This window comes from Xenopus tropicalis, chromosome 1 (assembly GCF_000004195.4).
Source record: "Xenopus tropicalis strain Nigerian chromosome 1, UCB_Xtro_10.0, whole genome shotgun sequence".
Classification (NCBI taxonomy): domain Eukaryota; kingdom Metazoa; phylum Chordata; class Amphibia; order Anura; family Pipidae; genus Xenopus; species Xenopus tropicalis.
In genome coordinates, this window is record NC_030677.2 from 98,288,844 (window position 1) to 98,354,762 (window position 65,919).

Below are 65,919 nucleotides of genomic sequence, written 5' to 3' on the forward strand. Positions count from 1 at the left end.
AACTACTAGTTGATCCAGAGGAAGGCAAAAAACCCCATCTGAAGCCTCTCTAATTTGCCGCAGAGGGGAAAAAATTCCTTCCTGACTCCAAGATGGCAATCAGACCAGTCCCTGGATCAACTAGTACTAAGAGCTATCTCCCATAACCCTGTATTCCCTCACTTGCTAAGAATCCATCCAGACCCTTCTTAAAGCTATATAATGTATCAGCCAGCACGACTGATTCGGGGAGGGAATTCCAGAACGTCACAGCTCTCACTGTAAAAAATCCTTTCCGAATATTTAAATGGAACCTCCCTTCTAAACGAAGTGGGTGCCCTCGTGTCCGTTGGAAGGACCTACTGGTAAATAAAACATTAGAAAGGTTATTATATGATCCCTTTATATATTTATACATAGTTATCATGTCACCTCTTAAGCGCCTCTTCTCCAGTGTAAACAGACCCAACTTGGCCAGTCTTTCTTCATAACTGAGACTTTCCATACCCTTTACCAGCTTAGTTGCCCTTCTCTGGACCCTCTCTAATAGGGATGCAAAGGGCCTGCTTGGGCAGTTGCCTTTGACAGGTATGGGGACATGACTGCAGAGGTTGAGGCTTCTGCCAGGCTTTGATAATTGATAGAAAACCACTTGTACCAATTGTAAATCTCTTTGCTTGGAGTCCGAATCAGAGATTACAAATTTAGAATTGCCATTCAACAGAACAGAATAGAGTTCTGCTCTTAGTCAATGTTTTATAAATTAGGATTGTCAAAATTACTTGAGCCCCAGACCTATTTATTGCAGCACACAGGACATTTTCTCAAAGAGTTTATTTCTGAAGTTAGAGGAATGCGTGCAACCAGCTCTTCTGCCTCCCTTAAATAGACAATGCTTGCTTGAGAGCATCAATACAGGCAAATTTCATCCAAAAGGTACTTGATACCTGTAGAAAACACTTGTTGGGAAACCATAGTAAAAATAATAAATGGTGCATTACTAGTCTGTACCTGTACCAACCTGTCAGTAGGAAGCAGTTTTGGTCATGTGTTTAAAAGCAAGCATCTTATTGGTAACTATGGGTTAATGCACCTGACAAACATACTGTCAGGGTTAGGCTAACGGTACATAGGATGTTTTGACCACTAATGGACTCCTATTAAGGAGTAAATGACAAGGAGGCATGGCAACAATTGAGGGTGTCCCTTTGGTTGCTGCTAGGGGAGTGGGTTGCTAGGGGTTGCGCTAGGGCGCCCAGGAATCTTTCGTTGTGCTGAGGTGAGAAGACATTGTGGTAGAAGCAGGGTTATTGGCAATCTAACGCCCCCCCTCCCAAAAAAAGTAGGGTTTTCAGGAAGCTCTAAAAAGTTGTTAAAAAAATTAATAAATAAAATTATTCTTTTTTTTAAAAAATGGGAAGGGAGTGGGAAATGGTCTCACATCGGGGGGCACATTGGTTAGAGCAAGCCTGGTGGTTGGCACTCGCCACCACACTGTGAGTAGCTTTTGGTTGGTCAGAAATTCTTGGGACATTGCAGAAAAAATGTTGTGGTTCCATGGGCCACTTGCCAAAAAGGAGGATTACGTTTAGTAAGGTGGTTTATGATAGTTAGGATTTACCAACTTGTCATTTACTATTGGTAATTTTATTGAATGCTAATAAATGCTGTGACCTTTTTGATCCAACGTCATGTGTATTGTGGTTATTTAATTATACTTTCTAAACAAACTGCAATGGTATGGGTAAACATACAATATTGTTGCCATGCCCTCTGGCAAAGAGCAGTGGTGATTGAAATGCTCGTCTTTCAACTCTCCTGATATTAGTGAATTAACTTGCTCTATTGAATGCACATGAAGCAGTGATAGACTGACTTCTGCACAAAACGTTGAAAAGTGACATGGTGTCAAACAGAGCTCAGCAACAACAGGCCTGTGGCAATCGTCTGATTCTGGCAAATGCCAGAGGGGCTGCCCGACCTCTGTGTACTGGAAATACCAGGGCTTAATTGGAATCTTAGGGTTGCCACCTTTGTCAGGTTATTTACCCGGACAAAGGGAGCACGTGATGACATAATTTAATTATGTATTTGGCGACATGAGGATGTTGGTATTGGGGATTATTGTGTCCACTAGATGCAATTATGAAGGTTTCTGCACAGTTTCCTTGATATTGAAAACTGGGCAGAAGGTTAACAAACTAGACAGGTGGGAACCTTTTATTTGTTAGTATTCAGAGTGAAGACTGATGAAGAGGGCATTCCCTCCACAGCTGGGACGGCAGTGCAAAACATCCCATGTATCAACCATAGCTGAAAAACTTGACCATCTTCAGACTAAACACAGCCAGTGCAGGCGTTTCCTATTTGAGCTAATGGGGACTGTCGGACTGGGCCCTCAGGGGCCCACCAGAAAACCTTAGACTATAACCTTAGAACCTTAAAACCTTAGACCCACTCTCCAAACTATAATTTCCCCTAGTCTCTTTTATTTACATGCTAGCATCTATTCTTCCATCTATTTCTCCTCTTTGGTCCCATACAGGAATAGGGCAAGACCATGAAGCAGGCCAAATGGTCAGGAGCAGGAGAGCCCACTGACACCTGGGCCCACTAGTTTTCCTGCTGGGCCAGTGCAACACTGGACTGAAATACACCAGCATACACAACACCTATGTGTTCTGAGCCAAATATATATACTGCAGGTATCCATATGGACGTCGGAATAGTGTTTTAAGTATCTCTTAAAGAATACAGCCTCTCTTTCAGTGCCATGTAAACACAACAAGGAAACAAAACAGCGACAGGTTGGATTTCCAATCTGTTGACGTCGCTCTATTTAGAATGCTTAAAGATTAGCGGCAATTATGACAAATGACTACCGTTTGAAGGAATTGTTTATTAACATTAATAAACGAGTTGCTGGCGCATTACTCACACCGGACGGTCAATGTGTAACGCGGAATGACCACGTGGATAGTGTTACTCACGTACATACCCCTGATAATGAGCAGCATTCCTACGGCTTGTCCGGTCCATCCCGCCTCTCTCGGCTTGCACTGTTATCCCTCTTTCCCTGTGTCTCCCTTTAATCGTCACTTCCAGTCTGAAAGACACAGTCACATCCGGCACCCGGGAAATCACACAGACGGCGAGAGATCGTCGGACAGCTCTTGTTACTGACTGAGACAGCGACAGCTTTACTGTGACTAGCGATGTAGGATAGCAGGAGTGACGTAGGTTTGAGAGCCCGAGTGAGGGGATATGTAATGCCCAGCTCGCCGTGCCTGGGGACACCCTACTAACTGTGGCGCTTGCGGATCCTGTCACTCCAGTTCTAAGAACACGGAATAGTCGCGTTGTGGTATCAGACTGATACAACTACACTTTGCTTTCTCATAGAGCTTGGCGCAGTGTCTAATGCTGGCATGTCCGTCTCCTGTCCCACTCGCAAGAAGCTGCTAATATTTCATTTACTGAACTGAGTCGCTGCATAAGAAGATGGAAATATTACACCACACCAGCAATTCTGGCTTAAAATCGTATCATTTCGGCTAATCCCTTGAACTGGGATCATGAGTTTTTATTAACCACTGTTTTTATTTTTTTTAAAGCCAGTGAAAACATAGTCATTTTGTTAAAGTTCCTTTTTTGTATTCGTAGTCATTTAGATGTAGGACATTTTTATTATAATTGTTATTATAGTATTAGGAAATGAACGGATTTTCAATCAAGGAGCTGTGCTGCGTTTTTTGTTGCCCGCCATGTCCTGGTACAATTGCTGCAAAGCTGGCTTTTGTACCTCCCCAGCCCACCTATGCTGTAATACCAGAGCCAGATGCCCTGCCAGCCGGAGGGAATGGACGAGTTGGAACTGGGGTCCTAGGGAGATGGAAACTACACCTCACAGACCGGGCAGATTTTCAATACACTCAGCGGGAACTGGACTGCATAGAAGTTTTTATGACCAAGAGCAGTCGTGGGAATAGGATTGCCTGCATGTACATACGTTGTGCGCCTGGTGCTAGGTATGAAAGCAGGATAGCTTTAAGGCCTCTGATTTCTGGATTGAAAAAAACAATATCTGGTTATGTTTTGTAGGCAGGTCTGGACTTAAAAGAGGCCTGGAATTTCATATCCACAGAGGCACAAACAGTCCTTGCCACCCCATTAAATAGTGACTGTCTGTGGCAGGGTTCTTCACCCGACCTTTTTACCTGTAAGCCACACTCAAATGTAAAAAGTGTTGGTGAGCCACACAAACATAATACAATTTTTTAGGGATGCCAAATATGGACTGTGATTGGCTATTGGGTAGCCCCATGTGAACTGCTGGCCTGCAACTTTTGACTAAAGTTGTCTCTATGCTTCCAAAACTTGTCTCCAAGCCAGATATTTAAAAATAGACTTACTTTGGGTATACTGGGAGTAACATCATGTTACTCAGGAGCCACTGGTTGGGGATCACTGTTCTATGGCATCTTACAGCAGTGATCCCAAACCAGTGGTTCAGGGGCAACATGTTGCTCACCAACACCTTGGATGTTGCTTCTAGTGCCCCCAAACTTGGTGGCAAGTTTTGGTTGAATAAAAACAAGAATTACTACCAAATAAAGCCTCTTGTAAGCTGATAGTGTGCATAGATGCTACCTAATAGCCAATCTAAGCCCTTATTTGGCACCTCCATGAACTTTTATGATCCTTGTGTTGCTTTCCAAGTCTTTTTACATTTGACTGTGGTTCACGAGTAAGAAAGGTTGGGGACCCCTGTCTTACTTACTTACTTACAGCATCCCCTCTGGCATTTGCCAGAATCTACAGATTGCCAGTCTGGGCCTGTTTGAACATTACAGAAGCTCCCCCAAGACAAGAATCACACTAGGCTGTAATGTGACCTGTATGAGGACCAACTGGGGTGTTGGTGGTAGATATAAGTGTGAAGGTTTCATCATTGTGACTGCATAAAAATAAGGCGCAGTTCTTTTGGGTGAATGTGAGATATAGGTGTGTATCAAAAGTTTGTTACGCAAACATTCCATTAAAATGTATTGCTTTTGTAATTGTAAGTATTATCATAATTTTATTAACCATTAACCTACTTGGCATATTTTAAAGCAATTTGCAGTATATTTCATTGGCTGGAAGAGTATAGGTTTTGGTGGCATTCACAGTGGCATAGAAGATCCGGCTTTACCCAGTGATTGCAACCTAATTGCTGGAAGTAATTGCTGGCATACCGTGGCATCTGTGCTCTGTAAAGGGATGTGGGCTCAATACCATTGTAATCCAGTAAACTTTTCTTTTGTTAGCAGGGTCATTTAATAGTTTCACAGCTATTGGGGACCTGCCACCATATTGTACTATACAGGATAAAAAGCAGAGGGTAATTTTGTACCTCCACTCTACCTACATTTCTTTGCCTAGGGGATTGTTGTGTTTGGAGGTCAGCTGTGATACACCTACCATTTAAATCCCCCACCAACATTTGTAAGCTTTACACAAGCATATTATTTTATTTGATTTTTCTCTGTAATAATTAGACTGTACTTTGTCCTTGATTGTAGCTAAGCTAACAAAACCATAATGATGGCAAACAGTCATGTGATGTTTTAATATTAAGTGTATTTCCATATGCTAAAAACTTCAGATGCCAAGGCTTCTGCAGCATGAATCCCATACCTGGTACTTTAAAATGCTTGGTTGCCCTACAGCAAGCAACACCAAGAATGTTGATTATACAGGTGTGGCTACTGAGTTGTCAAGCAGTTTTGCGTCAGTGTTTGTGAAAAAAAAAAAAGTGGGACTAAGTTAACTTGAAACAAGATTTTTTTCCCTAAAGGGATTGTATCACATCTTTTCAAAACAGATATGTTGTGGAGCTCTGATGAAAATGATGGGTTTGTTTATTCTGGCAGATGCTTTGTTCTAAAGGTGCTGTTAAAATCACTGAAAAACAGGTTAAACGAATATCTGTTGCATACCAGTTTTTCACAAGATATCAGCTGTTTTCCAAGTTGTTTTCATTGCTTTTGATTGATGCAACTAACTAATAAACATTTCTCTATTTTTCCCTTCAATAATCATACTTCCTTTTTCCTGTTTTTGTCATTTTTATTTTTTCTAACTTTTGTCTTTCTTTACATGTGTTTGAATTTCCTTAAGGTTCACCCTTCTATTTTCTCATGGGAATGCTGTGGATTTGGGACAGATGACCAGCTTTTATTTAGACCTGGGTACACGCATCAACTGCAATATCTTTTCCTATGACTACTCAGGATACGGGTGTAGTTCTGGAAGGCCTTCTGAAAAGAACTTGTATGCTGACATTGATGCAGCATGGCATGCTCTCCGGACAAGGTGAGTTGGAAGTAGACATTTGTATTTTATACAAAATAATTCATAATTTATAAATTAAAAGCACAGCAATACATGATTTTACATTTCAAAGATAAAGTGCATTTATGTTGAATGTTTTTTTCGGCTTACCTACAACTGTTTTAAAAAGGATGGTATGAACATCCACGAATTCCCTATTTAAGCAAGTCATTTCTGATTCATTGATCCAAAATGACATGTTAGAAACTAGACAAGGGATGAAGCAGATCTGGTGGTTGACTTTACTTATCTGTAATTGGACTTTGTTATACTTTTACCACAACATAATCGTATTATTATCATTTTTTTTTTGTCTTTATGAATCTTTTATTATTACCCTCAACAAACAGTCATTTATAATGAAGTCTCAATCCTTAGGCTTCCACAGCACTGTATAACTTGCATAAGTGTGAGGAATTGAATGAAACATGTAAATAGAACCTAGAGAAATTCCATGTCATGTTTCCCTGGATTGTACAAAATGTTGCCCTTATTGTTGGAACCCATATAAAAAATGATTAGTTATGTTATATAGATGGATGCCTCTGGGCTACCATCTGAGTTACCAATGGATTTGTCATGCAACTATGATTAATAACGTGTATTTTAGGTCACTCATATCAAAATTGGCCAGTGTTTAAACTTTAGGTCTATTGCACACATGGCTTATTCACTGCTACTCTGCTCTCAGGGAGTTTGCATTGCCTGGGCTATCCCTTAGAGTACCGTGGCAGACAAGACAACGTGTAACATAGCCCTTAAAGTTCAGTTTAGTGTTTGCATTTCCAGCTTCATGGGTTTTAAACCTTAACTATGCAAAAAGCTTAAAACAAACATGTCACATGTATTGTCCCTCCAAAATGTACCCAACATACAATTATAACAGCTAACACATCTGTACCTAACAAAGAAGTTTAAGGTTCATTACACTGACCAGACCATTTTGGGAACATGTGTGCTGTTTAAATGTGAATGAGTAAAACATGGGGACTCCCAGGAAATGGTAATATAAAAATATTTACCAACTAGCACTGTTAATTCGCACTCCATTCGCATTGTTTTAATTTTAAATATAGCTTTGTGTTATTGTGTTATGTAAAGATTAGGCAGATCACATTTTCAATATTGACACAATCAGGTCCTATGTTCTCCTGTTTAACAGTAACAGGTACATATATCATTAATGGCCATGATCCATTTCAGTAATCGAAGAGGAACAGCATACAGCACCATAATACCATAATATGCCTTTAGGGCAGTGGCAGACAGGGAGATTAGTCACCCGCGACAAATCTTCATTGCCGCGGGCGACTAATCTCCCTGCAATTCCATCCCACCGGCAAGAATGTAAATTGCTGGTGGGATAGCATACGCGTCGCAATGATTTCCTGAAGTTTCCTCTCAAGGCAACTTCAGACGACTTCCGGAATTCTCCCCGTCTGTCACTGCCATTATTGGAAGCACATGGCAAGACCTTGGGTAAGGGACCTTTTAAGCCTCACTTGGTTTTTTTTCAAGCTTGAAAAAAAGGACAAGTGAAGCCAGAAACGTTGCCTTATCCAAGGTCTTGCCATGTGTATCCAATAAAGGCATTTATGTATTAAGGTGCAGAACACAATTTCAATACATGCCCTATTTATGTAGTTAATAAGACCATTTATATTTTGCTATAACTGGGAAATTGTTTAAAGGTAGATTTTAAAGGTGTTTTTAAGCTCTTGCAAGTAGGGCCCTCTGATCCTATTTTTTACTCTGTAACCCTTATTTGTTAAAACAAACAGGGTCTTCTAATAATTTTACTTAATATAAAGCTCTGCATAACTTGCTGGTGCTATGTAAATACTTGACAATGTTTTACCCTGAATCTACTCTAGTGACCAGCACCGTAACCTAACCTGTATGCTTCACCCCCGGGTGTCAGACATCCTGCACATGACTAGTCACATAGTAACATAGTAACATAGTAAGTTGGGTTGAAAAAAGACATACGTCCATCAAGTTCAACCATAATGCCTATATATAACCTGTCTAACTACTAGTTGATCCAGAGGAAGGCAAAAAACCCCATCTGAAGCCTCTCTAATTTGCCGCAGAGGGGAAAAAATTCCTTCCTGACTCCAAGATGGCAATCGGACCAGTCCCTGGATCAACTAGTACTAAGAGCTATCTCCCATAACCCTGTATTCCCTCACTTGGTAAGAATCCATCCAGCCCCTTCTTAAAGCTATATAATGTATCAGCCAGCACGACTGATTCGGGGAGGGAATTCCAGAACTTCACAGCTCTCACTGTAAAAAATCCTTTCCGAATATTTAAATGGAACCTCCCTTCTTCTAAACGAAGTGGGTGCCCTCGTGTCCGTTGGAAGGACCTACTGGTAAATAAAACATTAGAAAGGTTATTATATGATCCCCTTATATATTTATACATAGTTATCATGTCACCTCTTAAGCGCCTCTTCTCCAGTGTAAACAGACCCAACTTGGCCAGTCTTTCTTCATAACTGAGACTTTCCATACCCTTTACCAGCTTAGTTGCCCTTCTCTGGACCCTCTCTAACTCAATAATGTCCCGTTTGAGCACTGGAGACCAAAACTGAACAGCATATTCTAGATGGGGCCTTACCAGCGCTCTGTAAAGGGGAAGAATAACCCCCTCCTCCCGTGAATCTATACCCCTTTTAATACAGCTCAAAACCTTGTTTGCCCTTGCAGCTGCTTCCTGGCATTGCTTGCTACAGCCAAGTTTATTATCTACAAGGACTCCAAGGTCCTTCTCCATTAGGGATTTGCCTAGTGCAGTCCCATTAAGGGTATACGGGGCTTGCATATTTTTACATCCCAGGTGCATGACCTTACATTTATCCACATTAAATCTCATCTGCCACTTAGCTGCCCAGATTGCCAGTTGGTCAAGATCCTGCTGCAGGGATGTCACATCCTGGATAGAATTGACTGGTCTGCAGAGTTTTGTGTCATCTGCAAACACTGATACATTACTCATAATACCCTCCCCTAAGTCATTTATGAACAAATTAAACAAAAGTGGACCCAGTACAGAACCCTGAGGGACCCCACTGAGAACCTTACTCCAAGTAGAGAATGTGCCATTAACAACCACCCTCTGTACCCGATCCTGTAGCCAGTTTTCTATCCATGTGCAAACGACTTCACTAAGACCAATAGACCTTAGCTTAGAAAGCAGTCGTTTGTGGGGAACGGTATCAAATGCTTTGGCAAAATCCAAATAGATTATATCTACTGCATCCCCACTGTCCAGCTTCTTACTTACCTCATCATAAAAAGCAATTAAATTGGTCTGACATGACCTGTCCTTCATAAAGCCATGCTGATTACTGCTCATAATGGCATTCTCCACTACATAATTTTGACTGTGATCCCTTAACAAGCCTTCAAATAACTTGCCCACCACGGATGTCAAACTTACAGGCCTATAATTGCCAGGCTGAGATCTTACTCCCTTTTTAAATATGGGAATGACATTTGCCTTCTTCCAATCCCTAGGTACCATACCTGATGAAAGAGAGTCTGAGAATATCAGAAACAAGGGCCACTGCAATTCTGCCCCTAGCTCTCTCAGTACCCGAGGGTGTATTCCATCTGGCCCAGGTGCCTTGTTTACATTTATCGTGTAATTGCCATAGCTAAAGATCTGTTATAGGATTAAATGAATGGTTGGTATTTGAATTACTGATTTTTTTTTGTCACTAGGAATATTTATTTTTTTATGATCCCTTTTATTTAGCCAACATAATTTTATACATCACTTTACAGAGATTGTTCATCAAGTCCCTGATGTAATCCCTATCCCTAGTCCTTTTTATATTCCTTGTGAACAACAGCTATGTGAGGGTTAATTCCCCAAAGAAATCTGAAACCTTTGAATAGCTGCTTGTGAGCTACAGCTATCAACATTACCTGCTAACCAGCTATATCACTGGTAAAAAATGTGGCTGGTAAAGATTGAAGAATAAATCCTTGCACGCTATGCCACCTGACCCTGGATATAGTTGATCAGAGAGTAAGTGAGCTCCCTATTATAGAATATGCATGGGAGCATTGGATGCATTTATTTTATAAATATGGTCTGAAAAAACACAATGATATGTGTAAGGGAATAGGATGTAACCGAGTAGTGACAAATGAGTAAGTTGTTGCCTTCAAAAAGCTAAACATACACTGATTTGTTCTTTCTCTTGTTTTAAATTTATAGGAATGGGGTTGGAATAAAGTGTTGTTTAGGGAGAATCTTGGTTATTGTGTGTACACGATGAGGTGCACATTGTGTTGGACTGTCTGTCCACATTCATGTATAAAAATCATTTTATCTCTGAGTTTTTAACAGTTTCTATTAAACTGCATTAAGTACATTTAATTGGTACGGCATTATAGGAGACCTTTATTAATTGCCATAGCTAAAGATCTGTTATAGGATTAAATGAATGGTTGGTATTTGAATTACTGATTTTTTTTTGTCACTAGGAATATTTATTTTTTTATGATCCCTTTTATTTAGCCAACATAATTTTATACATCACTTTACAGAGATTGTTCATCAAGTCCCTGATGTAATCCCTATCACATTCATGCAACACACACACTAATGTTTATTTTATTAAGAAATACTAAATAAACAACGTGCTGTTCTATTCGAATTTTGTGCTTCTCATTTCTAATTTTCACACACCATGCATATAACCATTTTACACAACGTCTATAACCATTTGTAAAATACAACCATCATAAAAATACATTTCTCAGAAGAATTTAAAGATTGCAGACTTTCCTGTTTTATTTCACCTCTGTCTAAACATTATTATTAGATAGTATTTCTAGTGTAAGAAAACAAGATTTTTTTTCCTCAATTAAAGTGATACTGACACACTAAAAAAAACTACACTTCAGAATATTCATGTACATTAAAATCTAGGTCATGTTAATAATTTTTCATGGATGGGGCTAATTTTTTAAGAAATTGTTGTTCACCTTTAAATAAACTTTTAGTATAATGTAGAGTTAGCTATTCTGAGTCAATTTGCAATTGGTCTTTATTGTTTTTTATTTGTGTTTTTTTTAATTATTTAGCTTTTTGTTTGGCAGCTCTCCAGTTTGGAATTTCTGGTTTTCTAGGGTCCAATTTAACCTAGCAACCAGGCAATGATTTGAAACAGGAATATCAATAGAGGAGGCATACATAAAATATAAGTAATAAAAAGCAACAATGTCAAAATTGTAGCCTCACAGAGCAATATTTTATTGGCTGCTGGGGTCAGTGACCCCCATATGAAAGCTGGAAAGAGTCAGAAGGCGGCCAATAATTAAAGTATAAAAAATGTAGACCAATTGAAAAGGTTAACTTTTAGTATGTTATAGGACAGCACATTCTTTTCAATTGGTCTTCATTTTTTATACTTTTTAAATTATTCGCTTTCTTCTGACTATTTCCAGCTTTCATATGGGGGTCACTGACCCCAGCAACCAATAAAATATTGCTTTATGAGGCTACAGTTTTGTCATTGTTGCTTCTTATTACTTATCTTATCTATGCCTCCTCTAACTATTCAATAGATTATATATATATATATATATATATATATATATATATATATATATATATATATATAAATAATTTATAGTTTTTTCATTATTTGCTTTGACTCTTTCCAGCTTTCAAATGGGGGGGTCACTGACACCAACAGCCAAAAAAACTATTGTCTTCTATTTAGGCTCTCCTTTATCTATATTCCTGCTTTTTTTTTTTTAAACCACTGCCTGGTTGCTGTTGTTAAATTGGACCTTATATATTTAAATATATGTTATACATACCTGTATTATGTTCAATAAAAAATTATCGGACCCCTTATCCAGAAACCCATTATCCAGAAAGTTCCAAATTACAGAAAGGTTATCTCCCATAGACTCCATTTTAATAAAATAATTCACATTTTGAAAAATGATTTCCCTTTTCTCTTTAATAATAAAACATTAACTTGTACTTGATCCCAACTAAGCTATAATTATTAGAGGCAAAACAATCCTATTGGGTTTAATTACTGTTCAAATAATCTTTTTAGTAAACTTAAAGTAGGGGAACACTGGATAATGGGTCCCATACCTGTAATAATAAACCTGTGATTATTATGTAGTAGAGAACAAGGTGCTGCATACTAAACAATGATTGGGTGCTTAACCTTTTTAGTGCCATAGGACGTAGATTCTACGTCCTAGGTACCAAGGGACCAAAGTGCCATAGAACGTAGAATTCTACGTCCTACAGCACTAATGGGTTTACAAGCGCTGCGCTCGCTTTTAAAGCAGCGCAGCGCTTGTAAAGCCTGCACAACCCCCTAGGCAACGAGCAAGAGAGGACATACTCACCGATCCGGGTCCCCCAGCGCCGCCGATCCGGGTCCTCAGCCAATGACAGCAGTGGACACGCATTGATGACGTGTCCACTGCTGTCCCTTTAATTGTCGCCGCCCCCGCCGTCGCCTCTTCACTCTGCTGCCACGTGAGACTGCTGGAGCCCCCCTGCTGCCTTCCTGCTGCCTTCCTGCCAGATTGGTCGCCCTGATCGCCTGCCTGCATTGTGTAAGCTGAACTACAACTCTCTAACCACTGTTTATTTTGCTTATTTCTATCTCAACTGTCTAAAATTTTTTTTTTTTTTTTTTTTTCCCATTTCTTCTTCTATCTTTGTCATTATTACACTTTTACACACATACACACTTATTTACAACTTTCCCAAGCACACACAGACACTTACACACACACTTACACTTACACTTTTTTTTTTTTTTTTTTTTTTTTTCTTTCTTTCTTTTCTTTTCTTTCTTTCTTTGCTTTCTCTGGCAGTCTTTTTTTTTTTACTAAAACTTTATTTCTGATCTTGCTCTATAATTATCTGATTTATTTGGTTGCATTTTAGTGTTTTTTTTGCATTTTCATAATTGATTTCTGTTTTTGAATTATTCTATTGCACTATAACTTTTGTATTGCTATTGGGTGCTGAATTTGCAGTGACATTGGTGGATCCAGGGCTCTGACCACCGATTTCATTGCAATAATTGTTCTTCTGTTGGTTTTTATTTGAATTTACTGATTTTATGGTGTTTTATCTTTGCATTGTTCTTTATTGTGTATTTAGTGCCCCAAAAAGGTTGCTTTTGCAGTGACATTGGTGGATCCAGGGCTCTGACCACCGATTTCATTGCAATTATTGTTCTTTGATTGCTTTTAGTGGTTTTATTCCATTTTAACTTCATTTGATTTCAGTTGTTCTAGAAAGGTCCAGAGGTGCTAAGATTGTTCTGGTAGTTTCTATTGCCAAGGGTTAGGCTGATGCCACACATGGCGTAGGGCTGATTTTTTCAGCAAGTGGAAAAACGCTTGCCGAAAATTCAGCCCTACGCCTGCTACTTGTGCCTGCACCCGAATGAATGGAATACGCTCGGGTGCAGGCACATGTAGCCGATATACGCATGAAAACGCGAGACTTTGCATTCTCACGCGTTTTCATGCGTATATCGGCTACATGTGCCTGCACCCGAGCGTATTCCATTCATTCGGGTGCAGGCAAAAAAAAAAGGGGTGCATAGAGTGTAGCCCCAATATTATGCATTTTCAGGTTTGGCGGCCATGTACTTATGTGCACCCATACATATGGGGTATCGTTTTATTCAGGGGAACTTGCAGATTTATGGTTAGTAAGTTTTTGGTAGTTGCCATGGAGATTTTGGGGAGAAATATAGGTTTGTATCTGGTTTTTCCTTGATTTCTGACCAAAGCGTGACTTCTGCAAGGGACTGCGGCCACAATTTTCCATGTAGAAAGAGAAGAGTGGTGTCTCTGAATAGCTGAAGGTGTGCACTTTTCGTAAATATATAGATTGTGGGGGTTATTTCACAGGTAGGGGGGGTTAACACTGAAAAACTGCAGGTAGTGCACATAGAGCGCAGCCCCCAAAATTTCAACTGAAATTGCCCTTATGCATTGCCCCAGTTTTGGGGCATTTGGTGGCCACGTCTTTATGTGCACCCATACATATGGGGTATCGTTTTATTCAGGGGAACTTGCAAATTGAGGTTTAGTAAGTTTTTGGTAGTTGCCATGGAGATTTTGGGGAGAAATCTAGGTTTTTTATCTGGTTTTTCCTTGATTTCTGACCAATGCGCTGACTTCTGCAAGGGACTGCGGCCACAATTTTCCATGTAGAAAGAGAAGAGTGGTGTCTCTGAATAGCTGAAGGTGTGCACTTTTCGTAAATATATAGATTGTGGGGGTTATTTCACAGGTAGGGGTGGTTAACACTGAAAAACTGCAGGTAGAGCAAAGCCTCCCCTTATGCATTGCCCCTTGTGCACCCATACATATGGGGTATCGTTTTATTCAGGGGAACTTGCAAATTGAGGTTTAGTAAGTTTTTGGTAGTTGCCATGGAGATTTTGGGGAGAAATCTAGGTTTTTTTATCTGGTTTTTCCTTGATTTCTGACCAAAATCTAGGTTTGTATCTGGTTTTTCCTTGATTTCTGACCAAAGCGCTGACTTCTGCAAGGGACTGCGGCCACAATTTTCCATGTAGAAAGAGAAGAGTGGTGTCTCTGAATAGCTGAAGGTGTGCACTTTTTGGAAATATATAGTTTGCGGGGGTTATTTCACAGGTATGGGGGTGTTTAGACTAAATAACTGCAGGTAGAGCAAAGCCCCCCGTTATGCATTGCCCCTGTTAGGGGGCATTTGGTGGCCACGTCTTTATGTGCACCCATACATATGGGGTATCGTTTTATTCAGGGGAACTTGCAAATTGAGGTTTAGTAAGTTTTTGGTAGTTGCCATGGAGATTTTGGGGAGAAATCTAGGTTTTTTATCTGGTTTTTCCTTGATTTCTGACCAAAATCTAGGTTTGTATCTGGTTTTTCCTTGATTTCTGACCAAAGCACTGACTTCTGCAAGGGACTGCGGCCACAATTTTCCATGTAGAAAGAGAAGAGTGGTGTCTCTGAATAGCTGAAGGTGTGCACTTTTCGTAAATATATAGATTGTGGGGGTTATTTCACAGGTAGGGGGGGTTAACACTGAAAAACTGCAGGTAGTGCACATAGAGCGCAGCCCCCAAAATTTCAACTGAAATTGCCCTTATGCATTGCCCCTGTTTTGGGGCATTTGGTGGCCACGTCTTTATGTGCACCCATACATATGGGGTATCGTTTTATTCAGGGGAACTTGCAGATTAATGGTTAGTAAGTTTTTGGTAGTTGCCATGGAGATTTTGGGGAGAAATCTAGGTTTGTATCTGGTTTTTCCTTGATTTCTGACCAAAGCGCTGACTTCTGCAAGGGACTGTGGCCACAATTTTCCATGTAGAAAGAGAAGAGTGGTGTCTCTGAATAGCTGAAGGTGTGCACTTTTTGGAAATATATAGTTTGTGGGGGTTATTTCACAGGTATGGGGGTGTTTAGACTAAATAACTGCAGGTAGAGCACATAGAGCACAGCCCCCCCCTTATGCATTGCCCCTGTTTGGGGGCATTTGGTGGACACGTCTTTATGTGCACCCATACATATGGGGTATCGTTTTATTCAGGGGAACTTGCAAATTGAGGTTTAGTAAGTTTTTGGTAGTTGCCATGGAGATTTTGGGGAGAAATCTAGGTTTTTTATCTGGTTTTTCCTTGATTTCTGACCAAAATCTAGGTTTGTATCTGGTTTTTCCTTAATTTCTGACCAAAGCACTGACTTCTGCAAGGGACTGCGGCCACAATTTTCCATGTAGAAAGAGAAGAGTGGTGTCTCTGAATAGCTGAAGTTGTCTTTTTTTAATCAATATACAGTTTATATGGTTTTTTTCACAGGTAAGGGGAAAATTTGTCTGAAAAGCTTTGAGATGTGCACATAAATTGCAGCCCCATTATTATGCATTGCCCCTGTTTTGGGGCATTTGGTGGCCACGTCTTTATGTGTACCCATACATATGGGGTATCGTTTTATTCAGGGGAACTTGCAGATTGATGTTTAGTAAGTTTTTGGTAGTTGCCATGGAGATTTTGGGGAGAAATCTAGGTTTGTATCTGGTTTTTCCTTGATTTCTGACCGATGCGCTTACTTCTGCAAGGGACTGCGGCCACAATTTTCCATGTAGAAAGAGGAGAGTAGTGTCTCTGAATAGCTGAAGGTGTGCACTTTTTGGAAATATATAGTTTGCGGGGGTTATTTTACAGGTAGGGGGGGTTAACGCTGAAAAACTGCAGGAAGTGCACATAGAGCGCAGCCCCCAAAATTTCAACTGAAATTGCCCTTATGCATTGCCCCTGTTTTGGGGCATTTGGTGGCCACGTCTTTATGTGTACCCATACATATGGGGTATCGTTTTATTCAGGGGAACTTGCAGATTGATGTTTAGTAAGTTTTTGGTAGTTGCCATGGAGATTTTGGGGAGAAATCTAGGTTTGTGTCTGTTTTTTCCTTGATTTCTGACCAATGCGCTGACTTCTGCAAGGGACTGCGGCCACAATTTTCCATGTAGAAAGAGGAGAGTGGTGTCTCTGAATAGCTGAAGGTGTGCACTTTTCAGAAATATATAGTTTGTGGGGGTTATTTTACAGGTAGGGGGGGTTAACACTGAAAAACTGCAGGAAGTGCACATAGAGCGCAGCCCCCAAAATTTCAACTGAAATTGCCCTTATGCATTGCCCCTGTTTTGGGGCATTTGGTGGCCACGTCTTTATGTGTACCCATACATATGGGGTATCGTTTTATTCAGGGGAACTTGCAGATTGATGTTTAGTAAGTTTTTGGTAGTTGCCATGGAGATTTTGGGGAGAAATCTAGGTTTGTGTCTGTTTTTTCCTTGATTTCTGACCAATGCGCTGACTTCTGCAAGGGACTGCGGCCACAATTTTCCATGTAGAAATAGGAGAGTGGTGTCTCTGAATAGCTGAAGGTGTGCACTTTTCAGAAATATATAGTTTGTGGGGGTTATTTTACAGGTAGGGGGGGTTAACACTGAAAAACTGCAGGAAGTGCACATAGAGCGCAGCCCCCAAAATTTCAACTGAAATTGCCCTTATGCATTGCCCCTGTTTTGGGGCATTTGGTGGCCACGTCTTTATGTGTACCCATACATATGGGGTATCGTTTTATTCAGGGGAACTTGCAGATTGATGTTTAGTAAGTTTTTGGTAGTTGCCATGGAGATTTTGGGGAGAAATCTAGGTTTTTGTCTGTTTTTTCCTTGATTTCTGACCAATGCGCTGACTTCTGCAAGGGACTGCGGCCACAATTTTCCATGTAGAAAGAGGAGAGTGGTGTCTCTGAATAGCTGAAGGTGTGCACTTTTCAGAAATATATAGTTTGTGGGGGTTATTTTACAGGTAGGGGGGGTTAACACTGAAAAACTGCAGGAAGTGCACATAGAGCGCAGCCCCCAAAATTTCAACTGAAATTGCCCTTATGCATTGCCCCTGTTTTGGGGCATTTGGTGGCCACCTCTTTATGTGTACCCATACATATGGGGTATCGTTTTATTCAGGGGAACTTGCAGATTGATGTTTAGTAAGTTTTTGGTAGTTGCCATGGAGATTTTGGGGAGAAATCTAGGTTTGTATCTGGTTTTTCCTTGATTTCTGACCAATGCGCTGACTTCTGCAAGGGACTGCGGCCACAATTTTCCATGTAGAAAGAGGAGAGTGGTGTCTCTGAATAGCTGAAGGTGTACACTTTTCAGAAATATATAGTTTGTGGGGGTTATTTTACAGGTAGGGGGGGTTAACACTGAAAAACTGCAGGAAGTGCACATAGAGCGCAGCCCCCAAAATTTCAACTGAAATTGCCCTTATGCATTGCCCCTGTTTTGGGGCATTTGGTGGCCACGTCTTTATGTGTACCCATACATATGGGGTATTGTTTTATTCAGGGGAACTTGCAGATTGATGTTTAGTAAGTTTTTGGTAGTTGCCATGGAGATTTTGGGGAGAAATCTAGGTTTTTTATCAGTTTTTTCCTCGATTTCTGACCAAAGCGCTGACTTCTGCAAGGGACTGCGGCCACAATTTTCTATGTAGAAAGAGAAGAGTGGTGTCTCTGAATAGCTGAAGGTGTGCACTTTTCAGAAATATATAGTTTGTGGGGGTTATTTCACAAGTAGGGGGGGTTAACACTGAAAAACTGCAGGTAGTGCACAAAGAGCACAGCACCCACATTTTTAGCTGTAATTGCCCTTGTGCATTGCCCCTGCTTTGGAGTGTTTGGTGGTCACGTCTTTATGTGCACCCATACATATGGGGCATCATTTTATTCAGTAGAAATTTGTCTTTCAAATTTGCCTTTGTTAGAAAATTTTTATGAGATTTTTTTTTTGTCAAATCCACATTTGATCATGCGTCCAAGTTTACGTTTTAGAAAAAAAAAAAAATGTCAAAAAAACTTCCAAATTTCACAATGCACTGACAAAAGGTATTTGGCTTTTGAGTGAAAACTACATTGCACCTAGAAACCTGAAGGTCTGTAGTTTCTAAAGATACCAAACATGAGGGGATATTTTAGGTTTACATATAAGTTATGCTGCATCAACTGTTACAAGCGCTTTTCCGCTTTGTTCTGGTGTGATATTGTACAAAGTATTTCTTTCGTTTGGGGGTTACTTCTGGACAGGAACTGTGGGGTACCACCACATATTTGGTATCGTTGGACTTGGGAGTATCAGGGCTTTTACAAACAACAAAAAAAAGTGTGTAAAATTAACTTTTCTATGGAAAAAAAACTCAAAATATACAGAAATTTTTCATAATTTTATTTTTTTTTTACATAATTCACCCAAAATACACATCATATCTCCAGAAAAGTTATAAAATTTGGTATGTATGTCGAAGCCCAATTAGTGACGAAAAAAACGATATATAATTTCCCTAGTTTCATGGAGGTTTTCCTACCAAAAAACATTGTTAAAGCGAATGAGTACAAAATGCTTAAAAAACGTCTGGCACTGGGGGGAACCGAAATGACGAATTCGGCTGGCACTTAAAGGGTTAACCCATTTATTTTACACACAGAATGGACTCAACATGTGAAGGTTAAGCACTACATTACCAGGTTTTGGATTGTACATGGTAATATAGTCTGTAGCCTTTAGTGGATTTTTCTAAAAATGCTGGTTTTCAGGTATATTACAACAATGTAAGTTCTACATATTTAAGTGTGGGCTTACAGACAAAGGGCTAAACAACAAACAAAGTATGCCTAATATACAAATAATTTCCAGAAGTAGCCCTTCTGCTACACATGTTTTGTCATGAAGGTCAGAACTATAAAAGGCAATACAAAGTTTTTAACTCTTTTAGTGCCAAGAACTTAAGGCCTAGTGGCAGAGGTCTAAGTATTGTAGGTCCTATATTTTTGCAGTTAGCTCTTAAAAAGCCAGTCAGCTGCTTCGTCCGCATGACTTCCAGTTGTCCTAGTTCACCTGATCAGTTACATAGTTAAGTTAGGTTAAAAAAGACCAAACTCCATCAAGTTCATCATCTCCAATATTTTTATTAGTACTTCCCCACTTTTTGGTTACCAATTCATAAAGGCAGATTCAGAATATATAGGGAAGCTCCCACTAGTGGAAAACCAATATGGTTGGTTACGCTTTGAGAGGGGCACATTGTGATGCATAAATTATTGTAAAGGTGTATTGTATTTAGAGCTATATATGTAGGTACGCACAATTTCAAATATGTGGATCATTTTCTTAGATAAACTAAGACATTTACCTCAGGAGTACCCCTTAAGTAAAAGTGCAAGATGTCAAATTATAAGTTGACATTTCCTTCAAAGCTTTTGGGAAAATTGACTGGCAGTGGAAATTAGTAAGCCGTTTAAAACCTTCAGGAAACTGGATTCCACACTAAAATCAAGCACTACTTTTAGAAGAATTCTGAGTTTCCCATCATTGTTTAGAGTGGTGTTGACACTTACCTCTCTATTAATAAGTCTGCCCTATCAGAAAAGGCAAAAAACCTGATATTTGGAATATATATTTTGCACCATGGCCTCTAGTTACAGTATTGACTAAGGACAAAGTTTACTAATGATAGCAACATATCTAATTGAATGTTTTATTCAAGGTATGGAATCAGTCCAGAAAACATCCTTCTTTATGGCCAAAGTATTGGCACAGTCCCAGCTGTGGATTTAGCATCCCGTTATGAGTGCGCTGCTGTAATCCTGCATTCAGCTCTAACCTCTGGTATGCGGGTCGTCTTGCCGGACACTAAGAAAACCTATTGCTTTGATGCCTTCCCAAAGTAAGACCTTATTAGAACTACTTTAATATATGTATATATTCAAACAAACAATTGGTTGATCATTACATGTGCCTCTTCTCATACCCAGCAGCCTAGCACCAGGAAATCAAGTTTACATTGTGGCCCACTTTTTTTTTTTTTTACTCAGTTATTGTGCAGTGCAGGGTACTTTGTGTGCATTCTACCTAATGCTATATACCCACTGTTTTTTTGTTTTTTTTAAAAAGTCCTCACTGACGCCAGTTCTCAGCGCCCTCCACCTCATAGAATTGACTCATGCAAAGTGTGCAGGTGTGCAGATAATCACAAACAACATACAGTATAAACAAAAGTGCCATTTTCACATATATGTTGACATATCCAAAAGAATACTGGCATTTACATGCCACCTGAATTTTCCCATTGGCTTGGATGGGTTATGCAGTTCATTTAATGTGGTTAAATATGCTGTTCAGGTGACATAAAAGAAAATGCACAGCTTTATAAATAAGTATTTTATTTTATGCTGCTTTTTACACCATATTTGTGTGGTAAATTATTTTAAACAGCATTCTAAATAGGCTTCACAGGCTTCTTACATGACATTCCTTGCTTTAGTCTTGGTGCCCAGTAGGCTTGTGCTACTTTGTGCCACTGTTTTGGCATTTTCAGTGTGCATGTGTGTGTAAATTGCATATCTATTTACAGTGTACCACTGATGTATATTGCAGGGAACACACTGGTATGGTACCTTTGTATGGCCATGAACCTCATTAATGCTTCTAATATCCTTATATTCGTGATGTCATCTGCTTAGTCACTTGTGTATTGCAAGAGGTAGAGTAAAATATGATAATATACAATCTTCAAACTGCATATTGTGTCACTGAATTAAAGGGTGAATTGCCAGTTTGTTCTTTAACAAGCGGGCCTAGTGAATTAGTTGTATATCATTTTGGGTCAGACAAAATGAAAAAAAGAGAAAAGTTATGTTTAACTATATCAATGTATATATCTATCTAAACATACAGTCACTTAGTTTGGGTGTCCTTAATTTAATTCTGAAAATTAAGTCTGAAATTAAAATGATAGTAATTCAAATCTATACAGAAACATATGAATGCAGAATGCTATACTTAGCATACAGGAGTGCACAGAGAGGGACATATTTATTACTTAGCAAATTCCTGCTTCTAATGGATTTCACCCCACTCCAGCTTTGTGTTGCCTAGACCTCGGGCTTATAACTGGCACATTTGAAATAATAATAATACATAAAAATATAAACTGTCATTTTCTTAAAAAAGACAGGAATAAAATGTTGGCTCTAGGAAACCCAAGCAGCCATAAAAACTTTTTAGTCAATATAATACCTTGCCTGTTGCAGCTATTGATCAGCACCTGTGTGCAACCCTGTTCTATATCAGCTAAGTGCATGAACTTTTTTCCCCTCACTTTCTAATTTTTTTTTTCAGTATTGATAAAGTGTCAAAGATAACTTCCCCAGTACTGATAATGCATGGGACAGAAGATGAAGTCATTGATTTCTCGCATGGCTTGGCACTGTATGAACGATGTCCCAAGACGGTGGAGCCTCTGTGGGTAGAAGGAGCTGGACATAATGACATTGAACAATACAGTCAATACTTGGAGCGTCTAAAACGCTTTATCACACAAGAGCTGGTTTCTCAAAACAGTAACTGATGTCCAACCTTGCTATTTCCGTTCTCCCTACTTTGATTTATCCCAAATCAAACTTTCTGACTTTATGATCTCTGTATCAGCTTCTTCAGGTTGCATTATTCTTGTCCTCTGTAAATAAAAGAAAAGATGAAAAAGACATCTAGTTTTCCACCTTTGTCCGAATGCAGTCGTAGTATCACTGTTAGGACAGTCATGTAGACATGTTCTGAGCTGACAAAAACTGAAATACTAATATATTTCTTCCAAACCCCCCCCCCCCCCCCCCCCCCCCCCCGTTCGGCAAGACCTTTTAAATATTATTAAAATCACCAAGTTTTTTGTTTGCATTTGAGTTTGAGAGGATGTTTGTTAGTGTGTTCTTCTGGTATAAAATGTGAAGTCCGTTTACAAATTCTTAGTTATAATGCACTTTTTTGTGTGCTATGCAATTTCACATTCAGAAATGAGCCATGCAGAGTTTTGAGTCTGCTGAAACTATATGATCATTTATTGTTTAATGTAAATTTGATACATACATGCATTGATTCTCAACATACTGCAACATGTTTGATGGGGTCACAATATCTTTGTCCCAATAAATTCTATTTTTAAGGTGTAATTGGTTGTGGTAGTCTTAATCTCCCTTTTATGTTTATTTCTCCAATATCTTTTGAGCCTTACTCTTACATTATTTCCTGTTGCTCACAATTTGGGACTCCTGGACTCACTATACCAGAGAAAGATTGGTAGGAACAGGGTACAGTATTTCAGTTGGTGTTTCTCCTGGTCTAATGGACTGACTAATTTAGTACCGTATATACTCGAGTATAAGCCGATCCGAATATAAGCCGAGGTACCTAATTTTACCTAAGAAAACTGGAAAAACTTATTAACTCGAGTATAAGCCTAGGGTGGGAAATGCAGCAGCTACTGCTAAGTTTAAATAATCAAAATAAAAACCAGTAAATTACATAAATTGAGGCATCAGTGGGGTATATGTTTTTAAATATTTATTTAAAAGAAAAACAGTAAACTAGCTCTGTAAGTGGAGAAGAGGGTCAACAAAAACAATATGAGTACTACCCCACGCTCATTGCGCATTGGCAAACTGGCAGCAGACCCAGTCCTGGAGGACATGTTAGGGGGAATAAGTATTACGACTGGGAGTGGGCCAGGGCACTGGAGGGTCTGGTTGCAGGTGGCCTAATTTGCACACAAAGGACAGAGGGTGCTAGTCTGGAGGGACCCATGGCACCCGACTCGAGTATAAGCCGAGGGTGACTTTTTTTTAGCACATTTTGGGTGCTGAAAAACTAGGCTTATACTCGAGTATATACAGTAAATAGAAAATGCAACTGCTTTGTATTTTTAACATGTCAGAAGGTACACTGCAATCAGCATCTCAAATACTATTTTTATAGCACTGATCTTTCCCTTTTAATGTACAAGCCCACTGTGTGGCATCGATGTTACTAATATGTCTTCTTCTCCAAATGTCATTTCACACACTTGTACAAGTGTAATGGCTTGCAGCAAGGACTCAAATTGCTCCGTTGCCCTATGACCGTTTATTAATAATAAAGGTCCCCATACACGGGCCGATTCTAGCTGCCGAGATCGGTCCCTTAGACCAATTCGGCAGCTAATTGCCCTGTGTATGGGCAGTACCGACGGGACTGCCCCACCGATATCTGGCCTGAAATCGGCCAGATCTCGATCAGGCAGATTTAAAAATCTAGTCGGATCGGGGACCGCATCAGCTCGTTAATGCGGTCCCCGGACCAACTTTTCCTATGCTCATTGTTATAATTTGATCGTTTGGCCCCAGCTCCGCCAAGCGAGCGGATCTTATGGTGTAGGGCAGTGCTGTCCAACTGGCGGCCCGCGACCCCCCTCTGTGTGGCCCCCCACCTGTCTGGCTGCTTTGATGGCTTACTCTTGTGTAAGCTTTAAATGGTATCAGTACTGTGATTAACTGCCCCCCCCTGCATGGTTCTCACCTCAGATTCAGGCTGTAATCAGGCTGTATTGTTTAAATATGTAATCCCCTGTACTGTTCACACCTTTTAATCTCTGCATTGTTCACCCCCTGCAGTGTTCACACCTCAGGCTCAGGCTGTAATCACCCCCATTGTTCTCCTGTTCACACCTCAGGAGCAGTAGAAACCCACAAATAATCCCTGCACACTACAAAAAGAACATATACTGAGGTGGTACTGCAATTAAAAAGTTTTTTAATATATAGTTTTGTGCAGACTGTAGGAGCAGTGCCAGCATTGTGTCACTGTAGGCTGCCTGTGTGTGCCATACACACAGGCAGCATAGGGCAAGCAGAGTATGGCACACACAGGCAGAGTAGGGCAAGCAGAGTATGGCACACACAGGCCAAGTTTGGCACAAACCAGCCAAGAATGGCACACACAGTGAAAGTATGGCACACGCAGGCAAGGTAGGGAAGGCAGAGTATGGCACACACAGGCAGGGTAGGGAAGGCAGAGTATGGCACACACAGGCAGGGTAGGGCAGGCAGAGTATGGCACACACAGGCCAAGTATGGCACAAACCAGCCAAGAATGGCACACACAGTGAAAGTATGGCACGCAGGCAGGGTAGGGCAGGCAGAGTATGGCACACACAGGCAGGGTAGGGAAGGCAGAGTATGGCACACACAAAGGCAGGGTAGGGCAGGCAGAGTATGGCACACAGGCAGGGTAGGGCAGGCAGAGTATGGCAGGTTTTTGCTGTACTACAACCATTAATATGGGTATGGTCATGTGATAACATGGGTGTGGTTTCAAGTGGGTGCGGTTTCAAAAGGGGGAGTGGTCAAACCTGCCTTCCATTATCGGCCCTCCACCACGTAGGTCGGAAAAATTCCGGCCCTCAGTACAACAGAAGTTGGACAGCACTGGTGTAGGGGGACCTTAAGGCTATGTATCTTATTCCTTACCAATCAACATGTTATAAACACCATTGTCTTGCTCTAAAAATAAGAATAATCGGGCATTCAGAAAAAATTAAATAACACTCATACATCACAGTTGCTTCTACTGTGCAGTATTAGTTGGTTTTATCAAGTGCATATTGAGTAGAATAGTTCAAGTTGTTGGTTTATCAAGTACACCTTGGTGCTGCCCTAATGCTCTGCTTACACCAAAGTTTCCTACCTTAACAGGAGACTTGATTATTCATTATATAAGGGTGCATTTGTATAAATAATAAGATGTTGATGGGATACGATGCCACAGTATAACCCAGTGACTGTTTTTCAGGTAAGCATTAGTTTATTATTTTTTATTGATGTTAGTGCTATATAAATAAAGGATAATATATTGCAACACCATATTCCACAGCACTTTATGGACAATGTGCATCATTCACATCAGTCCCCATAACATTCCATTACTGTCAATTTTATCAAGAGCCAGAGAAACTACCTGTATGTATTCAGAGCGTGGGAATACACAAAGGATATACCCATGCAGAAACTGAGAAAACATACTAACTCATTGCAGCTAGTGAATCGAACCTGGACTTGCAGCAATGCAAAGCACCAGTACTAGCCATTGCACCACTATGGTGCCCACAAAAAACAATTACTGATTCTTCTTAAATACTATCTCTCTAAACACTATAAACAACGTTTATTTTTAAAATGGTAAAGTATATGTTACAAATGCAGATATTTTTTACTTAATTCATGTGTACCTCTACAGCATAGCAGTCTTTTGTCACCAGTGTGCATCAATATATTTTAAAAGTGCCACAAGTGTTTAAGAGAGGATCAGACTTGACAGCTAATGCTGTGATGCAGCTATTCTGTTTCTCAATATAGACTGCCTAATATCTGTTACTGTGGAATACATGGAGTAAAGTTGGCATTCAGTGCATAGTAAGAGTTCTACATTGGTTGAGATCTCACGCAAGTTGGTACAAACCTGTTTACAGTAGGTAGTCCACTAACTGAGTAAACAAAAATGTAAATGATTTGTGGGGGTACAGCATCAGAAAGCCCTGCTGCAACAAGAGCTGAAGTACATAACAAGAAGCACTCTCCAAGACTAATACTGTGCCATACTGTGTAGATTTTCTGTTGAGAACCCCCTTCTTCAAATGTCCTGTGTTTGTACTAATACCACATGATTTGTTAAACAATAAGTACTATGCAAGCATACCATTGTAATCGTGGAGGCCCATTTATCAGTATTCTCAGTTTAGTGGTTTTAGAGTTTTCTGAAACTCTAGTTGTTAAAAGATCTGAATATAAAAAGCACAAACAAATGAAAAGAACATGGAAACCTCACATTTTTCTTTTCATAAAAATGTTTGTGTGCCTACAAACAAAAGAAAAATCTGAAAACCTCTAAAACCACAAATTAAACAAAGATTGTTACAATTTGCCCAGGACCTTTACAGCTTTTAGATGGCATAATTTTAAATTTTAATTTTTTGTGGTTTCGATAATGGTGAAAGATTCATGTTTTTTAACGCAAATTTGTTTCCCTTACGTTCCCAGGAACGAATGGGTAAAGGTCTTCCCACCAGGAGGCAGGATACTGACACAACAAAAACTCTCCTCTCTCCTCCCCTTCTCTTTATATATTCCATGCTTAACCCTTTCCGCTCAGGTTTTTCCAGTGTGCTCATTCAGGAGGTAGGAGGCTAGCTCTGACACCAGGGATGAGACACATGCCAGAAGTATACCTGGGCTTAGACAGTTAACCCCCAACACAGGATTCCTCTGCAGGGGTGACTAGAATGGCAAGCAAGCTGACCATCAAAACTGAGATACAACCCACTGTCAGGGGATACCACAGCTGACCCGACAAGCTCCATTGGGCATGGACACCCCAACAAGAGCTGGCCAAACCCCTAAGCATAGAAGCTGAAACTATGGTAGATGTTAGAGTCTCTATCTCCCCTCATACCACTGCTGCTACTGCATTGCTCTAACACGAGATATCCCTAGTTGCTCTGAGTGGGAGGAAGGGAAGGAGACTGTGGCTCAACGCCCTGCACAGTACTTGCACCCAACAAGAGCTGGCCGAACCCCTAAGCATAGAAGCTGAAACTATGGTAGATGTTAGAGTCTCTATCTCCCCTCGTCTGTGTTCCCTGCCAAGTGCTCAAGTGGAGCTGGTGCATGCATCAGAAGATTCCCTTAATTTTTCGCTCCAGAACCTCCAGTGCGCAGCCTCCTGTGCACCTATTCCTTGGCATGTTTGATGGGGATACGTCACAAAGGAAGGGGACACACAGTGCTTACACACAGCACCACCATATGGCAAGTACTGGGCCAGCAGAACTCCTCTCCATTTGGGGCTATACCAGGTATTAAAAATTGTTTCACATACTCCTCCGGTGTTGCATTGAGCGAGCAGGTGCGTATTGAGGGGGAACTGCATAGCAAGGAAGCATGTTCCCAAAGAGAGGAAAGACTAAGACGACTGTCTCAGTCACCCATTTTACTTGAGTATCTTGTAATGCTAAATTACCAAGAGGCAGGGACAGCCCATTTGCACTGCCATCACAGCAGCTGGTAAGCAATCTACCTCCTCCATGGTTCACCCAGACAAAAACATCAGTAGTGCCTAGGGCAGCCATTCCTGTCCTACACTGAAGTTTGAATTGGCCTCATTTTGGGCAATGCAATTGTACCAATCCTTGGCCAACCTGCAGTGTATCTCAATTTCTTCACTTCTTTGAACAGATTTTTCACCCAGTTGTCTAACATACCCTTCACTAAGCCAAACATCTACTAGGAAGCACACAGCTTCCATTGCCTCAGGAAAATCATCAGAGGATGAAATAATTTCTGATTTAAGTGAGGAGAAAATATACTCGTCTTCATCTGAAGAACAGATGAAACCTGATACGGAGGTTCCCAATGACATAGATAGCCTAATTTGAGTGATTAAATAACTAGAATTGAAGGGCCCATCAGACACGGGGAAGGCTAACAAGGGCCCCTTCAAACACCAGTTTAAGCATACAGCTGAGTTCCCCTGTTATGACCAACTGGGGGACATTATACAGCATGAGTGAAATACTCCAGAGAAGAAATTTTAACCTTCCCACTGCTTCTCATGTTCATACACTTTTGCTAAGAAACTATTGGAAAAATGGATTGTCCTGCTCGGTTGATGCCCCAGTATCTCAGTTATATAATAACACTGCACTACCAGTACCTGGTGTTGTGGCATTTTAAAGCCCTCCTGATATGTGGCTGTAGAGCTTTCTGAGGGCTATTTGCACATCAACAGATTCTACCTTCTGGCCAGTGATAGCAGGTGCCCGGATAAGCAGAGTGATGGCTATCTGGTCGCAGTTTCTAATGGATGGACTGGGGAACAATACCCCAAGAGCACAATTACACTCTTTCACATCCAAATTAGTTGACACTAATGCCTTTATGAAGGATGCGTTGCTGGACTCATTACAAGCCACAGCAAGAATCTCATGTCCGTGGTAGCAGCTCAAAGAGCACTATGGCTGAAGAACTGGGCAGAGGATTAAAGCTCCAAGAAACCTCCTTGGATTTTAAAGGCAAGGGTTTGTTTGGTGAGGAACTTGAGAAAATTATTTTACGGGAAATAGGGGAAAAAGAGTGCCCTCCTACTTCAGGTGCCCTAGAATGATGGATCATTTTGCCCGTTTCTGGATCTGAAGAAGCAAAATGAGTTGATTTGTTACTCTTGTTTTCACATAGAATAGTCCTGTCAGTTATCGGATCCATGGACAAGAGGGTTATGACTCCAGAAACAATGTAGCGGAAACCAGCTGGAGGAGAACTGCTACCTTATTCAAAGATCCAGAACCAGGACAGAATACAGTGGACAAAAAGGGACAAACAAATATTGCTTCAGTTGTGCTTCCTGTGAGCAACAAAGCACCCAAAAATATCATATTGCAAGACACATGAATCTAAAGGTGGCCATACACTGCAAGATCAGCTCGTTTGGTGAGGTCGCCAAGGGGGCGGATCTTCTCCCGATATGCCCAGCTAAGGGTGGGCGATATCGGGCTAAGTTAAACATTTGTCCATAGTGCCAAATAAACTAATTAAAACGGCGGGCATAGGCGACGTCAGATCAGGGACTGCATCAAAGAGCCGATGTGGTCCCTGATCCAACGGAAAAATCAAACCTGCGCAATCGAGATCTGGTCAATTTCAGGCCAGATGTTGGTCAGGGAGGCCCATCGATCTCTCTTCCCTACATCAGAAGTATGAGGCAAAAATTGGGGACATTCCTGATCCAGTAGCAGCAGAGAGTGGGGGGCCTGTATGGGGACACTTTTTTCCTGGCACCAAGGTCCTGAAACAGGGCTTGTCCCCTTGAAACGAAACTGATAGGAACCCTGTGGAAATCACCATCTCTAAACATCTGAAAAACCTTTTCTATATTTTTGTGTGATCACACGAATGGAGAGATTTAGACACAACAATTCCTGTTTCCTTTTAAACTGTTCTTTGCTCTGTGGAAAGCACAATTTCGTTTCTATAAATGGATTTCTGCTCCCCTTGCTGATGATATAAGACTGTGCACCTGGACCACACATCACATATGACGACTTATTACTTTCACTATATGTATAACTTATTCGCCTTCAACCCATTTTTTATAAAAATTAGTCACAATTTTAATGAATATTTGAAAGTTGCTTAAAATTAAATTTTCTGCCGTTCTACCAAAGCAGTTTTTGACCATGAGATAGGTGTTGAATTAGCTGTAAAAAAAAGTAACGCTCTTATAATTAACTTTGGGCAGGTTCATTCAGAAATAGACGACTATGAACGCTGGGAATTGTTGTTCATAAACTCTGTCTCATTATAAACGATAAATAATGGAGGGGGGAAGCTGACCGATCTAACAAAAGCAGTTACGCTAGGCTGCGTCAAGTCATTCGGAAAACAAACCACAATCAATTTCTTTCTACGGAACAGGCATACCAAGAAGACAGCCCAGTTTGAGGACCCTGTTAGTCCCGCCCCTGAGCCTTAAATATCTAAGATGGCGGCGGCCTGTTTGTCCCGGTGACCAGATACCGTAGATGATAGGATGCTGAAGAATACCGGTTACTTCCGGGGGCTCGAATGCCCATTTAGGGAATGTTGCCGGCGCCCGTACTGTCACTTTAGGCACCGGGGGAGGGCGGCCGGGAACGTAGTTACTGAAGAGGCCCGAGTCGGGGCGGGTGAGCAGTTTTTTTTGCTGTAGGAAAAATTCAACGTGCCAGCATTCTGTATAGTTGTGCCCTTAAGAAGATGGACCCCTTTGTGTTGGCAGCTATTGCCTTACAAATTAAATATTATGTTGCGCTTTGCGCCGGCTTTTAAAGTTCTTAACCAAGTCCTTTGTTGTTTTGCGGCTTGGGCGAGAACAATACAGTCACGAATTGCTGTCAGTTCATTTGTGCTTTCCTATAATGGTAGTTCATCTTGCTGAGAAGAAATAAACACTAAGCAGTATGTTTTCCCACTAGATCCCGGGCTTCTCTTTTTGATACATTTCTTTGAGTTTGGAGTCTTAACCTCTCGGAGTGTTGTCCTGAATGCCTCATGGTGGTTTTGTTGCCGAGTACCACATTGCTATCTGGTAAACTGCTACTGACACCATGACGGGCAGCAAACCTGGAAGGCTCATTTTTTTTTTTTTTACATTTTTGAAATAGTCCAATATCAATTAAAAAGTGAAAGCTGTCATGCAGTCATATACATTGGGCAATGTTGTTACACAGGCCCCTAGCCAAAATGGTCCCATTGTTAGGTAGTTGCCAGATAGAACAGACCATAACACGTTTGACCACACAGACACAATAAAGCGTGTGTGTTAATGTGATTGTGTGCATTATTCCAAGCATATTGTTACAAGAAAGATACATTTGACCTTATTTCAGAGTGTTGTTCAGTTTGGTATAAAGTTATAAAAAATGGCCAAGTGTCCGGTTCTTAAGAACCAACAAGTTATGGCTGTAACAATAACACTATATAACTGATTTCACAACCTTATGGAATTTGAGCTGAACTGTGAGCTGCACTGCTAGAAAGTGATTTTATTACATTTACCACTTGTCCATAAAAGACTGTTGGTTATAGGTTACAGCAAGATGAAACAAAATACACTATTTTTATACTCATTTTGAAGTATGAAAGGGGCCCTTAGGATTTATGGGAAATAAGGATTTTTTGGAGTGCTGATGACATCTATAGCCTAAGACTGACTGACTTACATTGCATGTTGTGCTAGTTTCCTGCTATATTGTAGGTAAATATTTACCGGTATGTCGTAAGTAAACATTTTCCATTTGTTTCTGTATTTTGACTTTTGCATGAGAAACTGCCTATAAGTAACAAAGGCAAGCTGTAATAAGTTACATTCTATTAAGAAGCAAGTTTATACACTTTGATCATTTTGAAGATAAAAATGTTTGGGGGTGCTACTTTATGTACCACCTAGTGACAAAAATTACTTACATGGTGTTTCTGCTTTCTGCAGGAAGATACCATCTGCCAGTCCAGGGTAAAAGTCGTTGATTTGTCTTATTAACAAGTGCCTATTTGTTAGGCACTTTGTTAGTGGTATTAACTTGTGTCTTTTAGAAAACCATCCCCTAGTACATTGCACATAGGTTTTGCTGTCAGATGCTACTGTTTACAGAATGGCTGTTCAGGATCACATGAATACATATATATGCAAATAATTATGGCTCTGCCCATGACAGTTTAACACAACTAGGGAGTTTTCAAACTTCTATATTGCATCATCCTAATCAGGCTGCACTTGAGCATTCATTACAGTGAAACATGAGAATGCTGTTTTTGAGTTCAATGAAAAGCAATTCATATTGTTTGATGTAGGGTTGATTTGTTCTTCCAGGGTGAAGATATTCTTGAAAATATAAATGTGTACATGTATGTAACCTTGTTATGAGCTAAGTGGGTCTCTGACCAAATGTTGGATCTACTACCAATACAATGCAGCTCCTTGTTTACTACTTCATATGTTCTTCTGTGCGTTGATTGATATGCATCTTTGAAGATAAACTTTAATATAAACATGAGAAACAAAGGCATAGTTTCAGAATCAGTTTAAAAATGCGTGTGCATTGATATACATATATGCATGCATACATACATACAGGTATAGGACATTTTATGCAGAATACTCGGGACCTAGGGTCTTCTGGATAACTGGTCTTTCCATAATTTCGATTGCCATACGTTTTCTGCTAAAAAATGATTTGAACATTAAATAAAGCCAATAGGGTTGTTTTGTCTCTATTAATGGTTAATTTTATCTCAGTTGAGATCAAGGCTAAATACTGTTTTATTATTACAGAAAAAAAGGTATTTTTAAAGAATTTAATTATTTAATTAAAATGGGATCTATGGGGGATGGCCATCCTGTAAATTTGCCTTTAGCGTTTCTCAGTGAAAGGGTTTTGTCTGGCTCTTGTCATTGTTGTATATACTTAGTAAATGTACTTTAGAACAACTGCTGTATTTTTATTTTTTTGAAGGGCGAAGAAAGTCAATTTCAGAAGCTGGTTCTATCACTCATGCCAAGCTGGAGGTAGCACGATATTGCAATAGGTTTGCACTGCCACTAGCCTAGCATGACCTTCAGAAGAGGCTCTTTCACCACATCACTACCTCAGTCTATAGAGGGTTGAGAGTAATGCTGTGCTGGGAATGAGCCACTTCCTGGCACATGGTGTAGCTTGTAAAATAGTGGTTCCCATTGTTAGGCAAATTGCATGTCTCCCTCATTTATTAATCTGGTACTGTTATGGACAGTAACATTCGTTAATATTTTTTCTTTAGAATGTCTCACAGGGAGATGGGGTTAAGGGGACAGATGAAAAGTTAAAAAATCTTTACAGATATAAATGCCAAACATTTTTTTTTTAATCAAATCCAAAATAATAGCAAGTTTATCCCAAGATAATCTACTTCTTTTATATTTTAGTGTCAGCATTATGTATTATATCTTGCATGGCATGTAAAAAGTGTAATGTGCTTTAATAACCCAAGGCTTATCTAGGAAACACTAGTTCACTCACAAAATAGGTAAAATAGAAGTGCCTCACAAAATAGGTAAAATAACTTGCATGATCCACAAACATAAACAAAAACAGGCAACTTTAAACAGTTACATGGTAATGCTGAATTCACATATATATGACAAGTAATAGTTAAGTAAATATAATAGATAAGGAAATATAAATGAGTTGAAGATTTTCCATTTTAGAATGGTTTAATACCAGAGATGTAACATTATAAAGTAAGGAACCTTTGTTGCAACAAGTATTGCATGTATACTGCACTTAGGATGTCAAACCTGTGTTATATCAAAGGTTCTGACCAGAATAGTAATGCTTCAGTTGATGTAGCATGTTAGAATTTATGCATCTGTAATATGTACAGCAAAGTGCTGCTACATTATGCAAGTAAAGCAAGTAGAATCACAATATCTTGCTTGTGTTTGCTCTTAAACTTGAGTTTTAGTTACTATAATAGGCAAGAAATTCTATAGTAATAGCCAGGACTATAGTATGATTTAGTAACAAAAGCAGTGACCACTTGTAAAACAATATTCTCCATCCCTCCTTTTACACAGTGGCTTCAACTGGAATTTGATTGCCATCTGAATTACCGTATATACTTGAGTATAAGCCGTGGTACCTAATTTTACCTAAGAAAACTGGAAAAACTTATTGATTCGAGTATAAGCCTAGGGTGGGAAATGCAGCAGCTACTGCTAAGTTTTAATAGTCAAAATAAATACAAATAAAATTACATTAATTGAGGCATCAGTGAGGTATATGTTTTTCAATATTTATTTCAAAGAAAAACAGTAAACTAGCTCTGTAAGCGGAGAAGAGGGTCAACAAAAACAATGAGTACTATCCCACGCTCATTGCACATTGGCAAACTGGCAGCAGACCCAGTCCCGGAGGAGATGTAAGGGGAAATAAGTATTGCTAGTGGGAGCCTAGGCCAGTGCACTGGAAGGTCTGGTTGCAGGTGGCCTAATTTGCACACAAAGGAGAGAGGGTGCTAGTCTAGAGGGACCCATGGCACCCGACTCGAGTATATGCCGAGGGTGACTTTTTCAGCACATTTTGGGTGCTGAAAAACTAGGCTTATACTCGAGTATATACAGTATTTACTTTGTATTTGATGGGATCGCAATAGACAGTATATAACCATTCATGAAAAGGAATACACTGCTTTATAAGAACACCATTTATATTACACACATTTTTCCTGCATAAATATTCAGCTAAATAAATTGCTTTCAGGCAGTACCCCTTCTCTGTCTTTCAATGGGCATTATACGATTCTATCTGTCAACCCTTTCTCACTTCAATCTGAATTAACTATGAACCAATCACTAAGACTCTGTCCAGACTATTGATCCCCACTACAGCTCTTTGTTTGTGCATTGCTTGATCTTTCTACACATTTCTAATCTTTATTTATGCTATTGAAGTACATTCAACAGAAAACTGACACTACCACTTATAAGGCCCCATTCAGTTTGTGCTTGAGCTAGGCTTAGTCTCTACTGTGGCTACCTGCCCTATGTTCCATCTCCTCTTAAGGGCCATGTTAGAGGGATATATTGCAACTGACTAATCTCTTAGTTTGTCATCATCCTTAAAGGGTAGTAGCATAGGCACTCTGCAGACAACTTTGGAAAACCAAAGCAATGCATAGATCTTTGCACCAGTGATTCCCTTTGTTGTCGGTGAAATGCATTTTAGAGAGATTCGTTTTCTGCAGTAGCAGAGATCTGTCACGGGCAACTAATCTCTCTGTGGGATATTCTCTTAAAGGAGACATATCCTATAACAATTAAGAATGTACCAGTGAATTATACTCCTAGATATAGAAGGATTGTGCTTAAAAAGTTGTGTTTCAGACTTATTTATTGAGAAATTCCGCAAAAACTCCACTAGTCCCGCCCATCTGTTCCACTTCCTGCTGGCTGAATTCTCCGGATGAGCTGGGGAGCCGGCGGCCCTCCGTACACTATACTGTAGGATAGGAACCAATCCGCAGCTAGGCTGACCTGATAGGGAACTGAAGCCTGCCTGTGCTTGTGTGAGTGCAGGGCTGTGATTGGCTCTCCCCCTCCTTACTGTGCTTCTGGCAGGGACCGTTAGGACACGCCCACTCTTCATTTCACACTGGACGGAGAAGTGATAGGATCTATAGGGAGCTCCAATAAAGGGGCCATTGTTACAGATAGGATTAATTTTTAGCACAAAGTGAAACCAGCACCGTATATTATTCATAATTGCCTACAAAATTAGCATTTTTCCCCATTTATCCAATATGTCTCCTTTAAAGAAGATCATGACTGTAAATATGAGCCCACCCTTCCTTATGTACTGTAGGTGTTGGGTGTCACCTGCCCTTGGTTCTCACACATGGTCACATTCAACTTCTTTTCAGTTTAAGCAAGGTAGAATCAAATCGGCAGTCCACCAAAAACCCTTTGCATAGTGAGTTGCTTTTTTTTCCTCAAAGACCAAAACTGCGTCTGGGGGAAGGAAGAGGTTTTATACTCACTGACTTCTAAGTTGACTGGCAATTTGTTTTGCCCATGCTTAGTGGCAGAACTTGAATTTGTAAACGATTTTGCCCTTTTTTGTGGAAGAATCACAAAAAAACTCTTAATACTTTTTGCCTTTTGATTTAATCAAAGAAAAAAGTTTTGCACAAGCCCTAAATATTGAACTATTGTTGACTTATATTACCCCTTTAAAAAACGAAAGCATTGTCTTGCCATCAATTGTACTTTTGCTACAATAACAAATCGGTTAAGAACGAGAAAGAATAAGAAATGTTTTAAAATTGAGGCTGTGAGGAATGCCATTTGTATATTTCCGAAATTTCTAGATAACCGGTTTACAGAAAATAGATCCCCCTAACTCTATTTGCCTTTGTGGTTTGGCTTCTAGTTCACCAAAACTTATTTTATTCTTTCAGAATATGACCCATACAGTCCAGAGCTTCCAACTGTGCCAGACAATGCTGATGATGATGTACTGGGAGCTATTTCTGAACCAAGATTGGATATTTTGGAGCTGGAAAGAGTCAACAAAGCTATCGAGGCAGTTAAGAGTGAGGTGGAGAGAGAGCAAAGAAAATATAAGGAGTTGCTTGAGACAAAAAAGGAGTACAATGCTTCCCCAAGCAGGCCTTCACAGACTGATGCTTATTCTCCACTGGAATATAACCCAGGAAGCTGCAAAAATGGCACAACAGACTACAATCCCACACCACTATCAAAATCAGACAAAACATTTTGTAAATATACCCTGAATGATTCTGACGAAGGGAACAGCAAGGGTAGGTTTATGGAGTATGTTCCAACTGCTGTTGCACCAGTCTCTAAATACAAAGCAAATAAGTATGTAATTGATAATTCTAAACCACCTACAGATCTAGAATATGACCCCATGTCCAACTACTCAGCTAGACTTTTAAGCAAAGAGAGAGAGAGAAAAGGGACCAAAAGATGCAGACTAGAAAATAATGAAGAAACGTACTCCCCATCAGCAAAGAAGGTTTGCAGCAGTGCCTCTGAGATTGTGGTTGAAGCTCAATTTTCTGATTCTGAAGAGGAGATTGAATCACAGTCTGCTACAATTAAAGACAAAAAAATTCCATCCAAAATGAAAAAGGAAGTCTTGCCCACACATAAAGCCACCAAGACTGGAGGAAAGGACAAGAGTTCTGGAGAGATAAAGGAGATGGCTGTACAGTACAATATGGAAGATATTGGTCAGTTGGTTACTAACCAAATTAAAGCACCCTTTGTTAGCAAGAGTGGCTCAACAAAGGAGAAGAAGGGTAAAGTACATCATTTTGTAAAGACAAAAACTGATACAAATACCGGTATTAACAAAGCTGATAAAGAGTCTGTTCCAAAAAAACAAAAACCAGAGTCCCACAAACCAGATAAGGGTAAATCCAAGAATCATAAAACGGACAAGAGAAGTTCAGTTAAACCCTGTTCAGACTCAAGTAAAAAGGAGAAGCTCGTAAAAAAGTTAAGCAAAGAGAAACCGGTTAAGTTTGAAAAAGACACAAAGGGCGGGGTGAAAAATGGAAAATATAAAACAAAGGATCTGAAGCGTGAAATATCAGAAAAGGCAAAGACATCTACAGGTATTATAAAGGCTAAGTCAAAGCAACGCTCTCTCAGTCATGTGGATTTATTTGGGGATGAAAGTAGTGATGAGGATATAAAAAAGAAAAAAGTTGGCTCACGTGATGCTAGACCAGGGTCCAATAAAGGAGAGTATATTGACACTGAGGAACATTGCAGTATGCAGAATAGCAAGGCTCTTCAAAGACCGTCAACGTCATCTGTGGATGAGATTGATTATTCACTGCTAGAAAAAGAGGTGGATTCTGACTCTGATCCAATGGAGGAGTGCCTGCGGGTATTTTATGAGTCTCAAGATGTAAAAACTGAGGACAAGGGCAGAATGGCAAACCAGGTAATTCTACAGTAAAAACATTTTGTTTGCACAATCTAGGGGACACATAAAAACATAGAAAAGCTGAATAGTAAAAACATTTATATGTATCCAAAATACATCCCAAAATATCTAAAAGTCCATGTGTATGAAAGGGTTCCTTAACTGAATTTACTGTTGTAGGGATAGCAATCCAGAGAGGGTTATATAACAATCTGCTCATATAAATTGATAGTTACATGCATAGTTCTTTACTGTATTCTGGATTAAAGCAATAAGGACAATTTGAAAGGTTTGCAGAGTGACCCAGAAGTAAGCCAAATGGGAGTGCTGGAGATATGATCCTAAATATAACCCTTTTTCCTACCAGCACCATAGATTCTTTGTTGTTGACATTTTAGTGTTTAAGATATGAGGAAAGCATGTTGCCTTTAAGTTGGGATATCCTGGCATATAAAGAGTTAAATTAGAAGACGATTGACCTGAAGGTTACCACCCTCTTGTAATGTCCTTTTGTAAAAGGCACCCAACCATTTTTTTAACATACCAACAAATCATTGCCACCTCACTTGGTAGGTTATTCCTATACTGATGAGAAAAGCTTTTTCTGTTTCTTTTAATCTCCTCTTGCCACTTGCAGCATGCTTGAGAAGAAAAGTCCTATGTTCAGCTTTTTATGATGAGTTTGTATGAATTAGTATTTGTTAAATTCTAAGGTGCTGAAAATTGCCTTTGGAGCTGCTGCCCAGTAGAGTGCTGCAGCAAGCTGTTATGTGTAAATCTTTTTGCTTTACTGATTTTCCTAAGGAAATATTTATACATTTTGAATATAACCTTCTATAAGTGTTTAAGTCTTCCTTACAAAAACAGCATTAGGCTAGTGCCACACGGTCTGTGGAAAACACAGGCTGAGAACCTGCCCCTACACTGGCACCAGCCTGCTAGCTAGCCTGCACCTGGAAGCATTGTCTCCGCCCAGGTGCAGGGAAACGTGGCTGATATTGGCTGGAAATGCATATTTCGGCTGTTTTCGACCACTTATGCCTTCACCCAGGCAAAGACAATGCTTCTCCATCAACAGATTCAAACTATGGGGCTTTACTAATCCACGAATCCGAATGGGAAAAATTCAGATTGGAAACTAACATTTTGCAACTTTTTTGTATTTTTTGCGATTTTTTTCATCGCCGTTAAGACTTTTTCGTAAATTTTCGCAACTTTTTCGTAGCCGTTACGATTTGCTCGTATATTGTTGCGACTTTTTCGTATTGAGCGCTCGTAAATGGCGGGCAAAACTTTCAGACTTTGCATGATTTTGGAAGCCTCCCATAGGACTCAATGGCACTCTGCAGCTCCAACCTGGCCCAAGGAAAGTCACGATACTGAAGCTTGAATGAATCCGAAACTTTCGTACTCGGTGCGACGGCTACGAAAAAGTTGCGACAATTCGCGCAAGTCGTAACGCTACGAAAAAGTCGCGACAATTTGCAAAAAAGTCGTAACGGCTACGAAAAAGTCGCGACAATTTACGGAAAAATCGCAAAATACCGATCATTGCGAAAAAAACGCATTCGGACGCTTTTTGTACGTTCATGGATTAGTAAATGTGCCCCTAAGTTTTGATTTACTAACTGTAAAAACATATTTAAATGTTGTTTAAAACTTGAAATGAACAAAAGTCAAGCTACTTGGGTAATAAATGGTCTTAAGTTTGCAACTTGTTTTGTTTTGGCCATACATGGGCCATTTCTAGCTGCCGACATTAGTCCCTTAGACCGATTCGGCAGCTAATCGGCCCATGTAGGGGCACCAACGACGGGCCTGTCCGACCGATACCTGGCCTGAAATCGGGCAGATATTGATCAGCCAGGTTAAAAAATTTTGTTGGATCGGGGACCGCATCAGCTTGTTGATGCGGTCCCTGATCCGACTTCTCCTATACCTGCGGTTCTTATTCGATCGGTTGGCCCCAGGGCCAAATGACAGAATTAGCCTGGATTCACCTGATATCGCCCACCCGTAGGTGTTTGATGGTGTATGGCCACAACACATTGCAACCAGTCAGCAGGTAACATTACTGGTCAGCTGTTTTGATAACAAATATCTGAAATTTTTATTTTTGCTTTCATTATACTAAACAATAAACTATTTTATGGTGCAATAATAATCAAATAATCAGTCCAACAGATCTTTATATGAATGCAACCTAAAACATCATCTGATTTTTAATCAAGTCCTTAAAGTAGACAAAGAAAGCCCAGAGAAACAAATGAAACAAAAATTATTATATCTGATCATGTATGGGCATCAACAACTTTTTCTGAGGTCCTTAGACACCTCCTTTGTTCGAGCCATGATAAACATCCACAAAAGTGTTGTATTTGTTATCAGGCTTTGCTGGATCCCCATTCTTTAAATTAAACAGGGTCTCTCACTTACACCTGATTGTCATCCCATTGACTGAAAACACCATATTCTGATTTCACCTTCAAATTATGTCATAATTCTAAGGATTCACTTACTTTGCCACGTGCAGATCTTTTCTTTTCTTTTTTTTTTTTTTTTTTCAATAAATTACCAAATATAGAAATTGTTGTTTTGTTTGTTTAGCTAGGTTTTCTTCATCTACTTTTAGGTGATCAGATTTTGTTTAGATCATATTCATATAAAAATATAGAAAATTTTAAAGGGTTGACAAACTTTTGAGAACCACTGTATACCTGACACAGCTTATTCCCTTCAACAAAACTGATTATACTTAGCAGCCTTTCAGTACGCTGCTTAGCTGTTTTACATCACCTTTCAGTGGCAATATTTTACATTGCAAGCAAGCTTGAATATGTAAGCACACATGCGATGTTTGCTATATAATGTTGCTGACTCCATCCAAATACTGTGGTTGCAACATCCGTGCCTTATTTATTCAGATATCTTCCAATAGGTTATAATGGGTTATAATCACAAGCATTTAGTTACAATATTCTTACCACCTTGCGGTATAGCCCAGGGACAACCATCAAGCAGAATGCAGAGTTATAACTGCAGTGAAACTGACAATTACTTTTGACTGTAATCTACTAGGGATAATAAATGAGTAAATTATTATTTTATATACCCCCTCCCCAATTTGTTCTATGCCAGCCTCAAGTACAAAGCAAGATATCAGAAGACAATTTGACCACTTTATTTCCTGGGCAGAAGAAGAGGATTTCTCATGTTACCAACCCAGCTAATGTAAGTGTTTTTCTTTTTTTGGCACAGCTTATATAATTTTTAGGGATGCATTGAATCCAGGAATCCGTTCAGGATTCAGCCTTTTTCAGCAGGATTCAGATTCAGCCGAATCCATGCTCCTGGCCAAACCAAATCCAAATCCTTAAAATCAAGTTTTTGTCACATAAACATGGAAGTTGAACCCCTCCATATCTTAATTTACATATGTGAATTAGGATTCAGTACGCTATTCGCCCAAATTCTTTAGGAAGGATTCGGGGTTTGGCTGAATCCAAAAAAAAATGGATTCGGTGCATCCCTAATAATTTTTAAAAAGGAACCCCAGCTTCCGAACCAAAAATTGTTAGTGTATACATTTAAAGATTCCTTTAAAGACATGTAAATACAGCTTCCGTTAAATGCAGATATGTGGAGTGGAGGTTTGCCAGAAAACCGCTAAAGCAGGCATTTTCGGCCAGACCTCCACTGCGTGTACCTGACCTAGTTTTATGGAACAATAAAATAATTTTTTTGTAAACGTTCCCGGTGTGCACCTGCCTATGTGGGTAGCACCTGAGTCATTTGATTGAGGATTCGTGGGAGTCAAAGCGCCAGATCAGTCATTTGCCGTAGTAGCTAGAGCGTTGGTGTGTCGGCTTGAGGGGTTCTCTGCGCATGGGTTACCATAGTAACTGGAGCACTTCAGCGTTCAGTGCGAGCTTATACAGTATGCGGAGACTCGCACTGAACGCTGAAGCGCTAGTTACACACTCTATGACGTCATCAGCTGGATTTTGGCGCCAATTTGGGTTGCCTGTTCACTTTGAGAAAGGCTGTGGAGTCAGCCGAAACGTTAGTTTGACACAATAAATTTTTCTTTATTTTTCACTAAGACCTGTGAGTGCGGCATCCTTTATCTTTTGTACTTACCATTTTGTATACTGCACCCAGGCATCTGTGACCCTATTATGACGTGAGTGCCGGCTTCTTCGCTTTTTGCTCTCTATATATATATATATATATATATATATATTTGAGCCCTTTAATTTTAAGATATTATTTCATAGTTTATATGTGGGATTTTGATTTTTCACTTCTGATAGGAAGATGTTCCCAGCAAGCCTGTAATCCTACCATGCCGCCGCCCAACACCTCAAGAAATGTGTTATCTACGAATCCAGCAGGCACAGGAGCAGGCTGTGCAGCTCCTTGCACAGCAGGAAGTAATAAAGCTGACAAGCACTGTTCATAAAACTTCACTGTCTCAGCCAGGGGCAAAGAAGAGAATCGCACATGTGCCTGGTCTTCCATCACCCAGTAGTCAGGCACTCTCCCCAGGTAAACAGAAGAATTATTCATCACAGATATGGGTGTTGGCTTCTATTCGGGGCCTGTTGTATCATATGACCCGGATCATATGATACAGTTCTAACATGCAAAATATTTTTACTGTAAATGTGGTTGTGGGAAAAAGAAATACAAATCTATTTTTTATTTTCAAATTCAGATGCCTATTGATGTAGAGAAAACCGTAGCTTTTTTATATTTAATAATTTATGAAATGCTGACTGAATATTTTTTGTTACTGCAAAAAGCACACACATTCTGTGTGTCACAAAGTCTCCCTGCCCTAACTATCTCATTATTGGGGATTAAAGCTACTGTATATTTTTTGATCCTTACAAAGCAGATGAGTGCACATATAATCCTCCTGCATAATGGACTATTACTAACTAAAGCGTCGGAACAATAGGGGATGGGATGGGAGGGGGCAGTAAAGTAATTATCAGTCTCGCAAGGACAAAATATGGAGTTGCTTTAGTTTCCTCGTTTAAATCCAAAAGAAACTCCAGAAAAAACATAGATTATTCATAATTAAAACAATAGAAAAAGCATTGTATTGCTTTACAAGCACTTGATAACAGGATGATGGAAACATCAGCTTCTACAGGTAGTTTGCTTTATTGATGACTTCTTAGTTGTTTGTTTTTTTTGTCTCTGATTTTGTTCAATTTAGAGATAAATAAATCTGCTTCGGTTGGTATGGTTCCATCACCAAGTAGTTTATCCTCTGCAATTAAGACTCGAACTCTGTCTGGCATGGCATCCAAAACCACCACCGCAGCAGTGCAAAAAAGACAGGCACATGCACCATCCTTACAGGTATGACTTTAACGGCAAACACCCCAGCTAAAGTTCCAAAGAGCAGCTAATCTGAACTTTTAATACAGTAAAACCTCAATTTTACATCCCTTGAAAATGTTTGTGTTCCCACCAGTTTATAATGCATTTTAACTGGTACTTATTCAAATCATCTATTGCTTTAGGTTTTAGAGGTCTTGTACATGCTGTCCCCTAGTGTAACATTAAAGTTGCAGTGCTTAACCCTTGTCAAAAAATCTGTAAATATTGTAATTAAAAAGTAAAACTGACATCTGTGATTAAATTATTTGAGTATTTAAAGAATATGTTGCTTTAATGCATATGGCTTATTTAACATGTTCGCAGATTTTACACTTTTTTTTTTCTGGTCCCCTGAAAATGTAAAATGGGGCAAGCCTGGACTGGCAAGCTTGTGGAATCTGGCAAATGCCAGAGGAGCAGTAAGATGCCATAGACTATTTATTGGGCTGGTGGGGAACTGTTCAGGTCTCTGGGAACCTGCAATGCCATATTTTGAATCCCAGTCCAGACCTGAAAAGGTGATACTGTACTGCATTTAGTTAGAAAACAAAGTAGCTGTGTTAAAACATAGCACCTATCAAATCTTTTAAAACAAACAACTTCCAAAGTGCTTTTAAAGGAGAATGCAAGTCAAAATTTAAAAAGCATACTGTCCAATCGTCCTCCTATTGTTTAGTAAAAACGCCACATATCGCATATCTCAGAGAAGCAAGCAGGGATCTGGGAATTTAGATATGCAGCAAGTATATGCCTTTAGACTTACTTTTAATTTATATTAACCTTTCATTGTCCTTGAAAACGTTTCACCAATCATTCAAATGACTTTTCCCATTTGAAGTTCAGTTCGTACTAAAGAAGCAGCTTGGACAAGTGGGAAAAGTCAAGAAAACTCAGAGTGCCTTTCCACTATACATGTACACAGCAACCAAATTTTCTAAACCAAAAATAGAAACTTGCAGTATGCATCAAAACCGAAAGCGGATTTTAGGTGTATGTATTTGAACAGGTAAAGAGAAAACCATCAAGAAAGAAATCTTAAAAATTTTATTATTAACAAGAACTGGGTGGAGGGTTAATACTGCTATTGAATTGTAAACCAGCATTTATTTTGCTGGGAGCTACAGTGCTTTATTTCTAATAACTCTTGCACCAATAACTAGAAGTAATCTTATTTACTTTTAGGAAAGATTTCTAAATTTTTGGTGTATTGTTTTTACTCTGCTTAAGGTAAGGTTATTTAACTAGATTAACTTTATCTGTTCTCGGTTTTCTATGCAATATCCTTGAATGTATTTGGGTTCTTTCCTGCACATGTGAAAAGTAATCAATTAATATAAATACATGTATCCTCTTCTCCACTACTTGAAAGTACTGTCTAATTATTGTTACTTACACGTTGATCAGTCCTTGTGTCAAATGCATATGTGCTCCTCGACAGGCAATAACCCTGTGCTTGTTGCTGATAATTCTGCAATAAAAGTCACTATGGCAATGTCATAGGTTACTTTGTTTGTTCTCCGGGTTATCTTTTTCAAAGTACTGTCTAATAAGATATGTGTTGATAAAAATTGTGCTCTTCTCTTTGTATCTTTCCCTATACTGACTATCACAAAACCTATCTATATTCAGAGTTCCACACTGAAGAGACCAGTAATTCCCACTGAATTTGGTGCTAAAGTTCCAACTACTGTACGACAACGATACCTCAACCTCTTTATTGATGAGTGCCTAAAGTTATGTGCTTCACAACAAGAGGCATTTGACAAGGTATGATGTGAAAGTGATCATACAAGTGTTACTTATACTGTGTTGTGGTCAGGTCATAATTTTCCTCTTCCCACAGGCTCTCACTGAGGAGAAAGGTGTCTATAGTCGTAGCACCAGTCGTAATATTTACTTGAATGTGGCAGTTAACACTTTGAAGAAACTGAGAAATGAAGGACCAAGTAATAACACCTCTTCATCTAGTGAGTATTAGATCACTTTTGATATTTTAGAAGTTCCTAATAAAGTTCTCTATGTTAATGAAACTAATTTGCTTCTATGATACCCTTTAGAGCCATCTGCTAGTACACTATGTACTGTCCCCTGAGCACAAGATGATATCCTTAAATGGGATCTGACTTGCTTTATCAGTTTATAAATATTAATGCTTCAGGTTTTGGATTTTAATCCATAACCAAATTTTTGATGAGTTTGTGTGGTTATGCTGCAGTGAGGAAATTGTAGTCTTTTTTTTTTTTTTTTTGTAGGTAAAATGTTATTTGGTAAAGATTTGGGTGACATCTAAAGCATCAGGAAAGAGAGGTTATCCTTTACCAAAGAACAAGAAACTTAGAGATGAATCCAAGCATAAATATGACAAGGAGGAGGGGGGTTTCTTTTTCCCACAAAAAGGGAACAATCTGTTGCTCAAATGGCATGATTCCATAAATACATAATGTGTGGTGGATGGATGTTAACCTGTATTTCTCATGTTTAAGCACTTGAAAGAATAAGATTTATCATTAAACTGCAAATGTTTAGTTAGACTCTGGTTCTGAAAAAGTTACTGTATAACCATTGAAGTTTTTATTTTACATATTTTTTCTTTTTTTTATATCAGAAAGCACGAACAAGAAAGCTGTATCTCATGAAGCTGTCCTGGGAGGGAAGCTAGCGGCAAAAAACAGTTTCTCTGTTCTGAGTAACAGTGGTCATAAGGATGAGAAACTTTCAGGTATTGACAAATTTAGACTACTGAGTTTATGTGAGGAGGATAACGAAATTGATTCATCCTAAATGTTAGAAAAAAGCTGTGGTTGCATCAAAAAAAGTCGCAGTCTCGTCAAATACATTGTGGTTGCGTCAAAAAAACCATGGTCAAGTCATGCGCGTCAAGAAAGTTATGCATAGCCGCGTTTTGCAAATTTTTTTCAGTTTTGTGAATTTTCCCACAGTTTTGCTAATTTTTTTGCAAAACGGGACAGATTTGCTCATCTATTTGCCACACAATAAAAGACCTGAAATAAAAACAGAACAACACTTCCACCTGAAAAGTAAAGGATATAAGCACTTAAAAGCAGAGACCAGATCTACATAGCTTTGTAAATGAATAGTTTCATTAAACTGGACCTCTTTTGATTTAAAAAAAAAAAAAAAAAAAATATGCTTCCAGTTAAACAACTGAGCACTCAGGCAGCAGCCTTGCTTTGGTGTTAATAAAGGGATTTCTGTAAAAAAAATTTAGCTAAAAAAAAAAGCGTCATGCTTTGGACATTGGGTATATGATAATCAGCCATTCCATTAAATTAAGAGTTTGGATTTCTTCAAAAGTTAGTTCGTCTGGATAGGCCCTTTCTGCGGTATCACCATCTGTTCAACTGTTACAGAACCTTTTCTTTTCATAAGCTAAAACAGAAATGTGACCCAGCAAAGATATTTTTAAATACAATTTACTGTTCTAGAAGTGTTCTACAATATATATTTTTGTTGTTTCGAAGAAGGTCTCTGATTACTGTAAGAAGCATATTTGTATTCTTAGATTTGGTTTAGATTGCATTCCAATATCCATTGCATTGAAAGTGCATAGACAGTCTTTGACACACTGACATTCAAGACAGCTGTTCAGCTGAAAGCCTAGTGTTATCACTCTAAAGCTGATATCTCAAATACCTAAAAATAATGCCCCTGTAAGATAAGACCGAAAACCCCTGTGAAAATAGTGGTTTATTACACAAATTTAAAAATATTATACTTTGTGGGAATTATTGAGTTTTTTTGGAAGCACAGACTAAGGGGCATATTTATCAAAATGGATATCTGTGTAATTTTTTTCTACTTTGGCTAAACTCGCATTTTAAAAAAAAAAAATTGGGTTGAAAAAAGTCCAAGTTCAACCCTTCCAAGTGAACCCAGCACACACAAAGGAATTCTGACCTATCTATACACTCCCATACATAAACCATATATACCAGCATTAAAACTAACTGCAGATTTTAGTACAGGTAAGGGATTTATTATCAGGACCTGCGCTTTTTCGGATAAGGCATCTTTCTGTAATTTGGGTATTCATACCTTAAGTCTGCTAAAAAAAAAATCATTTAAGCATTAAATAAAATAAATAAGAATTATTTATATCTTAGTTGGGATCAAATACAAGGTACTGTTTTATTATTACAGAGAAAAAGGAAATCATTTGTAATGTTCAATTATGTTTATAATGAGACTATGGGAGATGGTTTTCCTGTAATTTGGAGCTTTCTGGATAACGGATCCCATACCTGTATCACAATAGCATTGAATATTATGCTTATTCAAGAAATCATTCAAGGCGTTAACAGAATCTGCCATCACAACAGCACTAGGAAGGGCATTCCACAACATCACTGCCATTACCGTGAAAAATCACTTACATTACTTCAAATTAAAGTTCTGTTCCTCTAATCTAAAGGGATGGCTGATAGTGCGCTGTTTTTATAGGAAAAAATGAACACCCCCTATCTGTCTATAATCTCTAATGTACTTGTACAGAGTACTCATGTCTCCTCGCAAGTGCCTTTTTTCCTGAGAAAACCCCAGCTTTAACAGTCTCATCTCGTAGTTTAAATCTTCCATTCCCTTTACCAGTTTAGTTGTAGGTCTCTGCAATCTCTCCAGCTCATTAATATCGTTCTTAAGGACTGGAGCCCAAAACTGCACTGCATACTCAAGGTGAGGTCTCACCAGAGACTTGTAAAGAGGCAAGGTTATGTTTTCATCCCTTGAGTCAATGCCCTTTTTTATGCAATACAGCACTATATTTGCTTTAGAATGACATTGTCTGGAATTAAACAACTTAAAACTTAAAAACACCCAGATCCTTCTCAATTAAGCATACCCCCAAAACGCTACCATTTAGAGAATAACTTGCATTTATATTATTGCTACCAAAGTGCATATCTTTGCACTTTTCAATCTTTGCACCTCATTTTCCATTTTGCTGCCCAGTCTTCCAATTTTGTTAAATTGCTCTGCAGAGAATCCTGTATGGAACTTTTAGTTTTTGCACAATTTATTATCGTCGCCAACTTATTATGCACACCACCAGATCATTAATAAACAAGTTAAAAAGCAAAGGACAGAACCCTGTGGTACTCCACTAGCAACACTGTGTCATTATTAAAGAGAATAAGGAAATCATTTTTAAAACTGGTTTCCAGATAACTGATCCTATATATGTATATATTTTTTTTTTCCCATTGGTTTTCAAAGTATAATGTGCAGTGTCTGTATTAACTTAGGTTTTAGTGTTAATGCTATTCTTTTTGCATATTTATTACATGTTAAACAGATGCCGCTTTGTATACAAAACTAAAAGATTATATGCTAACTGAAGAGGATCAGCAAGAGCATGGATACCCGATGGCTCATCCTGATAAAGCTGGAAAAGCCTTGCTTTTTAATGCAGAGGAAAAGAGGAACTCTGATTGTGAGTAAAATATCAGTGATTATCCTTCTAAATGAAATGGCACATTATGCAGAACTTGTATGTATGAGCTCACTAACAAGCTTATAAAACACATGAAACATATGCCACCCATGAGTGAGTCTGTGGGGCAATGTTCACGCTTGTGTGCATGTACACAAATTTTGAGACCCCGCACGCAAAATATTGTGGTGAGTGCAAGGAATTTTGAAAGTGAGCACATGGTTTTAAAGAGTGTTCACAAAGGCTCATTTTTTTTGGAGCACACAGCCAAAAAGAAATTGGTGGAAACATTGCCGTTGGGTGAAACCCTTTTGGTCCATTTAGGGTAAAAACTTTTTTTTAAAAAAATTATATAAAAGGGACAGTTGAAACGTGCATTGAGGTAGACAAACTATAATGTTCGTTTTTTTGTTGTTTTTTTTTAAAAAAAAAAGGTTACTTAATCTGTGTGCTTTTCATTTTTGCAGCTTCCTGCAGAGTGTGCTGTCGCTGTGGAGCAGAATATTCAGTATCCACCAGTGGAAACTGTGTACGCAGAGAGGAATGCATCTATCATTGGGGTCGTCTGCGCAGGCAGAGAGGTGCCGTCTGACGAAGGGAGGGGCTGAGAGAGCAACAGACAGTGTGTGAGAATTGCAGGGCTGCAAGAGTGATTTAATTTATTTAATTGTAATGGTGGGGTGGGGATCAGCATTTGTTTATAAGAAACTTTTTTTTTTTTTTTGGAGTATTAAGGAAGTATGTGAGAAAGAAACAGGCTTGTGTTCTTAGAAAGGTCTAGGTAGAAAGTATGTTTGTGCAGTCATGTAAAACAGTCCTGTTATTTACTGAGGCAACATAAATTTGCTACATTTAAAATCCACTCTTATTTGGTTTCAGTGCATGGTGCTTTGGAAACTCATTACAATTGCTGCTCTGGAGCTGTTGGATCAACTGGTTGTCAAACGGCAAAAGTAAGGATCTTTTTTTTTTTCTTTTTTAAAACCATGTATCAAACCATGATACTTTAATATTAAATACAAACACACATTCCCACAAGACTACTAAAAATATGCGGTGCTGTATTTTTAAAATAGAAAGGAGTGCTATGCTTTGTATTTTGTGCACTTTAATTGGGGAAAATGCAAAAAAAAGCAATTTTCTGCAATATATTGCCACTGGTAATGTGTTTTACTTGTTGCAATTAAACGGTTAGGCAATGGTCAGACAGACAAATCTCATGAAGATGCCTTTCTATGCGCCATTGCCCTTAAGATGCATCACTGCTTGATACTACACATTTTAAGTACATTTTCAGAAAATATATTTAAAAAAAAAAAAAATAGCAAACATTTGCAGTTTGGAACAGGAGTTTATGCATGTTGAGTTATTTAGAAGTTCTGTTAACAAAAACATATGGTAATATCCATAACAGATTACTTTTGACTAGCTACAGGGGCACTAAAGCCCATTGCTTGCATTATAGGCTGCTGATTTAACACATATTTGCACAATAGGTAATGGGGAACCAGTAACATAATGATAGCACCCCTGCATCTGCACCCACACTGTACCTGCCGCAAAGTAACTAACATACAATTTAGGTCACTGATTTCCTCAGCAAGCCCAATGGTGTTGGTGGTGGTGGGGGCTACCCTCACACCCCATCCCCCATCCCCTTAGTAGTTCTGCCACAGTGGTAGACAAAGATAGTAGAGGCCTCTAATGCAAATATGATAAAGGTCTTTTCTCCTCATTTTATTCCTAACACCCATACAGTTAACTAAAGGAAGAATAAACATTAATATAGCCTTTTTAAAAAAAAATTGTTAAAACTCTGAAATTGTCTGACTATGAAGATTTTCATTCATCCAGGTCATGGTATATCTAATATAAGTAAAGCAACTGGACTTGCTTAGTAATCATTAAAGACATTTCACGCCTGAAGCTCACAGAGGTGTGAATGCTGTGAGGTTACTTTGATAGTAATATAGTCATCCCATATGGAGCAGGAGTGTCAGAGAAACTCAACAGAGAATTTTCAACAAACACCACATCCCTGTGTTTTTCAAACCTAGCAACACACTGAAACAAAATCTGGTATACTCGAAGGATCCAACACCAAAGGAAAAACAAAGCAATGTAGTATAGGCAGTCCAGTGTAGTGAGGAGTGCACAGACTTATACATAGACAGCGAATGGCTGAGCATAGGAGGGCTAATTCTACAGGGCAAGACTTGGCTGTATTTCTACACCTAAAAGACAAGGGTCACTCCTTTGAGGATAGCAGATTTTGGACAAAGAAGACTGAACAAGGTGTAAAAGAGGCTATTCATCTTGAGGTTGAGAAACCATCCCTAAACAGAGGCGGGGGCCTTCAACATCATCTGTCTGCTTCATACAATGTTGTTCTGACATCTGTATCCCGGCAGTATTCAAAAATCTTCACACATCCATTCGTGCAACTCTTGTAAGTAACACTTGGCTCTGTGAGTTGCATGATACTTTGGTAATCCTATCAAAGTAACTCCATAGAATTCATACCTCCTGTGAGTTTCAGGTGTCACCCATCTGGAGTTACAATGTGCCATTGTGATTGGGATTAGTGGAAAAGTTTATATGCTCAGGACTTCCCTTACCAGTCAGTTGAACTGATGAAGCTGCTTGGATGAGTAGTGAAACATCTTCAATGATTAATTAGCAAGTCTAGTTGCTTTAGGTCTGAAAATGTCTGTTTTTATACCAAGTTAAGGATGCTGTGAGAAACCCAGTTGTGTTTGGACTTTTATGTTTCTGAGGAGCACTTTCTATTGGTGCTTGGATATTATAAGGGGGAGTTAAGTGTCAGATTTGAAAGTTAGGAGATAAATAGCAGAAGGCCTCCATACAAAGCCAAGCAATAAAAAGCAACAATAAAAATGTTAACAGCAGAGGTATATTTATTAGTGCTAAACAACTGCAGCAATGTCACCTTTCCTTTCCTTTTTCAGCAACATGTGCATGATGGCCGTAAGGAGAACCTAGATGGATTTGTGAAAACATTTGAGAAACCACAACCTGTTGATGGGAATCCTGGGATTTTTGCCTTGGATTGTGAAATGGTGAGCCAAATTTTGGACTACTATCTCATTATACACACCTTTGCAGAAAGAATTAACCCTGATGCAGTTGGTGGGGAAGGTTTGGGAACGGAGATTGGTGGGGTCTGACCTCCTGTAGTTACACAGCTACTTCTTTATCTAGGTTCAGTGTGTTACCTTTTATCTAAGATTTACCTTTTGACTGTAAACATATTCAATATCAATCTTAACCAGTCCTGTGCTGGTTTTTCCTATTTGGTTGTGTTGGCCTGGAACTTGGCACCCAGACTGCTGGTGGTTTTCCTGCATGCATCTTTATTATGGTATTTATGCACACATACATATAGCATATATATTCTTTAAGATGAACTACAAAGTTGGAGGTACAGATCTTTACTTCTAAAGGGCTGAGGTTGCCTTGGGCTGGTATAGATGCCCAACACGTAATGTGCAGTATTCGGAGTCTACTTCTTTAGTTAAGCTTTAGTTCTCCTTAAATAATATTTAAAGTGATACTGTCATGATTTCTATGGTGTACTTTTTATTTCTAAATTACATTGTTTACATTAAAAAAAATACTTCACTCTGCCATTTAAAATTTTATTCTTGAACCAACAAATGTTTTTTCTTTAGTTGTAATATTGGTGTGTAGGCATCCATCTTAGTGCATTGTGCCCGAGTCTGTGCTTTCAGAAGGAGCCAGCGCTACACATTAGAACTGCTTTTAGGTAACCTATTGTTTCTCCTACTCCCATGTAACTGGAGGAGTCTCAAGTCAGACTTGGATTTCTTACTATTGGGTGCTATTCCGATATCTACTGGGAGCTGCTATCTTGCTATCTTCCCATTTTTCTGCTGATTGTCAGCTGGAGGGTTGGGGAAAGGGAGGGGGTTGATACCACTCCAACTTGAAGCGCAGCAGTAAAGTGTGACTGAAGTTTATCAGAGCACAGGTCACATGACTGTGGCACCCTGGGAAATGAAGAATATGGCTAGCCCCCTAGTAAATTTCAAAATTAAATATAAAAAAAAAATCTGTTTGCATTTTTCAAAAACAGATTTCAATGCAGAACTCTGCTGGAGAATAATATGTTTGTAAACTGTAATATGTGCCAACATCCTGAGGGAAACGGTCGGAAATTGAAGGGGAAAGGAAAATGCACACAAAAGAAAAGGTTACAATGTATTTTCAAATGCAACATAACTCGCAACCTTTGTTACTGCAAAACATGTCTTATACTAGAATCTTATTACATTGTGTAACTCTGCCTCATAATGTGATGTATATATGCTGAACTGCAGTAAAACTTCTCAATAAACTTGCCTGAATTAAAAAAAACACTGATGTGTTTAAAAAAAAAATGTTTTCCCATGACAGTATTCCTTTAAAGTTATTAATAAGGTCAACTCCCAGTAAGGTAATCTGTGTCCTTACTATTAATCATTTGGGATTAGCTTTTTGTTGTAAAGTTTGTGCTTTTTCTGCAGTAGTATTGATTGGATTTGTAACCATCATTAATCTTTTTCTGTAACCATTTTGTTCTAATGTTGTAACATGATATAATGGAAATAGTTATTTTGTTTTAATAATGTTAGTGTGTTTTTATACTAAAATTATATTATATATTATATACTAATATTCATTCTGGTAAGATATCAGATATGCCAGATTTTCACAATTTTGACTGATGTCACTCTCTTCACTTTACAGTGCTACACCACGCAAGGCCTGGAGCTGACCCGTGTCACAGTCATTAACTCAGAACTTAAAGTTGTATATGACACTTTTGTTAAACCTGACAACAAGATTGTGGATTATAACACAAGGTAAATACAAATAACACTCTAAATATGCACAGTTTAGACAAATTATGTGTTTATTTCCCTGTGTTACCTTCCTAAGAAAAACAAGAATACAGAAATTTCAGTCATTATTCTTGTTTAATTGTTATACTTGTCTACGGATAGTGGTGCATCAGAAGGATCCCACTCACTACAGTTAAAATGCTTAGTCTATTCATAGGTAAGAGGCAGGACCAGAGCCAGACAGACTACATAAAATGCCAGGCAGTGTGCCAAAACCTGCTCTGGAGAACACTGCCTTCAATTGAGAAGGTTTATTTTACTGTCTTCAGTTGTCCCAAATACAATACCCAAGTAGTTCTGAACTGACAATTCATACCTCTACAAAAGAATTTATAGGTAAATAAAATGTGTCCCAAGAAACTGAAAATATTCTCCGTCTTTATGTAGCAGGTAGTCTTGGTTGTATTATATGGCTGTATATAGCACTGTGGAATGAATGATCTAAGTATGAATAACTGTTTTATTTATTTTCTCACTCTCAGATTTTCAGGCGTGACAGAGGAGGATTTGCAGAATACTACTATGACGCTTCGGGATGTACAGGCTGTCCTCCTCTGCATGTTTAGCTCTAAAACGATCTTGATTGGTCACAGCTTGGAAAGTGACCTATTTGCACTAAAGGTAATAATCAACCACATTTTTGCTACAGGAATGCATTTCCTTATCTACAATCCCCATTATCCAGAATGTGCTGAATAAAACTGTTTATTTTTTTATGTTATAATAAAACATTACAATATACTTGGGAGAACATTTTTGTTATTTATTATTATTTTAAAAGTTCAGTTTTGTAGCTACAGGCCTAGATCAGTGTCTTCTAAAGGGATCACTGACTCCAGCTTGCATTCTACCCAAAACAGGAAGTTGACACTAAACTGGTTATGGCGTATGACTTCCCTCTCCTGCTTCATTTGCATTTCATTATTCTGATTGGCTGAATCTTGCCATGCATGATATTTGTGTTCAGTATCAGTGGTTGAGGTTTCTCTGATTTTTCAATCAATTTTCTTAAGCAAAATAATAAGTGAAGAGCAAATGTAGTAATGCCAACAGAATTCGAAAATTGAATACAAAATGTCATCAATCCACAAAGAATTGAAGCTGTGGGCAATAAAATTTGCCTGATGTAGTAACTGATGTATGTACAGTCTGATGTTTAAGGGTAAGTGTCTATCCAAAAAGCTCTAGGCCCTGTCCAGCAAGGAGGAAGTGGAATTGGCTTGCACCACATTTTCTGTAGATATGCAGAGTTGGAGGAGCTACCCTTTAACAGCATTTCATTACTAACAATATGCAATACCATCAACACCACAGAGAGGCTTACCAATGGTCAGAAGTGCATGTAGCTGTTAATGACACCTTTTTAGATATGGATCTGCAGTGATGTAGTTTCTTTTTTATCCCTTTTAAATTATGTATATATGGTTTTTAAACATCCCCATTAACATTGATTTCTTATTCATTCTTAGATGATACATCCCACTGTGGTAGATACAGCCATAGTCTTCCCTCATCGTTTGGGATTGCCATACAAGCGGGCTTTGAGATCTTTAATGGCAGATCACTTGAAACGTATTATTCAGGACAGTGGTAAGAGTTTGTTAAATAAAAGAGAAAAATCCGAAACTGCTATATGAATTAGTATCATTAATATGACTAGAAACACAACAGTTTTGCAGCACATTTGCACATTTAGCATAAAGCTTCACTCCCTTCTTAAAAATACCTTTGTTTTCTGTTTGTAATGAAGTTGAGTATATAATTCTTTTTCTCTTGCTTTGTTTTTCTTGACTTTAGGAAAGGTGTGGGCTTGCAATTTGCCTTGTCTAAGCTACCATTTTTCTAAAATGTCTTGCAGCAACAGTTGCTCTCCATTATAAGCACTGTAATGTTTTGATGATTTACCTATGTTTACATGTAATCATAGCTTTTCAGCAGCAGCCCAGATCACAGTGATCACACATATTCTGCATCACTGACCCTCAAAAATTGTCCATTAAGGTCAAAGATAGAGAGCTGGTGTAGACAACTTGGATGAATCATAAATATTATGGAGCTGCTGATACTCAGTGCTGGTACAGCAAATTCAGTATAAAATTTTCTATTTTTTTAGGGTTATGTTCTCCTTTAAACATTCAGAATCTGTTTTGAAAATTAACTTCAACTTAACTAATTAAAAAAAAAAAAAAAAAAAAAAAAAATATATATATATATATATAATATATATATATATATATATATATATATATATATATATATATATATATATATATATATATATGTATATGTAGTATAATGTACTTGCCACAAAATAAAATGTAGCACTACTTAGTTAAGAACACCCACTGTTAGATAAATGTTGGTTGGCTGACTCTTAATATCTGTTGAATGGCAAACTGGTTTGTTGGGGGATTGGAGTTCCCTATATAGGGAGAACAGGGGATCTTTTTAGAAATAAAGACAGGCATTTTCGATAATCTAGATGACAACAACAGTTTTTGACACTTGTTCTTTCCTTTCTCATCGTAGTGGGGGGTCATGACTCCAGTGAAGATGCGTGTTCCTGCATGGAGCTCATGATCTGGAAGGTAAAGGAAGATGCTAAAGTGAAACGATGATTTTTGCACAACAACCTTTATTTCATGACTGACTGAGCCCTCGAATGGAGGAACTAAACACCCGCACAAAGGACCAAATTCAGAATATGGAATGGCCCTAAAATTTGTTGGAGCAGTTGCACTTGCAGAGGCCGCTTGTCAACACAGTAATGAAAAAATTATTGTTTAAATGGGAAACTAGAAACATTGGACTTGGATCTCTCAGACATCTAATTTCCAACATAATCATATTTTAGTTAGGAAACTAACTGAATGCATTAATTAAAGTACTGAAAAATTAGTCCTTAAGGGCTATGGCACAGGGCCTCTCTTCCACCTATTGTGAAATGCATAGTATTGATGCAAATGGTGCAGTTTCTGCCCAGGAACAGATGATCCTTAATGATTTCCATTCAAATCAATAAAAGTAATCCTCTTCAGGTTGTGGACATTTTGGCAGCCATAGCCCTAAAGTGTTCAAAAAAATTCAGCAATTGTTTACTTATTTATTATCTTTCAGCCTGAAAAGTGGGGAAATAATCCACCTCCCCTTTTTCCTTTCCTTCTTTTTTTGTTAAAAGCAGTTTTTACGTTCAGTGTTCTCAAAAGCAATATGTATATAAATACTCACGGTATTATGCAGGCTGCAAAAACCTGAAAAATCATTTTAATTATGCAAAATAGAGGAAGCTGGTGAAAGATATGAAAGCATACCAGGTTGAGCTGAAGCACCGTTGTCTGTTTATTTTAGGTTGTATTTAATTTATAAACACTGTTTTTGTACTGTGAGGTCAGCACATTTATACCATATCTAATGTGTTGCTGTTAAGATCAGCTTTAATTAAAATTTACATGATAATTAACTGTTTCAGTAGTCTTTATGTGCTGTATAAAAAAAAAAACTCCAAACCCTTTTCTAATCCTTTTGAAACAGCTACATTGGGATGAATTCCACAGCTTCATAGCATTCTGTGGGTTGATGTCCTTTGGAAAGCTACAATGGATGCATGGCACCTTTCTACTAAGATTTTTTTCCCCCACAAGAGTCAGTGTATAATTGAGACTGCACTCCATTTGCGGGAAATGTTAGTATATATAGAATAAATATTATTATTATACTTTTCTATATTATGAAAAATATTTTTTGTTTAGTTGTTTTGGTATTTAAAGTGTTACAATCTGGTATAGGCATACTTAATTTAAAGCCAGTTTGATTGCATTGTTGCACAGCCTGCTACTGTTGCCACATATGGTTTGCCTTATTAGGATCTTAGTTTAACATTCATTGTCCCTATTAACTACAGTTGTAAACCATGTCAAGCTCCTCAAGGCTGGTATGAGTGGTGTAATGATGGGGAGCTGGGCCCTGGGTAGAGCAGTTTTCCAGGTGAGCAACTTCAGCGGCTGGCGAGCACAGGTGCCAGACCAGTAGAGTTAAAGCCATAGAGCAGACCATGTGAACACTACCTGCAGCATGGTTATTATGCCCCTGGTTAGTATGTTCTGCTGTCCACTTGTCTTACACATCTTCTTTTCTGGGGCAATTTTCTTAGGATATTCAGTGTATGTGAATTTGGTACTGGTGTTTCACCACTGGTTTTTGCAATGGGGGTTCTGACATAAGAATTTTGCTCATTGTGAAAGGGTTTTACCCCATGCAATATATAATGTTATTTTTCCTCAGGTTTCTTGGCAGCACTTACTTAGATGTTCTCCTATGGGTAGGAAAAAACTACCACCTCCAATAAACTTGACACCCTCCCCCTTAACCCATAAAGCACCCTCTCTTTCAAGATGCTTCAGTGTTTTTTTTTTCTGACCGCCCCCTTGGTGGTGGTAATGCAGCCTTATCCTCACACAGAAGGCCATCTTGCTGTTAAGAATGTCCAACCTATAGCAGGACGTCAGTTAGTTGATTGTGCCCCCTGTGAGTGATGAAGAGAAGTTCTGGTAGTTTTTTTCCAGACCTCATTCTTGGCGTGTGCTTCTAAGCTCCAGGTTTGTTTGGCGTGCCTGCCTGCGGAACAAAAAGTAAAATAATTACAAAAAATGAAGACCCATTGTTTCAGGATAGCACTCTCTACATCAGGGGTCCCCAAACTTTCTTACTTGTGAGCCACAGTCAAATGTAAAAAGACCTGGAAACCAACATAAGCATCATAAAAGTTCATGGAGGTGCCAAATTAGGGTTAAAATTGGCTATTAGGTAGTGTCTATGTACACTGTCAGCTTACAGGAGGCTTTATTTGGTAGTAAATCTTTTTTTTATTCAACCAAAACTTGCCACCAAGTCAGGAATTCAAAAATAGCTACCTGGAAAAGAACTACCTGGTTTGAGAGCAACATGTTGCACACAAACCACTGGTTGGGGATCACTGCATAAAAAGTTAAGGCGAATGACTCCTTTAAATAAGACCATAGCAATCAGATAGCTGCTGAAATACCAAATGGAGAGCTGCTAAACAAAAAGCTAAATAACTGAAAAACTATTAAAAACAAAAGAGGACCAATTGCAAATAGTCTCAGAACATCAATGTCTACATTATATTAAAAGTTAATTTAAAGGTGAACTTCCCCTTTAAGCTAACTGATCCCAAACACAAATTGATGGAGAACCCCTCACAGAAGTGCACGTATGGATACTTTTACATCTGAAGCATTTTAGGGTAAAAAAAAAAAAAAAAAACACTCCCATCCGCACTTTTGTGCAGTATCCCTGGAAGTCAGTGGGAACCGCAAGAGGTAGTTGGGAGCTTAATTTTTTACACCAGCAGCAAGTCTCACATTAGCTTTAGATCAGTCTATGTATGGCCCATCTTTAGCCTCCCCAAAGAAAAGTCACCCTCGGCCTATGATGAGTCTCCTTCATTAACACACAATGAAGAATACATTTACAGAATATTATGTATGTTACATTAATATATAAAGGGGAACACTAGACTGTATTTCAAGACTTGATATTCTAGCCTGTAGAACCTGTAACTGCTGGGGGCCCAGGAGGAGGTATAGGGACCCAGTGGTGCACTGACATAAATATTCTATTTAATTTTATTTCCAAAGAGTATTGGTGGCTTAGAATGTTTTTGCTTTGGGGCCCATTTTACCTTATTTACTCCACTAAGGGCTGGCTTTGATAGTGGGGTACCCCTAGGCTCAACACAACCTGACTGGCAGTACTGGGGACTGAGTTTCCAGGAGATTTTCACAGTTGTTTTCACATGAAGTGCATATGCTGCCTGAATAGCATGCTGTACCTAGAATCCTGCCACCCTTGACCGGACCCTTGTGGCCTTTCTGTAGATCCACTGTTACATGAATTTAACATTAGTCATTTTTAAAAGTTTTGAAAAAAATGTTAATTTTAAAATCAAAGCCTGTCAAATATCAGGTTTTTCCAGTTTATTCCTTAGTGCTTGGAAATATAATCACCAACTACAGAAATCCACATAATAGACTTTTGTTCTGCAGTAATATCCATTAGCTAAGTAAACTGAGAAGTCAGCATTGCTATTGTAAAGGGAAATATATTTTAATCCTCCTACTGTGTAGAAGAGCAGGTGCAATGAGAACATCGCCAATGGTTACCTATATGGAGAGATGCTGAGGGTGGAGCTTAGGGAGTATCCTGAGAAACCCAATCCTTCAGTCCTTTATATGCGGCATGTTCCTGTGTATGGGTGTTTAATGATTATTCAGGACCCTCAGAAAGAGCCACACATTTACACGGACATCAGGTAAAAATTATGTTTAATGTTCAAAAACAAAAGAAAGGGGGTTTTAATGAACTGTGGAAGCATTATGTTCTGTAATACATAGGTATGTAGGAGATAAGGGCTACGAAAATCACATTTCTTAGTTGTCTCGTGCACTTTTTGGGCTTACCTACATAGTTGCACTTTGTCACTCAGTTAACCTCTTAGGACTTGCCCTATATGGCATATTTTTTGTGTGGATTATGTAGTAAAAAAAAATATAGCAAAATGGCTAAGTTTTTGCATCAGAAAACACAGCTACATCATTATAACATTTTACCTGTAACTCGCTTCATATGGAAACACCCAACAGTTTCATGCATATATGCAGAATAACATATCGGCTCTAACAACCTGTTGTTTTATTTTGCTTTTATATCCTGCCAGCCACAGGTCTTTTTTGTTTTACTGGGGTATTACTATTTGCTGTCATTCTTATACTGCAATATTTAGCTGATGGCTTCAGTTTGCAAGGCACGTGTATGCACATGTTAACCCTTTCACTGTCAGTTACAAAAAGGGTTTGCCCTAAAGCTTCAGCTTTAAATTTGATTTATGTTTGCTTTCTTAATAATGCTATATATATATGACATTTAGAGATTCATTCCGGAATTTCATGAAAGTGAAATCAGTTTATGTATTTAAATTTACATTTATGTTAAATGTCCATATTTTAGGACATCCTCACTAGAAATGTGAGTGTGCCCTGCAGTATAACACAGGTTGTGCCTCAGTTATATAACATCTTCCCTCAGTGATCAACTGTCCTTCATTCTTGTTTTTGGCAAAATCCCTGTTAGCGAGTGAATACAAGAAATTCAACCACACAAATGTAATTAAACCTTATTTAAAAGCAACCCCAATATTAAATGTAATTAGTCCAGGTCCCTATCTGTAAATTAATGATTTTATTCACATATGTGCCAAATGCAACATTCTATGCATGCAATGAATTATTAACAAGCGTGAATAAAATCATTTATTTGCAGATAATGACGTGGGACTAAATGCATTTCATATGGGGGCTTTATTTTAATAAAGGGGAAAGCCTTACTTACATTTCAGCCATTAAAATCAAGATTTTATGGAAATGCTAAAACATGGCAGAGAAAAGAGGCACAAAGAAAGAAAGCCTTTAACTGAAGGAAGAGGATTGAAAGTTGAGGGCAGATAACGGAGGAAGGATGAGTAAGTAAGGATATGGGATGGATGAGGGGGATGTGGGATAACTGAGTGAGAAGGGAGGATGAGTGAGGAAGGTTTTTTTCTGACTGGGGTTCTTCAAATTCAGATTTTTGTCTAAAAGTGAACATCCCCTTTAATGGTCTTTCTTTTTTAAACTCTGTTCTTCATTGTATAAAGAACCCAATCTCCATACCATCTTTAGGATGCAGGTGTTAGTCCTATCCCAACAGGTGTCATGCCAAGTACATCGTTAGAGAGTGTAATGCCCAGACTAGCCAGAATCCCAACATTTACAGGGCCCTTGCTAGCAATAGTGCTCAAATGTATGAGTAATTAGAATACTTGACACTAAAGAACAAAAAACATCAATCAAGTTTAACACTTTTGCTACACTTGTACTTTTAATTAATCCAGAAAAAGTAAATTAAAGGGGACATGTGGTGTAAAAAACCCCAATAATTTGCCAGTGCATTATACTGCTTTAAAAATAGAAGGAATGTGTTTTGGGCTGACCTAGTGAAAATGTATTCCAAATCCCTACAAGTTCTATCCATTTGTTCCACTTCCTCCTCCCTTTTCCAGGCTGTGCAGGTGGCATTCAGCACATTGCACTGTAGGATAGGAAACTATCAGTTGCTAGTTCAAACTGATAGGGAACTGAAACCTCTGTTTGTGTAAATGCAGGACTGTGTTACCCCCCTCCCTTTTGACAAGGACCATTCAAATACACCCACCCTTCATTTGAAACAGGGAATGGGACCATAGCAGATCTATGGGGAGCTCCAATAAAAGGAGAAATTTTTAAAGATGATGATAATTTTTAGACCAGAGTGAAACCAGTGCCATATATTATTTATCATTGCCTACAAGATTAGCGGTGGTGTGGGAGGTTACTTATGCTATACGTCTCCTTTAAAGCAATCTCCAGTTTTCTGGGGAAGGACGATATTCCTTCCAAAATGGCAGTTAGATCAGTCCCTGACCTAGGTTTTCATTGTTTATTTATATCAGTAGCCTTGTATTATGCGCATTTATATATGCATAAATATGCACATCACTTTTTTGCTTAATGAGACTAAGGCAACTTGTTAGTGGAGAAGGACCTATGGGTAAGTGTTGGATAAAACCCATTGGTCTTTCCTGTATTGCTAAACTATCTTCTCTTTATTGAAAAGGGGTATAGCTTTATGTGAGCATAAGTAATTCTTACTCTTCAAAACACTGGTAAAGCCTCATCTAGAATATGCAGTGCAGTTTAGGTCCCAGTGCTCAGACACATTATAAAATGAGTGTTTAGAGAAGCGACTAAGCTATGGAAGGTTTGTTATCATATCCTCCCTTTAGATTCTTTTCTCCATTTTAAACAATCCCACCATGGCCAGCTTTCTTCATAACTTTGTTATTATGAGAATATACAATAAACGTTGTCATGGTTTCACTACTAGATCCTTCAAGGGGATGCAGGGGCATGCCTTGAAATGATCAGACAGGAGGTTAAATCAGTTTAACTGAGAAGTTGAGAAATTCTCTCCCTGAAGTGACTGTACTGGCAGAATCCTCACATATTTAAAAAAAAAAAAAAAATTTAGAGTAAAGTTGATGTAGGGACTGGATAAAATACCAATTTGAAATGGTGGCAGCATTTGTTATGGTCTATAATGGCAGACACAAAACACTGATAATTATACACTGGGGATTAAGGAACTGAAGAAAAATGCTGGAGCTCACAGAGCTCTGTAGTACTTGCTACCACCTCTAATTAGCAGCTTTTTGTGTACAGTGTATTAGAGGACATATGGGAGCATAGGGAACAGGTCAAAATAGGAACTAAAGGTAATGATCTGTTGGACCTACTTCACAACCTACTTGTTTGGTGTTTGCTGAATACACACAAAACTATCCATTTTTTAAGAATATTTAAGGTAATACATCTTTTGAAATAAAGCAAAATCCTGACTTCTATGTATTTAATATTTGCTGCATACTTGATTTCTGATTTTAAATTTGTAGATTTGGGTTTAGCCATTTTTTAAATCGAATTATGGCTGGGAGATCTTAACACCTATCAATAAATGCAGAAGGCATAAAATGCGTAGGATTATTGTTTGTGGGATTACAATGATTTTATAATATGTACTAGAAAAACCCTTTTTATGTTACATTTTTGAGGTGCAGGATCATTATCTGGCATTTCCTGACATTTCCTCCACCACTTGCTATTGTGCTAGCAGGACCATGTTTTGGTTGTGTATGCCACAATTTTTACCCATACTGTTTTCTAGTTTGTAATACATAACTTTGGAAAAATAGCATTTGATGGCCCATCTATTTTTTTGCGCTAAATTGTCAGGCCCTTTGTAAGTGCCACAGAGGCCCAGATTTTTCCTTGTCTGCCTATGGGATTTATCCACCCCTAAAATAAAGTTGCCTGTTGTGGCAAGAAGGGTTAAAATGCGGTGTGCAAGACAAAAAAAAAAAAAAGGCAGAAATCGGCCATTTATCACACTTTGCCCATTATAAATGCATCCTAATGTGTTGCTGGAAGGGGCCCACATTTGAGGCCCTGTTCTTAACACTTGGTAACGCATGGTAACAACAAAGCTAGTTGATGCTCCTGGTGGTGCACTAGTCACTGTGGAGTGCGGCATGCAGGAGCGCCCATGACCCCTCTTGTTTCAGTAAGGGTCATTGGGCACTCACTAAACTTAAACATGACATCAATTTTTTATGAAATAAAGGTAGAAGCAACGTCTCGTAACATTATCAGTAGAGGAATAATCTTATGATTACCCTTAATAGTAATTGGGCAGTGGATTAAACAAAAATGTGATACGCATGTTAGTGTTGAACTTTATTTAATCACATTTTAAATTAACCATATAAGTAGGGAGAAATTTGCTGACTTTATGCTGAAGTATAATGTACAATAGTACACCATAAGATATAATTCTGTCCCTTCAAATGATCTTTAAATGTATAGAGCATAACAGTCCCATAACAATAGAGTGAGCAGGCCCACGGTCGTGGAGAGGGGCCCAGACTGTAGGGACTGCTTCCTCCAATGTTGCATTTAAATCTCTGCTCACAGCTGGCTCTCAATTAAGAGAGCAGGAGCAGGGATTTAAATGAGGACGGGTCTGTAGGATGCGTCAGCACAGGGAGAGGAGGGAGGTGGCCGGGTGGGTTTGCCACTCACCGAGCCCATACGAAGATGTTTTCTGCAATTTGACACCATTACCCTTTATGAAGGCTTATTATAGATCCTTTTCAAATCCTTTTCTATTGCATCAGGCAAAATAAGCATTATTTACACTATATAAAGTATTTAAATTAGTTTCATTTAGTATTAATAGGGGGGATTGTGTGTTCAAAAAACAACATATTTGCAAATATTAAAAAAATGAAAATAGTAAACAAAAGTTTAGACACCTTTCCACTTGTCCAGTGCTAATCTCCCTGACCCCAATTAGGCTTTTAGAACTTGTCACCTGTTGAGTTGCATGAAATCTAGTGAGTGAGATTTGAAAATAAAGATAATTGATGCCTACAAAGCAGGAAAAGCTAGACAAGACAGCTAGATTCCAGCTCACAATTGTCCATAATGTCATCAAGAAACAGTGAAAATTTTCAGAAAGAGCTGCTTGTATGGAAAACCCTAATTTTACTCCAAAGGCCTGCAGGAAGGTTTGGCTGACACAGGAGTTGTGTTGCACTGTTACAGGGTGCAGTGTTGCTTGCACTAACTTAAACTGCAGGGAAAAGCTTTCATTGTCAGGTCCTGCTTAGAAGCCTTTCTGTCCTTTAGCAGTTCTCTCTTCTCCTCTATAAGCAGGACTATAAAAGTCAAATATTCTGCAGCTCTTGTTGCCTGGTTCTGTTTACAATAAATCTTCACCAGCCCAGAGAAGAACTGCAGTGACCATACTGGTATGTCTGGGGTGGTTATGCTCATATGTCCATTTTTGCATTGATCATACTGGTGTGGGCTATTTGTTCATTATTCATTTTTTGCAATGATCTTTTTTTCTAATATATTTTTTATTTTAGATATAAATTGGGTGAAGGGGTACAGAAAGAAAGGAGAAGGAGGGAAGGGATAGGCATACAATTAATAACAGCAAAAAGGATATCCCAAACTTGAACAGAGCAAACTGTGGCAGCAAGACACACACTAAGTGCTTTTATTAAGTGCTCAAGGACAAGAAATACCGTAACAAAGTGAACAAAAATCTAAACCTGTAAGACCTGCAATAGAAGCATATAGAAATTCATATAGGTTCCCATGGAGCCAATATTATCTAATACTTTTTGCTCTTATGGTAAATATGGCAATTCCTCTAGTTTCCTTCTTTTGAATCAACCATTCTGAAAACATCAGAGGATTTGAAATTAATGCCTTTGCTGATTGTAGCATGTGGATTTTAAGTGTATCAGTTAAGACTGCATTTTTTCTTTGGTTAATGTACAGAAGTATCAAAGGAGCATAATCTATATGGATGGAGATTTTTTGTTATAGCCTTTTTATCTTGAATTATTCTAGACCAAAATGATTTTCAGGGGCAAGTTAGCTATATATGTAACCTTCCATTTTATTACAGCTCCAAAAAATACTGGAGCTGAATGGATTCTTCTTATGCAGTTTAACAGGAGTATAGTGCCATCTTGTGGTCAATTTGTAATTAGGCTTGTTGGTTCTAGCTAAATGGAAGGATTTGTGAACAAGATTAAAACCACTTAAAGGGACTTGTGTCATGATTTTTATGGTGTACTTTTTATTTCTAAATGACACAAT

General features: G+C 38.7%; 2 protein-coding genes across 3 annotated transcripts; both read left to right on the forward strand.

The window, feature by feature from the left end:
* Positions 1-3,122: 3,122 nt before the first annotated feature.
* abhd17a (abhydrolase domain containing 17A) lies at positions 3,123-22,478 on the forward strand. Its single transcript, NM_001011208.1, is given in 4 exon segments — positions 3,123-4,007; positions 6,142-6,336; positions 20,480-20,659; positions 22,114-22,478. Coding segments are annotated over 4 exon segments (918 nt in total). The 5' UTR covers positions 3,123-3,693; the 3' UTR covers positions 22,343-22,478.
* A 7,770-nt stretch (positions 22,479-30,248) lies between these two features.
* Positions 30,249-57,053, forward strand: rexo1 (REX1, RNA exonuclease 1 homolog). 2 transcript variants are annotated; one of them, XM_002938819.5, is made up of 16 exons: positions 30,254-30,517; positions 36,324-37,843; positions 40,964-41,056; positions 42,139-42,373; positions 43,053-43,198; positions 44,849-44,986; positions 45,063-45,186; positions 45,825-45,938; positions 48,531-48,668; positions 49,136-49,249; positions 49,548-49,621; positions 51,638-51,748; positions 53,439-53,554; positions 54,076-54,214; positions 55,063-55,183; positions 56,123-57,053. In XM_002938819.5, exons 1-16 carry the CDS (start codon positions 30,382-30,384, stop codon positions 56,209-56,211), a joined length of 3,408 nt encoding a protein of 1,135 aa, XP_002938865.3. In that variant the 5' UTR covers positions 30,254-30,381; the 3' UTR covers positions 56,212-57,053. The 2 variants fall into 2 exon arrangements, 1 of the variants encoding a protein (XP_002938865.3); XR_004223325.1 differs by lacking the exons at positions 53,439-53,554; positions 54,076-54,214; positions 55,063-55,183; positions 56,123-57,053 and having other exon boundaries at positions 30,249-30,517; positions 49,136-49,294; positions 51,638-51,693.
* Positions 57,054-65,919: the final 8,866 nt, after the last annotated feature.

Excerpts from the sequence above, each read along its gene's own strand:
- rexo1 (XM_002938819.5), top strand. The coding sequence starts at position 30,382 with ATGCTGAAGAATACCGGTTACTTCCGGGGGCTCGAATGCCCATTTAGG. Across the intron at positions 37,844-40,963 it reads AGGGCAGAATGGCAAACCAG|CCTCAAGTACAAAGCAAGAT; the intron begins GTAATTCTACAG and ends GTTCTATGCCAG. Across the intron at positions 48,669-49,135 it reads GGAAAAGAGGAACTCTGATT|CTTCCTGCAGAGTGTGCTGT; the intron begins GTGAGTAAAATA and ends TCATTTTTGCAG.